This window comes from Sciurus carolinensis, chromosome 10 (genome assembly GCF_902686445.1).
Source record: "Sciurus carolinensis chromosome 10, mSciCar1.2, whole genome shotgun sequence".
Classification (NCBI taxonomy): domain Eukaryota; kingdom Metazoa; phylum Chordata; class Mammalia; order Rodentia; family Sciuridae; genus Sciurus; species Sciurus carolinensis.
In genome coordinates this window covers 51,552,936-51,625,024 of record NC_062222.1, presented here as the reverse complement: position 1 = coordinate 51,625,024, position 72,089 = coordinate 51,552,936, and the positions used below count along the sequence as shown (strand labels likewise).

At 35.7% G+C, this 72,089-nt stretch overlaps 1 long non-coding RNA gene across 1 annotated transcript; it reads left to right on the top strand.

Annotated features, from left to right (window-relative positions):
- Positions 1–32,515: 32,515 nt before the first annotated feature.
- On the top strand, positions 32,516–40,083 carry LOC124994005 (uncharacterized). The gene is made up of 3 exons (XR_007110422.1): positions 32,516–32,640; positions 35,255–35,386; positions 38,091–40,083. It is a non-coding gene; the product is annotated as an uncharacterized LOC124994005 (long non-coding RNA).
- Positions 40,084–72,089: the final 32,006 nt, after the last annotated feature.

Sequence of the window (72,089 nt, the reverse complement as noted above, 5' to 3'; positions counted from 1 at the left end):
TCAGTGACTTTAGGACCCTTCTCCAAAATAAAACATTTTTTAGGCCACAGAGTAACTCTTAGTGAATACAAAAAAACAAACACACAGACGAAATCTATTAGAAAAAACAAAAAACACACCTAAAATTTGATATCATTTCTCACATCTTATCAAATCATAATGGAAAGAAATTAGAAATCAAAACTAAAAAACCCTACAAAAATAATATAGATACATAGAGATTGAATAATATACTTTTTAATGATGCATGCATGGGTGGAATTTTTTAAATTCTTCAACTCAAATGAGAATAATGCTATAATATATCAAAACTTCTGGGACATCATGGAGACCAAGAGAAAAGTTTATAACTCTGAAGGCTTACATAAGAAAATGAGAAAAATACAAAATAGACAACTTAACTTATGTATCTCAAGTCCTTTAAAAAGAACAAACCATCTCCAAAACCAATAGAAGAAAGGAAATAATTAAGATCAGAATCCAAATCAATGAAATAGGGAATAAAAAAATAATACAAAGGATTGACAAAATAAGAGTTGGTTCTTTGAAAAGATAAACGAAATTGATAAGCCCTAAGCCAAACTAACAAAAACCAACCAAACAAACAAAAAACCTGAGAGGACTCAAATTAATAAAATTAGACAAAATGTAGAAATCACCACAGACATTATGGAAATCCAGAGGATCATTAAGAACTATTTTGAAAATGTATACTCCAATAAATTGGAAAACCTAGAAGAAATGAATAAATTTCTAGATACATATGATCTGCCAAAACTGAATCAAGAGGACACATAAAATCTAAGCTGATCATTAACTAGCAATGAGATAGAGGCTATAATAAAAAACCTTTCAACAAAGAAAAACCCAGAACCAGATGGGTTCTCAGGTGAATTCTACTAATCCTGTTTAATGGTCTTCAAATTGTTCCATGAAATAAAAAGGGATGGAACACTTTCAGATTTATTCTATTTAAGTCAGTATCATACTCATACCAAAGCCAGACTAGGACACATCAAGGAAAGAAAACTACAGAAAAATATATCTCGGATTAAACTTGGATGCAACAATCCTTAATAAAATTGGGATTGTATTGTATTAAATGACAAGAAGATTAAGAAGATTATACATAATTACCAAGTTGATTTTTTCCCAGAGATGCAAGAATGATTTAACATACACAAATCAATAAATGTAACTCATCACATAAATAGAATTATGGGCAAAAATCACTTAGTCATCTCAATAGATGCAGAGAACGCCTTCAACAAAATTCAGTACCCATTCATGATAAAAACACTGAAAAAACTAGGAATAGGAGGAATCTACCTCAACATAATAAACACTATGTACAAAAACCCAAAGCTGACCTCATAGTTCATGGGGGGAAACTGAAAGCATTTCATTTAAAATTTAGAACAAGACAAAGATATTCACTTGCACCACTCCTATTTAATATAATACTAGAAATTATAGTCAGGACAATTAGACAAGTGAAGGAAATAAACAGGATAAAAACAGGAAAGAGAGAAGTCAAATTACCACTGTTTGCAGATGATATAATTCTGTACTTAGAAGATCTAAAAGACTATTGGAGCTAGTAAAGAAATTCAGCAAGTAACAGAATACAAAATAAATATACAAAAATCAATAGTTTTCCTATGTATCAACAATAAATCTGCTGAAAATTAAATCAGTAAAACATTAGCATTTAAAACATCCATGATTATAGCAACTCAATTCACAATAACTAGACTGTGGCAGCCCTTCATCAGATGAATGAATAAAGAAACTGTGGTATATATACACAATGGAATATTATTCAACCATAAAGAAGAATAAAAGGAACTAGGGTTGTGGCTCAGTGGTACAGTGCTCACCTAGTATGTGTGAGGCCCTGGGTTCAATCCTCAGCACCACAGAAAAAGAAAATAAAGGTATTGTGTCCACCTACAACTAAAAACAAAATATTAAAAAATAAGAAGAATAAAATTATGGCATTTGCAGGTAAATAGATGGAATTGGAGAATATCATGCTAAGTGAAATAAGCCAAACCTAACAAACCAAAGGCCGAATGTTTTCCCTGATAAGTGGATGATGATACACAATGGGGGTGGGGGTAAGAGAAGAATGGAGGAACTTTAGATTACATAGAGGGAAATGAGAGGGTAGAGGGGTGGGGGTTTTAAAGATGGTGGAATGAGACAGACACCATTACCCTATGTACATGTATGATTACATGAATGGTGTAAATCTACATTGTGTACAACCATAGAAACAAAAAGTTGTACCCCATTTGTATACAATGAATCCAAATGTAGTCTGTAAAAATAAATAAAATAAAATAACTTCAAAAATGAAAAACAAGAAAATAAAGGAAATATCTAAGAATAAATTTAATGAAGGAGGTGAACAACCTCTACCATGAACACTGAGAACACAGGAGAGAGAAACTGAAAAAGACACAAGAAGATGGAAACACCTCCTATGTTCTTAGATAAGCAGAACCAATATTGTTAAAATGGCCATACTACCAAAAGCAATACACAGATTCAATGCAATTCTCATCAAAACACCAATGACATTCTTCACAAAACTAAACAAAAACAAAACAAAAAACTGTACTAAAATTGAATTGGAAGAATAAAACATCCAGAATAGTTAAAACAATTCTAATCCAGAAATCAAGTTGGAGGCATGACAATACCTGATTTTACATTATATAGAGTGATAGTAACAAAAGTTGCTTGGTACTGGTATAAAAATAAACACATACATCAATGGTAAAGAATAAAAGAAAAAAGAAAAATCCACAAAGACATAGTAATTTGATCCTTGACAAAAGTGCCAAATACATACATTGGAGAAATGACAGCCTTTTTAATAAATGGTAATGACAAAACTGATAATCCATACAAATGTACAAGAATGAGCCTAGATTCTCATCTCTCACCCTGCATGAAAATCAAATTAAAATGTATCAAAGACACAGGAATTACAGAAGAAACTTTGCAACTGCAGTGGAAAATTTAGGCTAAACACTAGGCACAGGCAATGACTCTTCCAATAGGATCTCTAAAGTCCAGGAAATAATCAAGAGTTAATAAAAGGTGTAACATCAAATAAAAATTTATGCACAACAAAGAAACCAACGAAGAATATGAAGAGAGAACCTATAGAATGGGAGAAAATCTTCGCTATCTAATTTTCTGACAGAGGAGCAATATCTAGAATATATAAAGAACTCAAAAAAGTTAACACCAAAAAAACCCAAATAAACCAATTTAACCAGTGGATAAAAGAACTAAAGAGACACTTCTCAAAAGAAGAAATGGCCAAGGAATGTACTAAAAAATGTTCAACATCATCAGTTAGAGGATTACAAGTCAAAACTACACTGAGGCTTCATCTTACACCAGTCAGAATGGCAGTCATCATGCAAACAATAATAAATGCTGAAGCGAATATGGAGAAAAAGAAATATTTTACACTGTTGGTGGAATGTAAATTGGTACAATTACTATGGAAACATGTATGGAGCTTCCTCAAAAGACAAGGAAGGGAACCCCCATATGACCCAGCAATGCCATTCATCAGTAGTTATTCTAAAGAATTAAAGTCATCATACTATAATGATATATGCATACTCATGTTTACAGTAGCACAATTCACAAAGCCAAACTATGGAACCATCCTAGGTGTTCACTGAAGGATGAATGGATAAAGAAAATGTGATATAAACCTCAATGGAGTTTTATTTAGCCATAACGAAAAATGAAATTATATCATTTGCAGGAAAAATGGAGGGCACTTGAGACCATTATGATAAGTGAAATAAGTCAAACACAGAAGGTCAAGGGTCATATGTTTTCTCTTACAGGTTGAAGCTAGAAAGGATAAAGGAAAAGAAAGGGAGTGTCATGAAAACTGAAGGGAGTTCAGTAGAATAGAGAAAGGGACAAGGGGGCGATAGAAGGGGATCTGTTGGACGGAAGAGGTGCAATCCTCCCAACCATTGGAAATCTGGAAAACTGCTTATGCATATGCCAATCTGGGAGGGGGCAAATGCTAGGGAGTGACATTGACTAAATCATATTGTTATGTTTTGTACATGATGAATACATAATGACAAATCCCATCATTGTGTAAAACTATAATACACCAATAAACAACGTGGGGGGAAAAACAATGATGAGCTTAAGGAAAACATTAAAAAATTGACACCAATTTTTTATACTCATAATGAATTTGCTGAGAAAGAAATCAAAGAACTTCATTCTTAATAGATACGACCAAGTCCTGGGTACAAATTTAACCAAGGTAGTAAATGACACCTATAACAAAAATCATAAAACCTGATGAATAAACCGAAGAATACATGTAAACATACAAATGAAATGGAAAAATATCCCATGTTCATAGTCTGGGACAATTAATACTGTTAAAATGTCCAAAAAACAATCCACAGTGCTCTATAGATGCATGCAATTCCTATCAAAATATCAATGACATTATTTACATAAATAGAAAAAAACACTCTAAAAATATATGGAACCACAGAATACCTCAATAGCCAAACCAATCCTGAGCAAAAATAAGAACCTATAGGTACTACAGTACCTATAGGTTCCAAACACTGCAAATCTATACTAAATAAAATGGCATGGTACTGGGATAAAAACAGATCCACAGACCAACAGAACAGAAAGATGAACTAAAATGTAAATCCATATACTTACAGCCAACTGATTTTTAATAAGGGCAGAAAGAATATACATCAGAGAAAGGAAAATCTCTTCAATGAAAGATATTGGGAAAACTGCTTATGCATATGCCAAATAATATATTTCATCATATACAAAAATCAACATAGAATGGATCAGAGACTTAAATGTAAGACCTGAAACTAAAAAACAAACAAACAAGCAAAAAACAGAAGAAAATGCAGGGAAAATGCTACAGGTTTTTAATCTGAGCAAAGATCTTTTTGGATATGACTCAAAATCACAGGAAATTGACAAGTATGATTATATCAAATTTGAAATCTCTGTACAGCAAAATAAACAAAGTGAAGTGACAATCTACAAAATTGGAGGAAATATTTGCAAAGTACTCATGCAATGAGAGATTAATTTCCAGAATGTATAAGGCACTCAAACAACTCAATAGGAAAAAAAAGGTCTGGTTTAAAAATTGGGTAAATGACCTGAGTTGACATTTCCCAGAAAGGATGTACAAATGACCAACAAACATAGGAGAAAAATGCTCACCATCACTAATTATTAGGGCAATGCAGATCAAAATTACTGTCAGATACCACCTCTCCCCAGTTAGAATGACTACTATCTAAGAGACAAAAACTAAGTGCTGACAAGGATGAAGAGAAAATGGAATTCTCATATACTGCTGTGGTAAGGTAAAGGAATACAGTCATCACGGAAAACAATATAATTGAATCTTTTCAAAATATTAGAAATCCATCTACCATATTATTCAGCAACTCCACTATAGGGTACAAATCCAATGGATATTAAATCAGTATTTAAAAGAAACATATATATTCTCATGTTAGTTGCACACTATTCAGAATAGGCAATATGTAGAATCAACCTAGTTGTCTATAGACAGAGAAATTTCTATAGACTGTGCAAATGCACAGTGAAATATTATTCAGCCTTAACAAACAAGATTTGTTATTTGTGGCAACATGGCTAGAAAGAGAAGACATTATGTTAAGTGAAATAAGACAAGCACAGAGAAACAATTACCACATGTTCTCACTTATATGTGGAAGCCAAAAAGTTAATCTCAAAGAAGTAGCAAATAAAAATGTGATTACCAGAGCCTGGGAAGGGTGTGGTGGAGGGAGGGATGGAGAAGTGATGATTAATTGGTACAGGGGTGCAGTTGGATGAGGAATAACTTCTAATGTTATTTCTCAGTAGAATAATTATAGTTGATAACAATTAATCAGATATTTTTAAATAGCTATTAGACAGAAGTTTGCATATTCCTAACAAAAATAAATTATATATAAATTAAGTGATAGATACACCCCTTACCCTTATCTGATCATTACATACTGTCTACATACACTGAAACGTCACACTATATCCTATGACAATTACTATGTGTCAGTTAAAAAACTAAAATTATATTTTTAAAATGGGATATTAGACATTTATTTTTAAAATGGGAAAACATACATATCTTTTGGTAATTATACTACATAAAATTATCAGATTTCTACACACTGATATTTGCTCTATGAACACAAATGTGCAATTCTCCTTTCTTTGTAAGTGACGTACCTGGCTTCTACATGAAATTTCATAAGTTTATGTTTAAGTTCTTTGTTATATTGACTGTGAATGTGGGTTCTATGTGGATCAATAATTGAACATCATGATATTGAGCTATTAACCAATTATTTATACCAGGAACATTTTCAAAATTATGAGAACAATTCATAAATCTATTTTCTCTATAATATCTCAAATACTTTGATTTGAAATTAGCTAATAATAATATTTTAATTTTCTAAATAGGCAAAATGTAATAGTCAGGTATTGTAAAATAATTAAGAATAGTTTGTGCAGTTATAGAGGCATTCCTGACCATTTTATATTATTTTACACCCCCCTTTGTCAAGCCCAAGACACCCACTGATTTAAAAAAAAATTATCTGTTCTAATTAGTTATACATGATAGTAGAATGTATTTTGACGTATTATACATATGGAATATAACTTCTCATTCTGGTTATACATGATGTAGAATTACATCAGTCATGTAATCATATATGTACATCAGATAGTAATGTTTGATTCATTCTACTATCTTTCCTATTCTCATTTCCCTCCATTCTCTTTATTCTTCTTGTCTAATCCAAAGTACTTCTATTCTTCCCTAACCTCCCACATTTTGTGAATTCATATTACAACATATCAGAGAAAACATTCAACCTCTAAGGTTTGGGGATTGGCTTATTTCACTTAGCATCCATTTTTTTTTTTTTTAACTTTCCAATCTATGAAATCAAGTCCCTGTCATATACTCCATACTTCACAGGCACTGATTAACATCAGCATTGCTTTTCTTGTTTTAGATTTCTGGGAATTTTCTTAGAACTCTATTAAGAATTAGCTAGATCTATATGTATACTACACTCATATAATTTCTTCTTTCACTATTTGTTCGTATAGTACATTAATCTCCTGCTTCAATATTTTTCTCCATCACATTTATAAATACAAAGAGAAAATAGTTGCACAAGGTTTATAGCAACAACAGATACAAAAAAATCAGGCTCCCAATTCTTTAATGTCAGCAACTCCTTTCAATTATCTTAGCTATTTTTTTCCATGTGTCTAAATGTATATTTGTAAGAATTTTTAATTTTGTTTTTGATATTATTCATTGACTTGTTATTTTGGAAGGTGAAATATATTACTCTTATATTGCACCCAACACTTCTCTTATGTGTGCACACATGCACATACATGCACACACACATACACACTTTCCCTCATCTTAACTTCTCAACAGTCATATCATAATTTTTGGTGGGACAATAATAAACTTTAACATTATTAAAGCTGTGTAAATATCATCACAGTTTAGTTGTATAACATTCTATGATCACATTAACTCTCTTGCTTTTGCTTTATTTTTGCTTTTATCTCATTTTTACTTTTCTATTTAACTGTTCTTGTTAAGCATTTCCTGTATCCCAGATCTGCTTCCTATCTGGTTTATAAGCTTCTTTTGGTAAACATAGATTCCTGTAATTTTCTAAGGAAAAGCAAATGATAGGCAAATTTTTAGAGATCTTGCATGCCTGGTATTATCTTGATTATACTTATATTTGATTAGACTACCTGGGTTATAAGAATTCTGTATACTCAGAATGATTTTCCTCAGAATTTTGAAGGCACTCCTGTTTTTCTCCTAGTTTTCAGGTTGAGTTTTTAGAAGTTGATTCTCTGTATTTTGGTTTTTCTCATAAAGCTTTAGAATCTTCTTTTTTGGCCAATGATAATTCCATTCAATTAGAAAATTATCTCTTTAAATTCTGAAAAAAAATTGTTTTCTAAATAATGTATTTGATCATCTTCTATTCTTCTCTGTTTTCTATTCTCCCAATTTTTAAAAAAAATGTTAATCTCCTATAGTGATCTCCTAATTTTGTTACTTTCTCCTATTTTCCATATTTTTTTTATTGTAAACAAATGGGATACATGTTGTTTCTCTATTTGTACATGGAGTCAAGGCATACCATTTGTGTAATCATAAATTTACATAGGGTAATGCTGTTTGATTAATTTTGTTATTTTTTCCCTTCCCCCCACTCCTCCCACCCCTCTTTTCCCTCTATACAGTCCTTCCTTCCTCCATTCTTGCCCGCCTCCCTAACCCTAACTCTAACCATAACACTAACCTCTCCCACCACCCGTTATGTGTCATCATCCACTTATTAACGATATCATTCCTCCTTTGTTTTTTTGAGATTGGCTTATCTCACTTAGCATGATATTCTCCAATTTCATCCATTTGCCTGCAAATGCCATAATTTTATCATTCTTTATGGCTGAGTAATATTCCATTGTATATATATACCACATTTTCTTTATCCATTCATCAATTAAAGGACATCTAGGTTGGTTCCACAATCTGGCTATTGTGAACTGAGCAACTATGAACATTGATGTGGCTGTATCTCTGTAATATGCTGATTTTAAGTCCCTTGGGTATAGGACAAGGAGTGGGATAGCTGGGTCAAATGGTGGTTCATTCCAAGTTTTCTAAGGAGTCTCCACACTGCTTTCCAGAGTGGCTGCACTAATTTGCAGCCCCACCAGCAATGTATGAGTGTACCTTTCTCCCCACATCCTCGCCAACACCTGTTGTTGCTTGCATTCTTGATAATTGCCATTCTAATTGGGGTGAGATGGAATCTTAGGGTGGTTTTGATTTGCATTTCTCTTATTACTAGAGATGTTGAACATTTTCCCATATGTTTGTTGATTGCTTGTATATCTTCTTCTGTGAAGTATCTATTCATTTCCTTAGCCCATTTGTCAATTGGATTATTTGCATTCTTGGTGTAGAGTTTTTGAGTTCTTTATAGATTCTGGAGATTAGTGCTCTATCTGAAGTATGATTGGCAAAGATTTTCTCCCACTCTGTAGGCTCTTTCTTTGCATTGTTGATAGTTTCCTTTGCTGAGAGAAAGCTTTTTAGTTTGAATCTATCCCAGTTATTGATTCTTGCTTTTATTTCTTGTGCTATGGGAGTCCTGTTGAGGAAGTCTGGACCTAAGCCGACATGTTGAAGCTCTGGACCTACTTTTTCTTCTATAAGATGCAAGGTCTCTGGTCTGATTCCGAGGTCCTTAATCCATTTTGAGTTTAGTTTTGTGCATGGTGAGAGATATGGGTTTAGTTTCATTCTGTTGCATATGGATTTCCAATTTTCCCAGCACCATTTGTTGACTAGGCTATCTTTTCTCCATTGCATATTTTTGGCCCCTTTGTCTAGTATGAGAAAATTGTATTTATTTGGGTTTGTGTCCGTGTCCTCTATTCTGTACCATTGATCCACCTTACTATTTTGGTACCAATACCATGCCGTTTTTGTTACTACTGCTTTGTAGTAGAGTTGAAGATCTGGTATTGCGATACCACCTGCTTCACACTTTCTACTGAGGATTGCTTTAGATATTCTGGGTTTTTTATTCTTCCAGATGAATTTCATAATTTCTTGCTCTATTTCTGTAAGGTTCATCATTGGGATTTTAATTGGAATTGCATTGAATCTGTATAGCACTTTTGGTAGTACGGCCATTTTGACAATATTAATTCTTCCTATCCAGGAACATGGGAGATCTTTCCATCTTCTGAAGTTTTCTTTAATTTCTTTCTTTAGTGTTCTGTAGTTCTCACTGTAGAGGTCTTTCACCTCTTTTGTGAGATTGATTCCCAAGTATTTTATTTTTTTCGATGCTATTGTGAATGGGGTAGTTTTCCTAATTTCTCTTTCTGAAGATTCATCACTTATGTATAAAAATGCCTTAGATTTATGTGCATTGATCTTATATCCCGCTACTTTACTGAATTCACTTATGAGATCTAAAAGTTCTCTGGTGGAATTTCCTGGTTCCTCTAAGTATATAATCATATCATCAGCAAACAGGGATAGTTTAAGTTCTTCTTTTCCTATTCGTATCCCTTTAATTTCTTTGGTCTGTCTAATTGCTCTGGCTAGAGTTTCAAGGACGATATTGAAAAGAAGTGGTGAAAGAGGGCATCCTTGCCTTGTTCCAGTTTTAAGGGGGAATGCTTTCAGTTTTTCACCATTTAGAATGATATTAGCCATGGGCTTAGCATAGATGGTCTTTACAATGTTAAGGAATGTTCCCACTATCCCTATTTTTTCTAGTGAAGGGGTGCTGTATTTTATCAAATGCTTTTTCTGCATCTATCGAAATAATCATGTGATTCTTGACTTTAAGTCTATTGATATGGTGAATTACATTTATTGATTTCCTGATGTTGAACCAACCTTGCATCCCTGGGATGAAATCCACTTGATCGTGGTGCACTATCTTTTTAATATGTTTTTGTATGCGATTTGCTAAAATTTTGTTGAGAATTTTTGCGTCGATGTTCATTAAGGATATCGGTCTGAAATTTTCTTTCCTCGATGTGTCTCTGTCTGGTTTAGGTATCAGGGTGATATTGGCTTCATAGAACGAGTTTGGGAGAGTTCCCTCCTCTTCTATTTTATGGAATATTTTGAGAAGTATTGGAATGAGCTCTTCTTTAAAGGTTTTGTAGAACTCGGCTGAAAACCCATCTGGTCCTGGACTTTTCCTTGTTGGTAGGCTTTTGATGACTTCATCTATTTCATTACTTGAAATTGGTCTATTTAAATTGTGTATATCCTCCTCCTTCAGTTTAGGCAATTCATATGTCTCTAGAAACCTGTTGATGTCTTCGAAATTTTCTATTTTGTTGGAGTATTGATTTTCAAAATAGCTTCTAATTATGTTTTGTATTTCAGTTGTGTCTGTTGTGATATTTCCTTGTTCATTCCAAATTTCAGTAATTTGGGTTTTCTCTCGTCTTCTCTTTGTTAGTGTGGTTAAAGGTTTATCAATTTGTTTATTTTTTCGAAGAAGCAACTATTTTTTTTGTCAATTTTTTGTATTGTTTGTTTTGTTTCAATTTTGTTGATTTCAGCTCTGAGTTTAACTATTTCCTATCTTCTCCTACTTTTGGTGTTGGTCTGTTCTTCTTTTTCTATGGCTTTGAGCGGTAGTGTTAGGTTGTTTATTTGTTGAGTTTTACTTCTTTTATTAAATGTGCTCCATGAAATAAATTTTCCTCTAAGTACTGCTTTCATAGTGTCCCAGAGATTTTGATATGATGTTTCTTTGTTCTCATTTATCTCTAAGAATTTTTTAATTTCCTTCCTAATATCTTCTGTTATCCATTCATCATATAATAGCATATAGTTTAATCTCCAGGTGTTGGAGTAATTTCTGTTTTTTACTCTTTCATTTATTTCTAACTTCAATCCATTATGATCTGATAGAATACAAAGTAGTGTCTCTTCTTGTATTTGCTGACATTAGCTTTGTGGCATAATATATGGTCTATTTTAGAGAAGGATCCATGTGCTGCTGAGAAGAAAGTGTATTCGCTCTTGGTTGGATGGTATATTCTATAAATGTCTGTTAAGTCTAAATTATTGATTATGTTATTGAGATCTATGGTTTCTTTGTTCAATTTTTGTTTGGAAGATCTGTCCAGTGGTGAGAGAGGCGTGTTAAAATCACCTAGTATTATTGTGTTATGGTCTATTTGGTTTCTAAAATTGAGAAGGATTTGTTTGACATACATGGATGAGCCACTATTTGGGGCATAGATGTTTATGATTGTTATATCTTGCTGATTTATGCTTCCCTTAAGCAGTATGAAATGTCCTTCTTTATTCCTTCTGACTAACATTGGCTTGAAGTCCACATTATCTGAAATGAGGATGGATACTCCAGCTTTTTTTTGAGTCCATGTGCATGGTATGTTTTTCCCCATCCTTTCACCTTTAGTCTATGGGTATCTCTTTCTATGAGGTGAGTCTCTTGCAGGCAACATATTGTTGGATCTTTCTTTTTAATCCAATCTGCCAGTCTATGTCTTTTGATTGATGAATTCAGGCCATTAACATTCAGGGTTATTATTGAGATATGATTTGTATTCCCGGTCATTTGGTTCATTTTTCAAATTTTATTTATTTATTTATTTTTTTGACACAACTTGGTTCCTCCTTTATTTGACAGTTCCTTTAGGATAATTCCTCCCTTTGCTGATTTGCTTCTTTGTGTTTTATCTCTTCCTCATGGAATATTTTGCTGAGAATGTTCTGTAATGCTGGCTTTCTTTTTGTAAATTCTTTTAGCTTTTGTTTATCATGGAATGATTTTATTTCATCATCAAATTTGAAGGTAAGTTTTGCTGGGTATAAGATTCTTGGTTGGCCTCCATTTTCTTTCAGAGCTTGAAAAATGTTGTTCCAGGTCCTTCTAGCTTTTAGGGTCTGGATTGAAAAATCTGCTGATATCTGTATTGGTTTCCCCCTGAATGTAATTTGGTTCTTTTCTCTCACAGCCTTTAAAATTCTGTCTTTATTTTGTATGTTCGGTATTTTCATTATAATGTGCCTTGGTGTTGGTCTGTTGTAATTTTGTGTATTTGGAGTCCTATAAGCCTCTTGAACTTGATTTTCCATTTCATTCTTCAGATTTGGGAAATTTTCTGATACTATTTCATTGAATAGATTGTTCATTCCTTTGGTTTGTTTCTCTAAGCCTTCCTCAATCCCAATAATTCTCAAATTTGGCCTTTTCATGATATCCCATAGTTCTTGGAGATTCTGTTCATGATTTCTTACCATCTTCTCTGTTTGTTCAACTTTGTTTTCAAGGTTAAATATTTTGTCTTCAATATCTGAGGTTCTGTCTTCCAGGTGTTCTATCCTATTGGTTATGCTTTCTATGGAGTTCTTAATTTGGTTTATTGTTTCCTTCATTTCAAGGATTTCTGTTTGGTTTTTTTTCAATATCTCTAACTCTTTTTTGAAATGATATTTTGCTTCCTGTATTTGCTCTTTTAACTGTCGATTGGTGCTATCATTCAATGCCTGCATTTGCTCTTTCATCTCATCGTTTGCTTCTCTGATCATTTTAATTATGTACATTCTGAACTCCCTTTCTGTCGTTTCTTCTGCCATGCTGTTGTTGGATTTTATTGATGTAACATCTAGATTTGTTTGGGGCATTTTCTTCTCTTGTTTTCTCATATTGTTCAGGAATCAGTGGGTCCTTAAGATATTGCAGATTTCCTCTATTGACTTATAATGTCCCTGCAGATTGCTAGTATATCCCCTCTTATCCTTCAGTAGCCTGCAGTCTTGGAGGAAGTTGATAATGTGGTGCTCCACAAGGAAGCTGCCTCTTTAGGGATGGTGACCCTCAGGTGGGGTATATTCCCTGATAGTGGGCAGAGGTGCCTCCACTTGTTGACCAATGGTCATCCAAAGGGGAACTAGGCTGCAGGCTGAAGCAAGGCCTGTTTGTGCCTGTGTCTCTGGTTTTACCATCCTTGTGGGAAAACCTCACCCGGCAGGGAAGACTCACCCAGTGTGGAGGTCTCGCTGGTCAGTTCCTGTCCTAGAGGTTCCCCTCAATCTACAACTACCGCCTGGGCTGGGCTGTCTTCCTCTGCAACGTTCCCAGGGGCCCGGACCTACCTCCTGGGCCTGGGAGCCTCACTCTTCGCAGACGAGTCTCCTTAGGCTGCCTCTCCTCAGAGAATCTGCCCACAGTCCTGGAAACTTCGCTCTGCCCCTATGCGTGTCTCTGTGCAGCTCTTCCAGCAAGAAGCCGGTCCTGAGACCCTGCTCTGCACCTAATCGCTTGGCTATGTGGCCCCTCCCCTGAGCCGCCACCTGGAGCCCCGTACAATAGCTCCGAGACCCAGAGACCCTTCACACACCTCCTCCTCCGGACAGCCGCCCGGTTTCCGACGCTGTCACTAGGAGTTCAAGCAACTCACTTCGCGTCTCCTCCTCCCGCCAACCGCCCGTAGCCCTGGGCAGTCACTCCGAGTCCAAGTGACCCACCCTGTTGTTCCTCCTCTTCCTCGGGATAGCCCCCTGGGTGTTCAGGAGTGGTCGCTTTGTGTCCAAACAACTCACCACTCGCCTCCTCCTCTGGCAACCACCTGTGGCTCTGACGCAGTCACTCCTAGACCAAGCGACCCGCCGTGCTCCTCCTCTTCCTCCGGGCAACCCCCCGGTGTTCGGAAGCGGTTGTTCTGAGTCCAAACAACTCGCCACGCAGCTCCTCCTCTGGTAACTGCCTGTAGCTCTGATGCAGTCACTCCTAGACCAAGCGACCCGCCGCGCTCCTCCTCTTCCACCAGGCAGCCCGCCCCCTGCGCGGTGTTCAGAAGCGGTCGTTCTGAGTCCAAACAGCTCGCCATGCTGCTCCTCCTCAGGCAGCCCCCCAGAGCCCCAGTGGTTGCTCCAAGTCCAAGTGCTGTGCTGAGCGGCCTCCTCTACAATGTTCCCAGTTGTCCGTGTTTACAGCTCCTGTGGGGGGAGGGGCATCTCCCTGAGCAACTCTACTTCACAAAGTTCCCTGCCTTCCGGGGCTACCGCCCCATCCGGGATCCTCCCCAACGGGAGAGACTCACCCGGCGGCTTTGAGTTGGTCCCAAGTCTCTCACTATCTCCTCCTTTGAATCCTGCATCCTGGAGCAACATGAAATGCAGCTGCCCTCTAGTCCGCTTTCTTGAAACCCCTTCCGTATGTTTTTAAATGTGGGGAAAATTTCCTCAACTTTATCATTCAATTTGTCCTACCATTATTTCCAAAAGAACTGTGTTCTTGTTTGCTATAGTCTCCTCTTATTTCAAGGTTGTAGCAACTTCACTATTTACCTGAAAACATTAATTATAAGAGCTTTTTAAAAAAGACTGTTCTTCTGAATTTCTAAAATGTTCTTTGAATTTCTAAAATGTTCCTTCAAAGTTCTTTTATCAAGTACTTGTGCTCAACCTTGCGTGTTCTGACTGTTCTCCTTCGTCTTTTAGGGTCATTGATTGTCCATTCATAATTAAGTTGGAGGGCTAGGGAGTTGCTTGGCTTCTGTGTATCCATGGGCTTGCTCACTGGTTCTTTGATGTATAACATCATCATGCTGTACCATTTTAGGAGGAGACTCAAAATGTTCAGGACCACTGGGAAATTGTCAACCGAAAGAAGTGCTCTACTTTCTTCCCTGGGGGATATAAACCTGTATGCCACTATTCTTAGATTTAAGTGGAAAGGGCCAGGAATCTCACTGTCCGGGGTGTAGGTTCTCACTTATTCCCATGTATCTAGCCCAGCACTTTGCACCTTTAGCTCTGTGCTCCTTCAGTAGACTTGGTTTTCATCCAGTCAAGGGGATTTCATGTGGCCTGGTTTCTAGGGATGGGAATGCAAAAGGTATTATAACCCTTGTGCTAGAAACACTTCATTCACATAAGAGCAAGGTATTTCTAAGAAGAATTACAATTGACTTAATCTACCAACTGTGGAGATAATGTTCTCGAACAGTTCAGCATTGCCCAATTGCAATTCTTAAAGCACAACATGCCAGAAAGTTGCTAAATTAACATAAAATGATATCAGCAAATTCTAGAATTACACAGTGGGACTATAGAGGAAGTTGAGTCACAGAAATGCAAGATGCTTTAAAAATCATCCTCAATCTCTCATAATCTCTCTTAATTCTGAATCCGCGATCTCCGAGGATCTGCCTCTTCTATGAATTTAGTCCCTATAACTTTGCTGATTTTAAAACTTCACACATGACTCCTTCCTGCTACGTCCCTAAATATTCCTTCTGAATATTGCTTTTTCTAATAGCTCAGGCAACACCATCTCTCCTTCTCTCATTACTTCCATTTTAATGGAGAAATATTCTTTGTTCTTTCTTAGTGTTATACATACTAATATGCTTAAAGAGGAAAAACCTGCTGGAACTCCTAGAAATAAAGGACAAAAATCCTTCTTGGGGCTTCAGGACAGGGAAAGACAGCCCAGATGTTTTGCAGCACCTTTCCTAATGAGGTAAGTTATGTCTTATAATCTCCTAAATTTGCCATTCCTTGGAAGGTCTTTAAGGAGAGAGGTGGGACAAACCACTGCCCATCTCTCTTCCTGAAGCCTTTCCCCTAGGGCTGGGTTCCCAGTCTAGTTAAATGTGAAGCAGAGCACTGCCAGCACTTACTATGTTCTCTCCACCTAAGTAGTCTCCACACACACACACACACACACACACACACACACACACCCCTACCTATGACAGTGAAAAATCATGACTGAGCTTCTTACAACTTTCAGTTGCTATGAAGGTATAAAAGAAAACAGCGGATCTCTAAGGTAACAAGGATCCAAGTCAAATAGAGTCATACAGATTGAAGTCAACACTTTGAAATTAAAATGAAATGATACATAGGGATGGCTCTTAAGTATAGGTGTGCCATAATATCTATGACCAATAACCTTAACCAAACACCCTGTACTTAGAGCATCATAGTTCAAAACTCCCAGTCAAAAACACTCACTTGGTTCTGCCTGCTAAACCTTTTGCCTGAAATTGCACGAGGGAATGTTTAAAACATAAGGGAAATCCAGACAGAAAAAACCAGGGGTTCTTGAGAAAGGGACTTGTGTTTGTACCTGAGCTGGTAGGGGAGGGCTAAGAGTCATGCGTTTTCCTGATGTGTATTTAAACAGAACTGAGACTCTGATGCCAGACAATTGATAGATGTGAGGGTCTGCAGTCTTCCTTAGCAGCATGCCCCTTGCTAGGCAGGATACAAATCTAAATAATTTATGATTCTGCACATTTATTTTTTTCTCTCTTTGTCACTTACCTCCTCATTCATTCTATCTTTTTAATCTACCCCATGCCCAATGTCCCATCTCCACCATCAAAGCACAAAGTGAGAAAAGCATATGATTTAAAATCAAAAGACATAGGAGTTTGCAGCTCTATCACCTAATAGGAAAATCAGGAAAATCATTTAACCTTTGTGAGCCTAATTCCTACTCTGTAAAATGGGGGAAATCACCATACTATTCTAAAGGGCTGGGCTGAGAATCAAATGTAATCATATTCACTAACACATTTTCTACTAAAAAAAGTTAGTTATTAGTATTCTTTAGAGTTTGAAGGAAAAGAGGAATCATAGGCATGTGAATTGCAAAGGTGCCAACCTGACCTCATTAAGGGACATACATATCTATGTTTAAGTTTGTTTTTGTTTTTTTTTTAATACATTTTAAGGCAGTTTTCTTATTCTAAGTTTCATAAAATCTGGAAGATATCTGATCTATTAACATTAAATACTACCCAATTTTGTTGGTGATGGTAACCACAAATAACACAAATTTAAATTTTAGCTACTAATTCATTCCTTTAATCCATCAAAAATATTAATTATAATAGCTAACATTTCTGAAGTGCTTAATATGTTCCAAGCTGGGTTAGAAGTGATTTATACATATTATCTCATTAAATGCAATTGCCTGATGAAGTATTGTTTCCACTTTGCCTATGAAGAAACTGAAGAAAAACAAGAGCCAGGGTTAGAACATAAACATCAGAATGCAGAGTCCGGATTCTTAATAATAGGAAAAAGCCAAAAAATAAAACAAAAAAATAAGTATGAGAACTCTCTATTTGATGGAACCAATTGTTAATCAGAGAAAGCTGAAATGAAAGGCCCCTAAAAGATGAGCTCAGTCAACTTCTCATATGGATAAATTAAGGTCCTCTGCAACATCCCTGGATTCTCACTCAGCCTTTGCTGAGCTGACATGTTTGAATTTCAGCTGTTATTCTCCTTGGTCAGCCTGAGCCAGCTCTCCGTGGTATCAAAACAAGGTGTAAGAGGTTTCCTGGCAACTGGAACAGTAACCTTGGCCTAACAACCCCAAGTCCTCATTTTTTCTTTCCGCAATTCCCTCATACCAGTCTGTCCTTCTCTTTTTAAATATCTTCCTCTTTCTTTCTACAAGATAAAAGGAAAAAAAAAAAAAAAAAAAAAAAAGTAAAGCTTGTTTCCCAAGGCCAGATAATATAAGTTACCTTTAGAATTTGATATCCCATTATTGTTTTCTTAAATTTCCACCCTTCCATTTCTTAAACAGATGAAGGTTGCATGCTTTCAGAAAGTAAATTAAAATCATGTTCCTTTCTGTTTGCTTATCATCCTGGAAAACGTGAGCATTCCTTTGAGAAAAACTGTTTTTGTGAAACCAGGGTCAAGAGTCTCTATTCTAAGTCCCACTCTCAGCTGGAGAACCACGGCCCCACTTCACTAGGCTGCCCCACAGCAGCAGCAGGTGAGTGTCAATGAAGTCAAGCATCAAGGACAAGGAGCTACCTTATTTCTGATGCTGTTTTTCCTCGCAGGTAGAATGAAAAATCAAATCTCTCCTCTCTCTACAGCACTGTCCTCTCGGAACAGGACATTAACTTCCACAAACCGGCCTGGTGGTAAAGGGGGTGATTAGGTAGATAGGCCTTAACAGCTGGGCTCCAGGAGAGGAAGCTAGGTGGAGGAGGGGCACTATCAGGCACTGGGTCTTGCAGTTTCAGCAGCAGCAGTAGCAGAAGCAGAAGTAGCAGCAGCAGCAGCAGCAGCAGCAGCAACAGCAGCAGATGAAAAGCTTCCAGAGGTGGGGGCAGGGGAAAGCCCAGATTGTAAACATCTCTTGCCTGTTGCCTAGAAGCAGTGGCAGCAAACAATCCAAAGACTGCTCCTAGATTTTCAAAATTTCCTTTATACCCAAGGCTCTGTGTCTTTTTAAAATATGCGGCCATTTTATAAGGTCATCAGCACAAATGCGACGTGTGCATATATCATAATAATTTCCTAGCCACCATGTGTAATTGCTTACATAAAGTGGTCAATTATTGTTTAACAAAACCTTGTTAATGTTACCACATTAATCCTGAGGCTTTTATAAACCCTTTAATGACTACTCTATACCAGGCACTCATATTTGAAAGAATCAACAGAAATAAAAAGCTGATGCTTTGTTTATGGGGGGAATTTGATAATTCCTGAATGATGGGTTTTTGAAATACTCTGTAACAGAGGACAAGAATTTTGTATTATAAATTGGTCAAAATGTGGTAACAGCAATGTTATAGGCTGTCCTGGGAGAAATGAACTATGAAATATCACACACACGCACACAGAGCAAGAAAAGGGCAGTGTGGTAATAGTGGAAGATTTTAATTACCTCAGTACAGGACAGGATTACATCGAGTGGAGGAAGTAAGGCTGGATCTGGTGCAAAGCGGATTTCTAATTTAATGTGTACATCACCCGAAAAGGAAGGAAAGAATGCCAGGTTTAAGATTAAATAATATTTGGGACTCAAAGGAGAGAGAGGATATAGGAAGAGGTGATTAAATCTCATTAAGCATATGATTTGATCTCAAATAGAAGCTAGAAGTGTTTAGAGACAACGCAGAAATTTAGAAAGAAAACAAAATACAGCATATAATTATTAATTCAGAAAAAGACAAACCAGTGCATTAAGGTGAGGGTAAATAGCAGGAGGGTATTTTTTACAACACAGCATCACCCAGAATGCCAGTCTCTAATAAGTGGTAAATTTGCTTAGCATTTTACAAGATCAAAGTGGAAAAGTAACGCTTTTAGAATGACGCAGCAAAGAAAAAGGTTTCCCTCCCTTTTCAGAATCCAAAAATTTTTAAGAAATTGAAAATCAAATCCTCTGTACTTGGAAGGGGACTCCAAAAGGACCTGGAGGAGAAAAGGAGTCAAAGAAATAACCAGATCGGAGGACAGACTTATTTCATGACATTAAAAGCATACAGCCCAGTGAGGAATCCATGGGGCCATTAAGGGGATGAGTGGGAAGTCAGTGACAGATGAAGCTGCGTGGCCCAGCGCCTGAATGAATTCTCTGCCTGTGTATTTACGAAAGCAGCTGAAGGTCATGTCCCGGAAACGGGGATACGTTTTCTTGAGGGGAGAAGTGAAATGTTAAAAGGATTTTATGGTCACGCGAGAGCAGATAGTTGGGCAATTAGAACTATTAGAAGTTGACAGGGCACAAGACCCAGATTAAATATGTCACAGAAATCTGAAGGAAGTGCACAGGAAGCAGAGAAACGCCTTCAGCAGCGCCTCTTGATAGCTTGCTTAGGATACTGCAGAATCAGGGCTGGTTGCTCTTCTAGCACTAGGTATTTAAAAGAAATTCTTGGGATCCTGAGATACCTGGTTACCAATAATGCCGGCCCTCATTTTGCAATTTACAGACTTGCATAATTGGTGAAGACTTAACATTCATTTAATGATTAAAAAATAATTGACATTTTTCACCGAACGAGAGCAGTTTCTTTTGACCTATTATACATAGGTGAAAGTGGAAGTCACTCACTGTTTCCAAATTCCTTAGTTATTTATCATAGAAAATTCCTCTATAATTGTCTGCATTAAATGAGGTAGTATAAGAATAAACCAGAATAAATTCAAACTACCTCTAAATTCAAAGGAATGGTGTATGTGAAAGGGAGATGAAAGATTTCAGAAATCACTATTCCGATTATCACTATCATCACTACCATCATCATAAAGCTGCAATTATTAAGCACATGCTGTGTACCATAGTTATAGCAAAGGAAAAGGTCAGTGGAGGAGTTGCTCTTTCCTGTCCCAAGGTCTGGATTTCACACTGATTCATCTCATGCCTTTTTTTTCATTTCCTTAACAATTATTGTGTTAAAAAAATTATTTTTTAAAATAAAAATGCTCCACTTTTGGAGGATGTACTTAGGATGAGCAATTGCCCCATCTGCCAGGCTCCAGCTATATTTCTCTAAACCAATACAAATAATGTAGTCACAAAACTGAGAAGTTAAAATGTAAAGGACAAATGGCATTATTTGATGTTTGTTACTCACATAAAAACAGCATTTTTCTTTTGTTTTTCCTCTTTCTCACTTTCTTGGAATTCTTTTCTTCTACGTATTGAATTTCCTAGACCAGACCATATGATTTGATGGTAAAAACATGCAAATATACGTTTACTGCTCTCAAGTGATCTCCAATCTAGTTGTATATCAACAGTGTGAGAGGCTAAAATGGTGGGAAAACTGGGTTTCCAGAACCACCTAAGAAAGTACCTAACACAACCAAGGGGAAGATGAGGTATAGAAGAAAGGAGTGAAGATAAAATAAAGAAGGATAGTTTAAATATAAAGAGTCTACTTAGAAAAGCTTAAAGATGAGACAACACAGTGAACTGCAAAGTGACATGACCAGATTATGTCCCTCATTTTGTATTTTTGTATTTTCTACCAAACCCCATACACTAACTGCATGTATTGTTGGATCTAATTTCTTAGACTTTATTGAAATGAAAAAAAAAAAAGAAAGCAAAGATGAACCTGGAAGAAAGTTAGTAGAGAATTGAGTATGTAGAGAAAGGATATAATAACAGTGTTCATAAATTTAAGAACATATATTCACGTTTGTGTAAACTTTTAATATGTTACCTGTAGGCATATAATTCAAAAGTGAAATTTTGGTTGCTTGTAAAATATGAATTAAAAAATGAAACAAATGACGATGGTGAAGGAAGGTGGCAACAGTGACATGATTTAGTACCTTAGACTCTATGGACCTAGAATGAACTCATGTAGTTCTTGCAAGAAAGTGGAAAATCATATAGTGAGGGCTAGCTATAATTATATGGGATAAAAGAGAGAACAATGGAAAATATAGACCAGAATGCTATCATGGAGGTCATCATATGAAGATTACTATGAAAATAATTTTTTACAATCAAGTCATCTAATTAGAAATCAGTGGAATCATTCTTGCAGACATCCTGCAAGAATTTCAACTCAAATTCCAAAGTCACATTGAGATTCAGTGAGCCTAAATATGCATCCATTGTTAGTTTGAATACAGATCCAATGTGTATGGAAACCACATCCATATAGCTTGAATATACACCTGCTGTTCCCCTTTCCTGTGTCTACTGCAGAGCCCTAGCCAAGAATCTGACTTTGCTCTGATAAGCTTTAGCTCTTTTCTTTACTGACTATCTCCTGCATCCACACTAGAGTCACTGAATGATCTCACATTCCTTACATCACCAAGCAGGACTGTCAGAAAAGGGGAAGCTATCCCCAAGTATCTTTAATTCTGTTCTTTTTTTCTCTTCTCCATGTTTTTGTTTAATACTTTTCTGCTTTCACCCAGTGTTTGATACTTTATAAAGTATAGAGTATCAAACACTGCTTTTCTTAAATATACCTCTAATAATTACTTATCCATTGCATATGGATTACCAATTTTACCTGGTTATTTCATACTGTGTCATCACTAATGATAGAAGAAAAGTTTTTATTCCTAAAAGAAAGGGAATTTATAAACACACTGAGCTGATGAGGGAGATTTGCCTGAAAGGAGGTAGAGACAGGGAAGGATATGCTATGGGATCTATCAGGTGCTCTATAAGTACATTAGAACTATTGAACATCTGGTACTTTATTGGCCATAGTATTAGAGCAAGACCCAGGGCACATCAGCCAATGTTTACACTTTAGTTGCTGGAGATCATAATATGTAAAAATGACTTATTCCATCTACCTGACTCTGAAAGCAGTCTCTGTACTGCTTTTTTTTTCTTGCATGCTATGTTATTTTTCTACTTACTTGTGTTATTTTAAAGCCAGAGTGGGTTATTTTAAAAATACTAAATTGTATAAAATATATTGATTACTAATTAATTGTTGCAAATAAAATAGGATCTATGTGTCACTTTAATTTTCAAAGAGGTAAGGGAGGCATATATATCTAATAATACATAGTGATTTTATATATATATATATATATATATATATATATATATATATATATATGAATGATTGGGAACACCAAGTTGATTTCAACAAATTGGAGCTCTGAGCCAAGAACAATCTTTAAATTATTTTCTGACCTTTGGAAAAATCAATTAAAATTCACCTCTACTCACTTGTCACATCTCTAGAAGCAGAAACAGGATGAACCATTCTTCCCAAAACAACTGCTACAATGTAAGATGAACTTCAAAATAGCTTCAAGATAAATACCATATGAATAGTATTAAAGTGGTGATGGGTAGCAGAGCCCCATGAATAAATGAAAAAAGATGAAAATTTATGGGAAAAAAATATTGGAATAAGTTGGAAAAGAGTCATGGAAAGACTAGAAGCTTAAAGTGAAACTACTAGAATGAAAATATTTGACACATACTTTGACATGGTTTTCGGAAAAAAAAAAAAGATTCCATCATGGCAATAAAGTTTTCATCACTTGTTATCATCCCTCTTATACCTTGTGTGCCACTCTGACTATGACTGCTGCTGATAAGGCAAAATCCAGAATAATACCTTACTGTTTGTATGCTGGCTTTTTCAAAATATGGTTTTCCATCAGACAATATAAATATGGTCATTCCAATACCTCTTCCCAATTTAATGTGTGCTCTCTTTCCATGATACTGGATATATATTACTTTGATTTTATCAAACAGTAATAATTTATTTTCTGATATTAAGTGATATTTTTACATTACAAAAGTTTGTGATTTGAGAGACTAAAAAATTAAAGATACTTTATAAAATATTTCAATTTTCTGTTTTGAAAACAATATTTCAAAAATAATAATACAGTAAAAGAAAGTGAGAGACAGAGGAGAAAAGTGTCCCTCTCCAAACTACAGTTTCAAATGTCAAGTATGCTTTTGGAAACTGCTATGAGTTTTACAGATATTTTCCCAAATTCATAGAATAATATTAGAAAAATAATCAAAACCATATTCAAAAAAATAGTAATAGTCCAGGAAAGATGAAAAACAAAGGTTCAAAGATGAAATTCAGTCCATTAAGGTGGACAGAAGTTGATTTTAAAGACCATTTTCATACACACACACACATACACACACATACACACGTATACCCAAAGATAATTTGGGTGTATGCTACACTATTTTAAATCTGATTTTAATTTGTATGTGGTATTGTTGTAGTAATAGCTTTAAAGTTAACCCAAACATATGCTATTAATGTAGTGTAGTTCAATATGTATAGAACATGTGTTTAGTCAACTGTGCTTACATATAACACCAAAAGAGTACTTTGCAAGACTCCATAAGACTCAATTTGTTCAGCCCAAACCTAAAAAGTTACATCAAATTTTTCAAATTATGTAATGTTTTTATATTCTTAGATAATAGCAAATGTCCTTAAAATATACCTTTCCATCAAAAGTTAAATTTTCAGTACATTCACAAGAATGAGGTCCTAATTAGAATAAGATGCAATCTATGCATGTATAATTTTATCAAAACGGATTTTATTGCCATGTGTAACCTAAAGAATCAATCAAAAAAAGGAAAAAAAAAATAAGTTAAATGTTCACATTTGTCCAGACTTAGGAAGACCCCAGTGTAAGGAACTTCAAGAAAGAGCCTAGGACAATGTCTTAGTCCCTCTGGCTGCTATAGTAAAATACCATAAATGGAGTAGCCTATAAACAACTGTGGTTTGATTCTCATAATTCTGGAAAGTAGAAAGGCTAAAATCAAGGCTTTGTGAGGTGTTGCTTCCTGGATCAAAAACTGAAACTTCCTGCTTTATGAACAGCCATCTTTTATCCGTTACTAATATAGGAAGACATTTACTATATATTGTTTAAGAAGAGAAAAACTATAAAATAGTGGGCACAGCAATTCATCAATTTTATGAGTATGGAATAAGAAAATGTTTAAGTAGATTAAAGCACGAATTATAAATAATTATCTCTAAGTGATGGGGTTGGGAATTTTTTGGGGGGAATTTATCTGTAATTTCTAATATTATTACAGTGAACAAGTATTCTTGCATAAAACATGTTAGTATTTTTAAGTATAAAGATAAGCTATTTTGTGTTTCTTTTGAGAAATTCTTTTAACATGCACATTTGATATTTAAACACAATTTTTCTTCATGTTATATCCACATTTTCATTTATAGATGACATAAATAAATGTATCTAGTTCAATCTGTAATGACAGATTGAAGATTATATAAAATTAACCTGACCTTTTAAACATAACTATACAATGGTAACAAATTTGGTTGAGATTCTTTTTATCACATGTTAACAATAGGAATATATTTTGACTTATAAAACTAATAGGGTAAAATATAACTAATAGTTTGTTTCTCCAATTATATGCAGAGATTTTTAGACTCATAAAACTATTTAGGGCTGAAAGAGATTAGGCAGCTCAACCCATTAATTTTACAGATAAGGATACTGAGGTTCAAAGAAACTAAACATTACCCAAGGTCACTCGTTTAAACCATGGCATTCAGTATAATGACCAATTCTTCTGATGTTGAGGTCATTTAAGGTCATAGTATGCACAAAAGAGTCAGATAAAATTACCTCTTGTATGAAATTTTTTTACCTCATGCTATTTTAAATTCTCAAGTTGTCTTTTTTACATTTTAAATTACTATACTTAGTTTATGTCTTTATAACTTTTAATCTTAACAAACATGATTTACTTTAAAGAAATTTAAGGTACTCATGGTTGTAAAAATAATTATTAAATATAAAACTATGGTTACAAGAAAGCTTTGATCTTGTGTCCCGATTCCATTTTGGTGATTTGTTGCATTTTCATGGGCAATTTAAATATTTCACGCCTTTAGTCAGGCAATGTGTAAATTCACGAGTCTGACCTGCATACATATGAACAGCCAAAAATATCCAAGTGTTACACATAGACACACACACACACACACACACACACACACACACACACAATTACAGCCATATATTCAGCTCATTTTGGTAATTAATGATATTGATTGATTAATCAATTCATTTTATTTTAAAATGAATAGGAGCAATAATTTAATATGTTTATCACATTCAGGTAGAAGTGTGGCATAGAGGAAAAAGAGATTTGGAGTCTTTTAAATACGTGGAAATTCTATCCATCTGCCAACATATGGATGGAGAGACGATGGACCTTTTTTAGCTCAGTTTTCTTATCTGAAAGTAGTATTTAAACCTACCTAGAAGTATTTTTTGAATGATAAAAAATTTTAGCTAAAGCATCCATATTATTTAAAGACATACAGAAAACACTCAATACACTGTAGCTTTTTTCTTTGTTTTTTTTGCTATATTAACCTTCTTTTTTCTTCTTTTAATATATTTTTTTCTACTAAGTTTTACATGAAAATAGAATGCATTTTGACTCATCATACATCAATGGAGTACAACTTCTCACTCTTCTAGGTGTACATGATGTAGAATCACACAGGTTGTGTAATCATATATGCCCATAGGGTAATAATGTCCAATTCATTCTACTATCCTTCCTACCCCCATATCCACTTCCCTCCCTTCTCTCCCCTCTGTCTATCCCAAAGTACCTCTATTCTTCCCTAGTCCCCACCATCTTATTGTGAATTAGCATTTGCATATCAGAGAAAACATTTGGTCTTTGTTTTTTGGGGACTGGTTTATTTACTTGGTATGATATTCTCCTGCTCCATCCATTTACCTGCAAATGCCATAATTTTATTCTTCTTCAAGGTTGAGTAATATTCCATTGTACATATATATCACATTTTCTTTATCCATTCATCTGTTGAAGGGCATCTAGGTTGGTTTCATAGTTTGGTTACTGTGAACTGAGCTGTGTAGCTTGTTTTTAAATATTAAAAGATGTATTTGAAAAATAAAAGTTGAATATATTCAAGGTATACAATATGATGATTCGATTATATGTACATTGCATGATTATCACAGTCAGATTAACTGTTACCTCCATCACCAACCATAGTTATTATATTCTGTGAGAAGGGGACTCTTAAAATCTCTTCTAGAAATTTCAAATAAATAATGAAGTATTTTTAACTTATATTCTTGTTTAGTATTATCTAGTCACCACATTGTACGTTACATCTATAGAACTCACCTTATAGATGAAAGCTTGTACCATTTGACCAACATCTTCTCATTTTCCCCATTCCCTAGCCTCCAGCAACCACTATTCTAGTCTTTTAAGTATCAAGTAAAATAGCAAAGGTGCACATTTATAATTGTTTATTCCAGTGATGAATTGAACTCTCTCTTTTTTTTTTTTTTAGCAGTGCTAGGGATTGAACCCAGGGCCTTGTGCTTGCAAGGCAAGCACTTTACCAACTGAGCTATCTCCCCAGCCCTGAATTGATCTCTTGATCAAGTATAATGACCTTCTTTGTTTCTTGTGACAGATTTTGACTAAAAGTCTATTTTGTCCCATAGATGTATCTTGTTTCTTTTTACTACCATTTTAATGGAATATATGTTTTCACAACTTCACTTTCTGCCTGTATGTCCTACAGTAAAGGAATCTTTTCTAGGTATCCTAGTATTGGGTCTTTTAAAAATTCATTGATAGTCTATGTAAAATTTGATTGAAAATTTTGATCCATTTACTTTTAGAGCAATTATTGTTAGGTAAGAACTTACTATTGACATTTTGTTTCTGATTGCTTTATAGTTATTTTGTTCCTTTCTTCCTTTCATACTGTCTTCCTTTGTCATTTGTTGATTTTTTTGTGTGTGTGGTGATATGGTTTGATAACTTCTTCTTTATCCTTTTTTGCATTTACTGAAGTTTTTTTTTTTTCTTTGTGGTTACCCTGGGCCTTACATAACATCTCATAGTTGGAAAATACTATTTTAATGTAATAAGCACTTAACTTTAACTCTACATAAACTCTGTACTTTTACTTATTCCTATCTCCACCAATTTGTGCTTTTGATATAATGTTTTATATCTTTTTATATTATATATCTGTTAATATTATAGCTATAGTTTTTTAATTTTTTTGTCTTTTCAAGTTTATATTAGAGTTAAAAATGCAGCACCATTGCAGTATTATAGGTGTCCAGTGAAATGGTGGTTGAGTACATGTAGGATGGGCTCATTTATGGATCTGGATTCAGGGCTATGGCCAGCAAGTCTGCCACCTGGGAGTGTGCTTGTCATCTCTAAATGGCCATTGTAGTTCTTGGGCACCATGAGGGTTTTTGTAATTTTTTACATAAATCTCAAAGTTCCTACAAAGTTACATTTGGTACTTTTAGTACCAAAATTGTTGGTACTAAAGGATTGAAGTGAGGGACCTCCTAGTCTGCCATCACACTCTGAAATAATCCATTGTAGCTTATTTTTAAATTAGATTTACACAGAAAATGTATAAGCAATGTCATTTTTGAAGTTCAGAGAATTGCAATTAACCTATACAGTTTTTCCATTCATATGCATTAAATTGCTCACTGTTAGGATTGTGAGTTACAGTTTTATGTTATTCCATAGTTCCATATGCTATGAAAAAGTAAATTTCAGTGATGTTCAGCTCTTTGAGAAACAGTATATTGTATGTATTAGTCTGTGTTGTGCTGCTATAACAAAATACTGCAGACTAGGTAAGTTATAAAAAGAAAAAAATCATTTCTCACATTTCTAGAAGTTAGAAAGTCCACCATCAAGTTTCTGGCATATTTGGTGTCTGGTAAGGGCCTGGTCTCTACTTCTAATATGGCACCTTGAAAGATACTTCTTCTAGACAGGAATAACACAAATCTTTACATGACAGAAGAGTAGAAGAGAGTGGACCCCACTCCTCAAAGCCCTATTTTATCTTGGTATTAATTCATCCATGAATGTAGAGCCCTCATGACTTAACATCTCCAAATAAGCTCCACTTTTCAACCTTGTCACGTAGGGGATCAAGTTCTAACATGAGTCGTGGAGAGATAAAACATTCAAACCATAGCAGACTATATATTGTATATTTAAGAAGTTCTCCTTCTTTCATGTTCAGGGAAAACCAGAATTCAAATTCTTCTGAAAACCTCACATTTATAAGTTTTCTTAAAATCACATTATTAAGTTATTCAGACTTTCATGTAAATGCAAATAATGCATGTTGCTGAGGATGCAGGTGTTAACTGCTCCTGTCTCCTGAAAAGAGTTACCAGCAGAGTAAGGAAGACACCACAGTGATCTCCAACATCTGAATGACTGTGCAGCTCTATCAGGCAGGGTTGTCAGTTGTAAGCACCAGAAATGGACTTTTAATAACTTAAACAGAAAAGCAAACTATTGAAAATGTATCACCTAGCTCACAGAATCACTGGTAAGTCTACAGAACCCAGGCTTGGAAAGGATCCCAACCCAAATCATCTCATCTCATTAAAAAACCAACCAATCAACATAAACAGTCCAATGAGCACATCTTGCTACTACGCCACTGAGTTTTTGACCTCTTAGTTTGCGCCACCCTCATCCTTGCACTAAACTCTGGATACCATTGCTTCTCTACCATTCTACACGAATGTCCCTAGAACCACAGCCCTGCAACCCCTCTCGCTACTGCTTGCTGCTACAGTATAGTCTGTGGTCTATCTTTTCTTGGGTCACCAGCACCAGAAGTAAAGTTCAGGGCTCCTGTGTGAGATTTGTTGAGTTAAGAGAGACTGGGAATAAACATTTCTGTTTGTGCCTTTCTCTCCACCCGCTATACAAGACTCACAAATCAGTAAACTTTCTAAACCCAGAAACGGTTCAAATGTTGGGCAGCCAAGGAACTATACAATATATCTACTACATAAGTAGAAGAGAGAACAGAGTTTTTCTGAGTTGCTACAACAGAAAGCAGGATGCTAGTAAATTGAATTCAAAGGGACTCAAGATCTGAACATAACAAGAAACTCTTCTCAAAATATAATTATTAAAGAATAAAATAATTGCTTAAAAAATTGGGAACTCTCCTGCTCTTAGTGAAACATTAAGTGAATGTTGTATGGTCATAAAAATGACTGCTAAAGTAATAATTCACCATTTAACTCAAAATTTTTATAATTTTATCTTTTTGTTGAGATTAGGACTCTGCCTCAGATTGTGTTTTTTATATGGTTTCACCATATTCTAAATTATGGTCATGTTGCAAATATCTCCAAGGGCCTGAGGCAGCCAGAGCTCCTACCTTGATGCATCCTCAGTGAGCTTAGTAAAACTCCCAGCTGGCTCTCATGAGCTGAACAAATAGCATTTTTTATGTCTGCTGTGATATGGAAATGATTGGACAGCTGATTCTAAGTACATAAGGTCATTTTTTTACTAAATATAATTTTTGTACTATATATATGTATATGAAATATACATAACATGTGATGTGAAGAATATACATATTATATATAAATATATCACTTAAAAGTAAAACACTAGAGAGGTATATCTGCAAGAGGATAGTATAGTTTACAAATAATGTTAATAATAAAGATAGCATGTCAATTACTGACATTGATATAAAAAATTCCTGATTTTTAGATGTAACTGGTATTTATTAGCATTACAATTATTTATGTATTTGAATTTTATTATTATTAATAATGATACTTTAATATTAATAATAGTTACAGTGCTATTATTTGGTACTACAGTAAGTGTTTAAGTATATTATCTAATTTGATCATCATAGAAACAACAATGTTAGTTATCCTCACACTGCTATGTATGCATGTCCTCTAAGTTTGCAGAACTGGTTGGTGCTAGAATCAGGAATGGAACAAAGGCCTATCTTATTCTAGAATCTCTGCTCGTAATGACTGCCTCTCTGCTAATTGATACTTTTGCATCTTCTCTGAAACCTTTGTCTTAGCTTCTGTTCTATTGATTCTCAGCTACCGATAGCCACTCTATTTCTTGATATATAATTTCAGTGTGTTTTCAAGGCATTTGTTTTGTTCACTTTATTGTATTCAGATAGTAAATATTCAGTTTTACAGTCATCATTTACTTTCTGCATAAATCTCTCCCAATGCAAAAGAGCAAAGCAAGCCTCCCTTTAAAATCAAGGGAGCAGTCAAGCTCCAGATCCTCATCACTGGATATCCCTTATATTCAGTATTGTCCACAGACAATGCAGATGTACCATCTCAAGAGGCTACTGGGGTGTGAAAGTTGAACCTCAGGAATCCATCTGGGGAGAGTTCACGAGGTTCTGGAATGTTTAGCACCAGTATACAGAACTTTCAACAGTAGCATATGATTTTGCAAAGATTAGCTGCACTTGTGTTAGTCTTAAAATGAATCCTGTCAAATACCATGGACCCCTCTAGTAAAGCAAACACTACTCATAGGGCATCATCTCCTTCCACCCAGTATAAAAATCTCTGTAATAGCCATGATGATTCTTTGCTATGTTTGAATACTTGCAGGAATAGAGAACTCAGTTCTATCTCATATTGAATGAATAGCTTCCTATTGCTACTGACACTAAATTTTTCAGGTCTAGAAATCTGAATTTATTCACTCACCAGGGAGTTTCAGAAAATGGAACCACATGACTGTTATTCTGGGCACTGTCTTGTCTTTATCAAGGTATCTGGAAACTAAACGAGTAATCGGAAGGAAGCTTTCTAAACTTGGAATAATCGAAAATATAATTACATATTATTATGAAATTTTCCCTTCAAGTCATGGAAAAAGCTTTATAAATTATCCCTATCCGATTACAAAAGTGCATTTCTAATAACTGGAATGTACAGTCTTCCCCTCTCTGTAAAAATGCAGGGTGAATTCAATCCAGTCTCTCAAACAACGTGTTTAATGTCACTCAAATCATACCAGACAAAATTTTCCAAAGTGATGAAGAATATACAGCTGAGGAGGGGCATCAGCACATTGGAAACCTGGCAGTGGCTGTCTTGTGCAGGCTGGGAGATGCTGTTATAAAATTTAATTTGTTGGTAGCAATGGATATCATCGGCCCTGGAATATTGGAGATTAGGTGGTGGCACTTAACTTCAGACACAAAGTGGGTGGAATTACCTCACATGGCAACAAGGTCAAAAGGGAAGAACTGGGAATGGGAGTCAGGGTGGCAGGGCTGACTCTTAGGAATCTTCTGAGGTGACTATGGAACATGTTTCTAGAGGCCAAAAACAGCACCAAGGAGAGTACTGCTCAGTATATAATCAAAAGAGATGGAGAATGAATGAGCAAAACCTGATATCAGCTGTCCCAAAAGAAGTCACAATCCCTGCCCCACTGAGTGTCCAAACTTACATGTGTTCTAAGACACAGAACATACCAGGAAATGCAAAACGTCCCTTAAGAAGGACCCTGAAATACTACATCAAATATTTAGTAATGTTTTCTCCTTTCTTTCTTTCCTTTTCTTTTTATCTTTCTCTTTTTGTACTGGGGATTGAACCTGGGAGTACTTTACCACTAAACTCCATCCCTAATCCTTTTTGTTTTTTATTTTGAAACAGTCATGATAAGTTGCTGAAGCTGGCCTCAAACTTGCAATCCTGTTGTCTCAGCCTCCCAATTTTCTGTGATGATGGGCATGGCTACTAGGCCTAGCCTCCTTCTTTCTTAAAGAGACCAATGATCATTTACTCAATTAACCACACATGAGGTAAGAACCTGAATTTAGTTTTTGAATGGGCTACTTTGTACGTACAAGCAGAATATGGATTGCTACGGCACTTTTGCTGCTAATCAAGAATAACCTAGAAAGATGACGATAAGAAAATAGCCTCCCAAAGGACAGCTTTTGGGGCTACATATTTACATTGACTGTTCATGTACTTTGAACAGGAAGAAAAATTACCGGAGTTTACAATGTTCTGGGCAGTCATGAGTACTAAGCTTGCTGGTCAGGAAGTGCACAAAGATCTAAGATCAGGGAATAGTAGTTCAAGGAAAGAAGCAAGTGACTGGACAGGGTGAAAAGCACAAAGTGTTAGGATCTCTATTCTGTGTCACACATTAATGTTCCTAAGAGTTATCCACTGAAAAAGTGTCATGGAAGAACAGAGTCACAGGATTAGCTAACAGATATCAACTAGCTTCTCTCATTAGACATCCCAGTAAAGAACAAAAACATGGTAGAAGAGAAGGATGTATATGGGCCCAAGAACACAGGCTTTTTCTTAAAAAGGCTGAGCTAACTACTGCCACTCATAAATGTCCAGCCTTTTAGTAACAAAATGCAAAACTGAATTACCCAATGGCACTATTCCTTGAAGAGACTAATCATAAGTCTTTCAAGTTGATCATCATTAGACCCTTTGTATCCCAGAAAGGACAATAGTCATGACCTCAAGTGACTTGTATTTGGGTATAAGTTTGACATACCTTCATAGAATAGCATACCAGCCCCTATCAAGGACTCACAGACTGAGCAATTGACATAGGATCCTATACATGTGCATCTTACAATATTGTGTTGAAACAAAGAAAATGTAATATGGCAAATAGACACATCACCATGAGATCAGTGGGTCCTATCATATCACCTCATCTAAAAGTTCTTACCCTTATACTGTTGGAATGGTCTTCTGAAGACTTAGCTGAGGCACAACTTGGAGGTGATATCCTAAAAGAATGAGGACATACTCTTTAACATGTGGTATATATCTTAAACTAACAGTAATTACATGGAGTCATGTATTTGATAAATGGAATATATGGGTCCAGGAAATAAGTTGAAACAGAAGTCCTGTTTATTTTCCATTCCACTTACCCACTTAGGAAATTTATGCTTCCTGCCTCTGCATATGTACGCTCTGTGTTTCTGATTCTAAGAAGGGCGATGCTTCTACCAAAGGACTCTTACTGATCTCCACTAAACTTTATGTTGTAGTTGCCATCTTAACATTTTGGGATTCTCATGGCAGTTAAACAAGAAAAAAGAAAAAGAATATTACTTCTATCAGACATTATTGATCTTAATCAACATAAGGAAGAAGGACTAATGGATTTTACTGTCATATATAACTAAAAAGAACCAGTAAAAAAGGACTGATGTTACATAATAGGAACAAGAAAGAATATATTTGACACTTCAGATGCTCATTGTAGCAGATGTTGATATGCTCATGCCCAGTTATGATCTAAGAAAATAACCTGAACGCACATGCCTCAGGGATGAGGGCTTGGTTAACCAGCATGAGTTCTAAATCAATAGGACAAAGATGATGAGTATCAGTCCTGGACACAAGATAAACTTTGCAGTAGGAACTATAATTTTTATTCTAACTCTTACAAGTTTTTCCACAAATTGTGACTAACCAGAAAAACTGAATTATGACTAAATTTAATAGTTTTAGTTAAGAAGCAAGGGATCTTAGTGTTTCAAGGAATAGACTATGGTGAATACTGTTGGTAACTTAGTCTACTGTTGGTAACTTAGTCTTTACTAACCACTGCCCTCATCCCACAGTTGCTCAGAGTGTTGGAAAATAACAACACATAACTGTCCCTTTACTTAGAATATAATATTTGGTCAAACAGAATCTTCCACAACCTGAATAGACTCTATGTGGGGGAGATCTGACCTTGGCACATGAATGACTGACATTTCTGATTTACTGAATTAGCTTTGACAATTTATACAAGTCAGGCTGAGGTTTTATATGAAACTTCACTGGCTAAGACTATTGTCCCAAATACCTGCATGAAACTCAGTTTGCTGATATTACTTTAGTATCATCTTCATCAATTTAATCCTACATGCTATGCCAGCACTATCTCCATTTTTTTTAATGTCATTCTTACTTTTAGGAAACTATATACTTATTTTTATAGATTAAATTGTGTGTCCCCTTCCAAATTCATATGTTGAAATCCTAACCCTCAATAGCTCATAATGTGATTGAATTTGGAAACAGGGCCTTAAAAGAGGTAATTAAAGCTAGGTACAGTAGAACACGCCTGTATCCCAATGGCTCAGGAGACTGAAGCAGGAAGATTGCAAGTTCAAAGCCAGCCTCACCAACTTAGTAAGGCCCTAAGCAACTTAACAAGACCCTTTCTCAAATTAAAATAAAAAAATTAAAAGAACTGGGGAACTGGCTTGTGGTAAGTGCCACTGGGATCAATCCCTGGTACCAAAATAATAATAATAATAATAATAATAATAATAATAATAATAATAATAGTAATGTAATTAAGGTTAAATGAGGTCATAAGGGAGGGCCCTAAATAAATATATCTGATGTTCTTTTAAGAATGTTTATTTTCCACAGGTTTGTTTAAAAATATTAATTGAGTATAGTCACTGTATCAAAGGCTGAAGATACAAAGATGAATAAGAAATGATACTTAACTGCAAATTCTCACAATCTGTGAAGGGAACAAATGGACTTTCTCTCTATAAGGTAAAAACATGCTTTGATAATATTTGTATCCCCTGGCTCATAAAACACAATTATGACTAAGAAGATTGGGAACGGCCTCAAAACAAAGATGGGAAAGGGGTGCACAGAAATTCCCTGAATGGAGCAATTTCCCTTATTTCTTTGTACAGCCACACTAATATCCTGGTGGCAATCATTTGTAAGGTGTGACATGAGTAACTTATGTCAAGGTTTGGGAATGATTTACTCATTGAAATAAAGAAGATTCAAAGGACTCTCTCTCTCTCTCTCTCTCTCTCTCAAATAAGGTCAGTGCCTTACTGAGTTCTCATATCTTTTGTGTAGTAAAGCCTTTTTTCACCTTGTCTAAACAGAAGTCTTGCCTTTGCCTCTGTCTCTTGGAAGGTAACCTCAAAACCCTTAGAATTTCCTTAGTGATTGATAGGAGTACATTTATTATTCATGACAGGCTTCTTTGACCACACCCAATAATTTATATTAATAAGATGACTCACAATGGGCCCCTGAGACCACACCTGATGAATTATGCTAATGAGATAAGTCGTGGTAGATCTCTCAGATTACATGGTAGCCCAACCTCATGGGAAGGAGCAGGAGTTCAATCATGTGGCAACTGATCAATCAATCACATGTATGTCATGAAACCCCCATAATAATTCTGGATATGGAAGCTCAGGCAATACTCCCTGGATATTATAACAGATTGAGGTGGAGAGGATAACACATCCTGAGGACAAGAGACAATTTGAATTTTAAATCTTTCTGAACTCTGCCCCGGGCATCTCTTTCTTTGGCTGGTTCTATTTTGTGTCCTACCCTTGGAACAGACCATAACTGAATGTAATAGGTTTCAGGGAGTTCTATGGGTCTTAGAAAGAAATTTTTATATATGAGGGTAATTAGAAAAACTAATAAACTTGTAGTTGGTATCATAGTGAGGATAGTCTTGTATGGAATCTTCTCTCTAACTTTGTCATTAGATTCTAACTCCTTGCACTTAATATAAGAAGTTAGAGTAGATGTGACAGACTGGAGGACTATCCAAACTTCCAGGGTGGATAACTATTGGTACTTTCTTGTTGGAAATAGAAAATGATAAATTTGGCATGTGTCAACTGATAATTATGCATAACCCTGGATCCTTCATGAGTATGTCCTTATTCTGTGTGACCTGCTAAAGAAGGAAGTATGTGGGCAGATATGGTAAAAAACAGGTTCCCAAAATAGGTATTTTCCAAATTAGTAATTCTTATTTTATATAAGGTGTTTAAAGTAGACATCCACATACTCCATTAAAAATTTGTAACTAGACAAATTCTGACAAGTTTACTTCAAATAAGATGGTATCTAATGAGACCTAAGTTGTTCCTACCTATGTGGGTTTGAGCTTCTGATCTTTGTCTTGACTTTCACATTTTTATAAATGGAATACAGATAAAATAAGTCCTAATTAAGAGAACTTAAAAATTCAAATGGAAAATGCATAGCATATGAAAATGCTTTGTAAACCTTAAAGTGCTAATGATGTTAGTAAATAAAAGTTTTGTCCCTTTTCTTCCATCAGACCCGTCAAACAGTTACGTATCCTTCAAGGTTCTCTATAGAAATAGAAACAACAGGGCATGTATGTAAATACAGAAAGATAAATAGAAATTTATTATGAGGGATTAACTCACACTATTGTGGAGGCTGAGAGTCCCATGATCTGCCATTTGAAAGCTGGTAATTTAGGAAAACTAGTATTGTAATGACAGGTTCAAGCCTAAAGACAACAGTACAAGTATCAGAGTCTGAAAGCCCCCAAACCAAAAGTATCCTTTGGAGACTGGGAAAGATGTGTGTCCCTTTTCAAGCAAAGAGTAAATTCACCCTTTCTTGTCCATTTTGTATTACCAGATCCTCAGTGGGTCAAATACTGTCATCTGCCCTTACCAATTCAAATTCAAATATCAATCACTTCTGGAGGTACCCTCATAAACATACCCAGAAATCATGTTTTAGCAGGTATCGGGGCATCTTTTAGACCAGTCAAGTTGGTACAATTAATTATTATAAGTAATCTGACTCAAAAATTATCTTCATATTTAATTTCCTTGTCTGAAAAATTATGAGATAACATCCTCTTCTGAGTTCATCTTAAGGAAGATATTTTCATTATAATTTTTCTTTTAGGTATCAAAATTTTGTCAGTGTGTTTAACTTCCTTCAAAACCCAATGTTTCCAATAGGAGCAATCATAATGAAAGATTGATCATTAGATTTATGGTTCTCCATTTGCCAAGACAGGCATCATGATATTTCGGCCCAAAACATGCTCAATAGTGAGAAATATGTGTTCCCTAAAGTAGTGAAAAAAAAGTAAAAATTTGCCAAGCAAGAACTTTCCAATTAACTTTCAGTGAAAATATTAATTAACAAATTATATTCATATAATAATTATATAATTTCACACATCATTGGTTGTGTTTTAAACAAATGTAAGTAATGAAATTGATACAACTTCAGTTTCTTGTTTGCTTAATTTCTTCATGGGAGCCAAATGGTTGCATTCTCAGAGAAATACAGGTTGTGGAGGAAAGAGTCTGCAAGTGATTGTTGATTCTGAGAATGAGATAAATTCATTCTTCCACTTAGCAATATTTATTATAGCTGGATAGTCTTTTGAGATAATTTCCCCCTTATTTTTATCTTTTCTTTCTACCAGTTCAGATATGTGAGACATTCTTGGCTTATTGCTCTGGAGAACATACACAGCAGAGAAGAAAGCAGCAAAACCAGCTTCCTGCAAAATGTTTCTTAGCCTTTATTCCCCAAATCTAAGGTACAAGAGGGAAAAAGAGGATCATGGATAGAGGCCAATGTGTTTAAGAAACTTTAAAAAGAAAGAATTCTTTCAACTAAAAAGTAATTTCCCATGATAGAAGAAGCGGGGGACAAGAGAGGTATTGTTCAGGAATGGCCAGAACCTGGGGGATGCTTCCTAGCTGCACCCTATTAGGCAGCAAGACCCAGAGGGGAATACCTGCATGTGACCAGGAGTCTTTTCTCCTCTCTACCAAAATTCCCCTTCCCCCATCATGACACAGAAATAGCAGAAGTTGGAGCTGAATGGATCATGTCAGCAGAGAAAATGGATGTCTGCATGATAAAATGTAAAAACATACCCAGATGAAAGACTGTTCCTCCACATCCTGTTGCATCAATGCCTATATATGTTTCTGGAAAATTTATAACCATATTGAAGCCCCAAACTCACTGCTACTTGGAATTAAGTATCCCACCAAACCAGCAGGATTTGAGATACCTAAAAAATCTGGAAATGCAATTTTTCTAGGGTATCTGGGTCTATGATCAGTATAAAAAAACAAAAATGTCCAGTGTAAAGAGTACCAAAAGTAAAAAGCACTTGAATATCACTTAAATTATAGCTATTATCAAAGGTATTATGACGCTATGAACATCATTATTAATCAATACATTAAAATCCTCAAGTATTTGTCTATTCTTGAAAAGTCACTAATTTCAACCTTTTATTAAAGTAATACTACTATAGCAATAAATTCATACCAAGTTTATAGCAGCAAAATTCATAATACTCAAACTATGAAACTAACCTAGATGTACATCAATGGGTGAATGGATAAAGAAAATGTGGTGTATATACACAACGGAGTTATATTTGGTCATAAAGAATAAAATCAACTCATTTGCAGGAAAATGGATGGAACTTAATAACATTATGTTAAGCAAAATTAGTCAAACTCAGAAAATCAAGGGCTGCATGCTTTCTCATGGGGTAGCTCTAGAGAACAAAGGGAAAAGGTTATGGGGGAATCTCATGGAAACAAAAGGGTAGAGTAGGGGAAGGAGATCAAAGGGAGAAATAAAAGGATGGAAGAAGAGGTACTGGAGAATGAAATTTTGATCCAATTATACTGTGTACATGCATGAACATGTAACAATGAACCACACTAATATGTATAATACACCAATAAATATTTTAAAATGTTTCTTTCACTGACAAAAATTCAAACTTTCCTATTTATTTCCTAGCATTACTTATCTTCTGATACATAAAGAATAATGAAATTATCAAAATGTGGGGTAGTAGAAGTTGAGAAAATCAAAGACCTAGAGAATGAATACTCTCAATGATACCTAAATAAATAAAAATTAATTGTAGTTTAAATGGTTTAAATGTCAAAGTAAGGAGGAAATTTTTTGTTTTAATTTTTCATATGCTAATACACATATGCAGACATATTTCTTCATTTGCTCAATTGAAAAATCATCTTCCCATGCTTTTTCTTCAATGTTTTTACAGACATGGGCTGTTATGGTTTGAATATGAGGTGCCCTCTGAAAGTTTATGTGAGACAATGCAGGAATGTTCAGAGGTACAATGATTATATTATTAGAGCTGTAACCTAATAGGTAGATTCAACCATTGGATGGAATAATATTTTGAAAGGATTAGTGAATTGAATGGTAACTGTAGGCAGCTGGGGTGTGACTGAATAGAGTATATCACTGGGGACATTACTTTGGGGTTTCATACTTAGTCCCTGGTTTTTTAATCTCTCTCTTTCTCTCTTTCTCTCTCTCTGTGTTTCTGTCTCTGTCTCGTCTCTCTCTTCTTCCGAACTGATATGAACTGAGCTGATTTCCTCTGCCACATCCTTCCACCATGCTACTTGCCTCACTTCAGTCCCAGAGCAATGGACTTGGCTCACCATGGACTGAACCCCTGAAATGGTGAACCAAAATGAACTTTTCCTCATGTAAGTTTTTCTGGTCAGGTATTTCGGTCACAGCGATGAAAAGCTGACTAATGCACATGCCTATCAATTATTTTCCAAAAAACATCAAGGCAGTCACAGTCAGCCTGCCAATCCTATGACCTAGAAAGATTTGCTTTTTTAGCTAGAAGTTTCAAGAAAGAGAGATTAAAATAGAAAGTGAATTTCTAAACTGGTATGAATACTAATCTGAGATGACCTATCTCTTTTTTTTTTTCATCTCCAGACTATAATGACTCATTGAAAACAAATATTCTTTAAGCCCTTTTTTATTTATTGAACTCTTACTAACTTCCAGACATCATACTAAGCTCTGGGAATTCAAAATTTGAAAAAATAGAATGCCCGCCTGCACAGAATTGAAGTCTAGGGTGTAGGAAAAAAGTGTGTAAACAACTAATTGTACAGGCTTAAAACAATCTGGTAAGTAATATGATACGAATATGTTCCAACTACTCAGGGACTCCAGAGAATACTGTGTTTGATTCTACCCAGAAGAATGGGTGGCAAAGAGGCATCAGAAAGATAGTTAACTGTGTTGGTCCTTGAAGAATACATTTTGCATATTCAGTTGTGCTTGGAAGGAGAAAATATTCCAGGTATAAGAATTTGCATAAACAAAAAGACAAATACATGGACATAAAGTGTACATGTTTGGAAATAGTGAAGAAACAGGACATTTATGTGAGACAGAGAAAGCAGGTGGGACATGGCAGATGGAATGAGGCAAGACAAGCTTGGAAAGACAGAAGACTGGGTCCAAAATTAAACTTTTTAATTTTTACTGTGTTTAATTTTCACTGTATGTATGTCTCCACATTTTAAATAATTGATAAATTTTAGGTAAATAACAAGGCCAACTTTAAAATTATCTAAACCAATCAATACCCGAACAGTTGACTTTTTAAAGTTCAGCAAAGTAGATACAAAATTTTCCTCAGATCTTTAATACTGATGTGGAAAAACATCGTGTACTTGAAGTTTCATCACTGTTAGAAACAACTAAGTAATTTATAAAATCTTAACAACTTTTATTTTGCTATGTCTTCTCCATTTTTAATGTTCCCTAATGTACACAGTCCCATCTCCATAATCCAAAACATCCTTACTTCAAATACTGCTGATGAAACAGCTTTGCAAAGAATTTTCTAACATATGAATCTCTTCCCTTTCATTCTATGATACTGTAACTGTTAGAAAAAAAATTCTTATCTATGTCATGTGTCAGGAACTTGCTTACACACACACACACAATACACACAGGTGCATACACAACCAATACCACATCAAATTTTCTTGTAGTTTTCATTTCATTGCACATGTATTCCTTCTGTCTTCATTACTGAGTGGTAAATGCTCTGAACATAAGGGTCTTATACTTGAGTCTCCTCCAGTCCTCTGGACCACTACTACTGAACAGACTTAAAACATTAATACTGTGTTTGTTGACTGATTATTGGATCCTTACCCATTCTTATTTTTCTTTATAAATTATTTTAATGGATAAATAGTCAAAGAGAAATACAGCCAAGAGAAGTATATTTAATATATAAAGTTTATTAAGGAATCTTTACATATTACTTTTTTGTTATTTTACCCGTGAGTAAGTACTTAAAAATGAGGTGCAGAGAGATATGTAGGTAAAATACAAAGAAGATATGTAAGCAAAATTATAAATTTCTATTCCTCTGTCTGGAAAAAGTTAAATAGCATTACTTTACTTATTTATGCACATAGTAACTTAAAGTTCACATAAAGGAAAAAAGTATCAGTCTTTTCACAGTCTCTTTGGGACTCAAAAACTTAGAAATTCCCCACAACATGCAGCAAATTTTCTGTGCCTGGCCTGGTTTAGAACGTTATTAAGTGCTTTACCCTTTCCAAGTGCTTTGTAATAATTTATAAATCACTTTTCACAAAATCCTGAGGGGCAGGGAAGAAGTACTATGGCTATTTTTTTTTTAAATAGCAAAATATAGAGAAAGAGGTAGCATAGGAAGAAAGAAAGATACTTACATTTTGGGTGTTCAATACCTTCTCTCACTTTCTCTTCTGTGGTTTTGCATCCCCCACTTCATGAATTTTCAAAATATCAGGGCATATTGATATGTGAACTGTAAAGAGAAGGAAAACTCACCAAAGTGTCTCTCATCACTTACAATAGCACAGGTCTTACAGCAGCCCACTTGTTTCTAGGCTTCTGTGTACTGTCTGTTTTTCCTAAACTACAGGCTCTCAAAGACTGGATTCTTGGGCTTTGGAGTCTACTAATCCAGCCTCTTTCTATTTTCCAAATCAATGTGGGCATCTTCCTTTTATACTTTGGAAAAATGGTGGTGCCCTAGTCCATTTGTGCTACCATAACATAATGTCTGAGATCAGGTGTGTTAATTAGTTTTTTGTTTCTAGACCTGACAAAACCTGACAAAAACAATTTAGAAAAGGAAACATTTTATTTTGAGCTCACAGCTTCAGTCCATGTATCCATGTTTGTCTGACTGAGTTACTCTGAGCCTGAGGTAAGTCTCATGGAAGAATGAAGTGGTAGAGGCAAGCTGCTTACATCATGACAGCCAGAAAGCAAAGAGAGAGATGGGGCAGGGAAAAATATAATACCCAAGGGCAGACCCCCAATGACCTACTTTCTCTAGTTACACGCTACCTGCTTATAGTTGTCACCCAGTGATCCATTCAAATTATTAACCCCCTGATGAGGTTATAGTCCTCATGATGTGATCATTTCTCTTCTGAACATTTCTGCATTGCATAACATGAACTTTTGGGGGGACACCTCATATCCAAACCAAAACACCAGGAAATTTATAAAGAACAGAAATGTGTTTCTCACAGGTCTAGAGGATGGGCAGTAAAAATCAAGACACTAACATTCAGTGCCTGATGAGAACCCTTCTGCTAAACCCACATGGAGAAAAAGTAGAAGAGAGGAAACCCACCCCCTCAGCTTTTTATAAGGGCCTTTAATCCCATCCTGAGGGCAGACTTAGTCACCTTCAAAAGGTCTCGCTTGTTAGTTCTATCTGTTGGTGACTAAGTTTCAACATAAGAGTTTTGGGGACACAATTCAGCAGTGCTGTTTCCTAGGTGGACCTCCTTAGGCTTATGGTTGAAGCTGCTCGTGTTATCACCGGCCTCCTGCACTAACTCAGCAGACTGCTAGGATTATTTTTGAAGCTTTGTGTTTCTCTCTAGCATGTAATTCTGTTTTAGATCCAGATTCTCCCAGTAGCTGTTTTCCCAACCTGCTTCCTCCTGATTGACTCTTTCTGCATCCACAAATCTCTTTGCTCCTCCATTCTCTTTCTCTTGGAACTCTGACTTTCTAATAAGCTCACATAAGATTTCACTCCAGCCCACACACATCCATAACACTTTCTTCTTGGGACGTTCTCATGTTATTTCTATAAACACGTAAAATATTGAAAGCTTCCATGACCATTTTGCATGATTTAACATGCACTTCTTTGTTTGAGGTTCTTCCTTCACCTCAACTCAGTTTACTTGCTGTTATAATTTGGATGTGAGGTGTCCCCCAAAATCTCACAAGTGAGACAATGCAGGAAGGTTCAGAGGAGAAATGATTGGGTTGTAGGAGTCTTAACCCAATCAGTGAATTAGTCTCTGATGGGATTAATTGAAGTTGTAGGGTGTGACTGGAGGAGGTGGGAATTGGGGTGTGGCTATGGGTATATGTTTTGTATATGGAGAGTGGAGTCTCCCTCTGCTTCCTGATGATAGGAGCTGCTTCCCTCTGCCACACTCTTCCACCATGATGTCCTGCCTCACCTCGAGCCCTAAGAAATAGAGCTGGCTTTCTATGGACTAAGACCTCTGAAACTGTGAGCTCTCAAATAAACTCTTACTTCTCTACAGTTGTTAGTCAGATCATTTAGTCACAGTAGAAAAAAAGTTGACTTAAATACTTGCTAACCTGATATCTTCGTTCCATTTTTGAATAAAAGGAATTATGAGTTTAAGATATATATCAGTCTTTGCTTTAGCAAACAGAAAATTCATATCTTGCTAACTAATCCCAGTGAAATTTTGAGGAAGGAGTGAGGGAAGAAGTTCTCAGGGAGCTAATGAAAATAGAAAGGAGTCACTTCTGCCCCCATTGTCATGGATTAATGCAGGTAACAGAAATTACCTCTTCTTTCCTCTTCTCTCTTACAGATAATTGCTGTCAGGATGTGAGAAAGGCTAGTTTTATGCCTGAGCTTAGGTCTGGATTAAGAAATGATTCACAACAGACACGGCAGTTGTCTAACACTTCTTGCTGCCACTGGGCATGGCTGGGTCATGCCACTTGGCTTCTATTTTATTAATCAATGAACAGACTCAGACATTAGCACAACTTGCAGCTCAGATTAGTACTTTGTTCTGATCTTTTCCCACTTATTAATCAATATCCCCATTGAGTCAACTATAATTTTGAATTATTCACACATATGCATTCATTCTACAAGATTCAACAAGTATCAGAGTGAATTTGTAATGTTAATTCTTCATTCTCTATAGTATGTTTATACATCCTTATTCTCTCCAGTGATTTATCCTGAGAAGAGTATACTTTCATATCCCTTGTCTTTGTATTTGGCTGTGTGTCTTGGTTTGAACAATGGGATATAGCACATGACCTAAATAGGAGCTTGAATTGTGTTTGTTCTTTTATCATTGCCATGATATACATAGCCCCTTTCCCACCATTCAATGGTTCTCAGCATATGGTACATGGTATAGAAATGCCCCAGCCAACTCACAGACCTGCAAACTAAAGCAGGGTCCTCCAGATAAACCACACATGTATAAATGGAAAATACTTGTTGGTATAACCACTGAGTTTGGGGGTTGGTTTATGATACAGAGGAGCATTATTATCACAATAACTAAGTAATTGAGACACAAGACCAAATAGAGTTTTAATTTCTCCAGGTTCACAACATTAACATTGACATTTTAAAATTATTAAATGTTATTAAAATATATATAAATAAATAAATTATAGTAAAATAAATTTTGCAAAGAGAAAAGTAACAGAGTTGAGAACACCTCATCTGTCTTGAGATCAAGAAACAAGTTTGGACCACTAGGATACAGGGAGGATGAATGATGGTAAGAACATTCTGGGCAGGAGGATACGGGCTGGAAAGGGCACAGTTAAGTTAGGTGTATGGAGATAATAAAGAATCAAAGGTCCTTGTCACAACTAGAGTAATGGGCATTCTTGAGTACAAATCTTCAAAGGATTCTGAAACAGGGCATGTGTTCATTAGAAATAGAGGACCAGTTAGCAAAAGGGAACTAGTCCTTGTATATCTGGCAAAATATAAACTGATCTGAATGCAGCCAATGTAGACAGGGACATTAAGTGGAAGAAAAAAGTTCCTTGAACATTGATCTTTTTACCCTCAGGCGTACTAAGTACATGTTGAACAACTGTTAAGATTATCAGTTTAAGGAACTGCCAAATCATTTGACAACAGAGGACTCCAAGTCTTGGTCTGGTCATAGTCTGTGTTGGGACTAATGACACGTTAACTAACTCAGGCTGACTCCTTACTCCCTGGCGAGTGAGCAGGATCAAGGCTCAAAGGCGGTTTCAAAGGTTCATGACGAAACCGGACCACCGTCAGGGATTGGTTAACAACAGTTCCGCAAACGTGATCAGCTCATGCTTGCCATATAGTCCAACGGGACTCTCACCTGTGTGAAACCCCCTGCCTTGCTGACCTTTAAGCTGATTGGTTCCCGCCTAGCCCCCACCCTACATAAAAGCTGTGGGATTTCCTCAATAAACGAGTTCCTGCTGTGACGGGTCTCCCTGATGCGTCTGATTGTCCTCCACCGGGAGGGCTAGGGAACGGGCGGTCAGTCGGCCTTACCTATCCTGATCTGACCTTGTTGGGGAGTGTCCCCTTCCCTTGCTGCTGGTCGAGAAGGGCAAGGGGGCTTAAGACCCTGACAATAGTCGTTGGAGATTATCTATCAGACATACTCATCTTACAGAGGGGAAACTAAGACTCAGAATTCCAAATGTTAGTCAAAATAAAAAACATGAAGCTGGAACTTAGGTCTTACCTATGGCCCCCTGAATTTTTTTCACCAATACTGTATTTATCACCAAACACAGACACAGGATGGGAGTTCTGCATAGGTAATAGAGTCAGAGTTGGGGTTTAGGAATATACATCACCATAGAAATATAGACTCAAGACAACAAAAAGTTATGAATGCATAGCAGTATTCATATCGTCATGTCAACGTTCACAGGGATGTTGGACAATTAAAGGTTTACAGAATCACACTGCTTAAGGCAAGCCTTGGTCTGGGGAAAGATTCTTATGTTAGGAAGATAGAGAGAGACACTGGAGATTGATAGGAGCTGCTCTTGAAGAAGAAGCCAGGAAGCCAGGAAGAAGCCACAGGTGGCCTAATGTCTCCCTAATTCCAACAGAACATTAGAATCAGATGCTCTCTAGTCACACACACACCAACAAGGAAACTGGACAAAATAAACTGACACAACTTAGCAATATTTTTTCCTGGGAGAATCCAGAAAATTTAAATGCACTCTGCTTTCCTTTTCTCCTCTTAAGGACATGTAAAATCTTTTGTAAGTTTAGATATTTAGGGAAGGAAGCAGAAAACCCTTCTGTAACTTGGTACAATTACATCAGTTCTTACAGATGTTTTTTGATGCCTTCAAAGTTCTCTTGGGAGGAGAGAACAGGTTTTCCCTGGGCCATAACATTCCCAGCAGTGTATATTATAGTGAGACACACCCAATGAGCAACTAATTAGCATTAGCTGAGTCAGGGACCCCCAAGATGGAGCATATGCCTTTCTGTTACTGTGGCCATATCACTCCACACGGTCTTGAGGTGGGTCCCGCCTGTCCCACCTCTGTACAGTGGAGCTGGTGCAGGCTGAGTCCTAATCTCTAAATGAAAGATGAGTAGGAATGGCTTAAAGAAAGAAACAACAACAACAACAAAAATCAGAACTGGTTCAAGTTAAAGACCATGACCTCAGCTTTGAGTGAATTATAAAATTATAAAATTATGAAGACATAGTATCTAGAATAGTGACATAAAATGGCATCTTGGACTATAAAGATTGACTGAAAACATATGTGAAAAAAGAGTGAAACAAGCAGGAACATTTCAATAATAGCATTAAGCCAGGGCACTGTCCGTACATCAAGCAATGTCTTTAAGACTAAATATCTGCCTGGGTTCCTTAGAAGCATAGTGAAGCCCAATAGACAAACTGGATATTTTAAACCTACCTGTCTCTGAAGCAACCATGAAAAGATGCATTCCCATTCTTCCTTTTCTCTTTAAACTCAGACCACAGAGTTCCCCCCTAATTAGTTTCACTGCCTTATCCCCATTTCCCAGTGTCGTTGTCTAACCCTTCTATTAACAAGACTCATGTCTACCTCATTGGTACAATTTCTGTGCTGCTCTGTAATACTCCATGATCATTCCACTGTCAAGCCAAATTGGCTTATCCTACAAATACCAAAATGGCAAACTCCCTGACCCCCTAACAACACCTTGCATGATTTCCTTAGGAAAAAACAGTGTCCTTCCATCATGTACACGAAATAGCTCTTCTGGTTCTCCTTCAACTTCTCTATTTCTTTTTTATCTCTTTGACATAAGTTTACACTCTCAAGATTATTAGTCTCCTTCTTTGTCCTTAAATTTATTTTTCTTCTTCCTTTTGCTCTTTCTTCCTTAGCATTCTGTAAGTCTAATTGCTTTAATTCTGTGTAGATGATACTTAGTTTGATGTCTTTAAATTTAAATTTGACCTCTCTCCTAAGTTTTACCCTATATTTCCAATTGCCTACTAAGTATTACTGCATAGATGTTCTACCTACATCTGAAACTCAGTTAGCCAAAATAGAACCTACTGTTTTTTACAAAGATTTCTGTTAATGGTGTGACCATTTCCATGGATGAGAAACTTCCATATGCCCAATGACTGACTTATTTCCCTTGTTCCAGGCACCCCACATTCCAAGCTATCCACTTTCTTAGTACTTTTGAGTCATCGGTATTTCCTTCATTCACCTCTTCTCTCCTATCCCATGGCCTACATGCCAGTTCAACTCCTTACTACTTGATTTATTATGAGAACAATGTAACGGAAGCCTTCATTTGACCAACTCACTTTAAAATATGTTCAAAATATTTTTAAACAATGTACTTCTCTGATTTTTTCTTTCCTTCCTCTTCCTTCAAGTCTCTCAAAAAGGTTCCTTTATATTCCTCAGTCTGACATTTAAAGCCTTCAAAGCTCCCATGACCTTATACTCAAGCTTACTTCACATTAACACTCTTTAAAATAACCAAAAATTAAACTAAACATAACTTCTGGATTATTATTCATCAGGATATAAAGTGGGAAGTTAGATCATTTTATGATGTTGATCCTTCTGCTAAAAATGCTCTTCTCCATCATCCTTCTGCATCTAAATAGTAGTAATTTGGCAAGGCCCAGCTCATTTCCTTCTTTCCTTATTAATGCCTCCACAAGTGGAAATAACTCCCATCCCAAAATTCAATAGTGTTTTTATGTGCCTCTGTGTATTGCATATTTTGATTAATTAAGTGTATCTCTCCTCTTAGGTCATAAGCTCCATGGGTAGACCTATGTCTAATTAACATTGCATTTCTCAGAGAAAATACTCTAATGTCACTAACATAGCAGGAATTCAATAAATGTTTGTTTAATGTACAAATAAGTAATCCTAGCTAACTCTTTTGGTGGAGTAGGCCCTCGCTGTTGCATGGAAATAAATGCTGTTTTGTTCTTGAATTTCTTTAAATAAAAAGAAAACACATTAAAGTTCAAAGTAGTTAAGCAACTTATCTAAGGTCACACAGTAAATGTCATGATTAGACTCTTTCAGTGAAAGGCACTTAAATGAAAAATCAAAATTGCTTTTTGACTTCTCAACTTTTCAACTGAACTGTAAGTTCTTTGAAGACATAAGCTATATTCATCAGTTTTCAGCAGGACTTATCAGAATCTTGACATATACTGAGTATTTAAGAGGATAAAAGAAATAAGGAAGGTTAGCAATGGCAGAGCTGAGAGACAGAGAGGGAGAGAGAAAGAAAAGGAGAAAGGGAGGAGAGAACTTTTTCATTTTATTTTTATTCTCAGAAGAGAATGTTGAAAAAGTACAACAGTCACTATAACATCATAAAAATCATTTTCCATCAAAATCTACATTTTGTTTGAAATCACATGTCAGTATGTTCTCTTCCTCTCTTCAGAGTAACAGGCTATTTAAAAACACCAACTCATCATAAAACCTATTTGAGGCAAAAATAGAATAAATGGAGTAAGGTGGATTTATGAAATTTCTCCTGGTTCTTTTTGTTCTTGTTGTTCATTTTAGAAAATTGCTCTGGGTCATTAAAAAAGCCTCTAGTAAGAGACAAATCTAGAGCATTTATCTCGTCTGCTTGTGAAAATTAAGGACAAGAAAGTTTAATTCATTTTAAATATTGGCTTTTGCTTCATATTTCTGGATTGGAATTAGAGATGAAAAGTTTAAATCTAAAAAGTAATAATGAAAAAAGAGAGCAAGATAATTTAAAAAGGAGACAATGCAAAGGAAAGAAGAAACAGAAGAAGTCTTAGAATGATATTTGTTCAAGCTCTTCATCTATTTTAATCCTTAATTTTAAATGATCCCCTCTCAGCATGAGCAAAGGAAAGGCCCACCTAATTCTAAAGTATTCTCTATATTGAGGAGTAGGAATGGAGGGGCATTCCTGTGGAATTTTTTGAAATTAAGTTATGGTTACCAAACCAGCAATTCACCATATTTATCTAAATTAATAATAGATCAGACATTATCCAAAAACATAAAGTAAAAGACCTCTTTGTTCTTAATTTGAAAAGTCTTAGATAAGGTTTTTCAGAGATTATATCTGTCTATATCTACATCTGCTCTTCCTTCAAAACTTTGGAGTTCAAAGAAGGAGTAGCAAAAACAACTGTAAAATAAAGAAGAACTAGAACTAAACTCAAGAATTTTAATTGTCCACATGGATCATACCACCAGACTTGTCAGATGGAACTATCCAGAACACTGACCACAAAATATAAAGGAAACTACCATTGCTGTATGTTAAGGTCCATATATTTCCACAATGTAGATGGTCTCCATTCTCCTCACACACTTCTCTGAAATATGCCCAAGAAAGAAAAGTTCCTCAATAAATGATAGGGAATGAATAAACACAAGATTGAATAAGTAATGTGCTTAATCATTAGGGACAGGGCTCTTGCTGAGTCCTCAATTCATACCCCAAATTGATTCCCCTGCAACGAGTGAAATTTAATGAAGACAGCCTCACAGAGAAGGAGAGACAGTTCCTGTCTGGTACCTGACTGCTAAGCCACTTGTCCAAACCAATTCTGTGGCAACAAGTGCCAAGTGGCTGGGGAAGATGTACAGATGGCTGCCTGGATGCATCACAGGATTGGGCTGCCACCACGGCTCATTGTTATATTTATTGCTGACAATGTAATTAACTGGCTGACTCCTTGTTTTTAAATTGGTCACCCTCGGTGGACAGCTGCACTGGGGGTTTGCACTAATCATGCCTCTGACAGGAGCGAGCTCCACAGGCCCAGCACAGCAGCGGGAGCCTTTGTGAGGTCATCCCTTTGCTGCTTCACAGAAATCCACGCTTCGCTCTCTCTCCCCAGGGTCTTTTAACAGGCCTCCTCACTCCCAGGAAATACACAGCATTTTTTTTTTTTTTCTGAGTGCTTCTTTTTCTGAAGTATAATGCAATGGGAAAAAAAATTATTTTTAGTTCCCTTTTCCAGAGAGACTTTCTTAAATACAGACTAAAATATCGCCTTTAATGATCATTATGGAAAAAGACTGCAATAACCCAAGTAGATACCACCCAATTTATCAAATTAAAAGGAACATCAAAAGTTGTTTTAACTCATCTAGCATCAAGGGTATATTTTTTATTTCTATACTATGGAGAATGATCTTTACTTTTTTTTTTTTTTCCGCATTGTGATGTGGATTAATTAACTAATGCTTGCAGTATATTGAGCACCAAAGACTGCTAAAGATATTTTTACAGTTAGAATGCACAATATATCAAGCCTATGCTCAAGAGGTAGTAACACAAGACTGGATTCATAGGCAAAAAACTTCCTTTTGGTCTTATGACCCTGTTTCTTTACCTGTAAAATAGGTGTCACTGTATCTTCCAGCTCATACTTGAACCTGACTTGAGTAACTTCAAGTCATGCAACAACTCTCTTCCTTAGGGTTTAGTCTAAAGAAATCAGGAAAATAGATGGAGTGAATCTCTAAAATTCTATGAATGCTTCAATAATGAGGCAAGTAGAACTACTGAAATTAATAAAATATGTAAATATTAAATATAAGGGACATTCACTAAAACTGCAAGTAAAGCTTGATTTATTTATATCACAAATATCAGTGTCTATGATGTGACACTTTACTTATGAAAAAGTCCCTTACATTTTCCTTTATCTGGTTTGTTAATTTTCCATTCTGTATTCCTAGGCAGACCAACAGATTGCAATGAAATCAGGTTAAATATTGATCTTCCACCCTGACATCGCATTAACTTTTGTAATAAACATCTTCACTGTGTCAATCGGCACCATGTTTACATATTAAGCCCAGCAACCAATTGTCTTGCTCCTTTTACATGCTTTTGAATTCCAGAAGGATTCTTATCTGGAAGACTAGAATCATGCATCTGCCAAGCCTTTCAATTTTGTATTTCAGATTAACTGCTCCTTTTTCTTCACATTCTTAAGGTCTTCTGAGAAATTTCCTTTCCAATTCACTTGGTAAGTGCCTGCTCTGGCTGTTATTCTATAATGAATTCATGTCTTTTCTCCTATTTTTCCTGTGCCGCCCTTGTAATCTGAAGTCAGGATTCTGAGCTCTGACCTCCCTCCTTGTCTTGCTGCTTGAGGAGGATCCAAGGCAGACCCTTAGACCTCAAATATTCAGGTTTTGAAGACCAAGATTTGGTTGAAATGAGGCCAGCACTGGGGTGGAAATACGCACTGCAATTTTTTACTTAACAGTCTTCTGAAAATTAAATATTTCTGTTCAAGTTCAGAGATTCACTAAAAGTAAGAACCAATAGGTGTAGCTGCAGACTCCAGATCAAATATTCTATTTCTGAATGCTATAAAGAATACATGTTAAGCAATATTAACCATGAGAAAAGTTAAGACAAATTAAAGTTATATATTATTGATGAATGTCTTTAAAAACTTCTTGAATTTCTCTGGCAGTATTTCATTTCTAATAAGATAGTAAAAAATATTGAATCATTGATTGTAAGCATACTGAGCAAGTAGTATTTCTATTGTGTAAGCTCTTTCATGCTTTGTTATCAGGTAAATTATAAATGGATGTTCTCTAAATGGGAAATCGTCTGCGTTAGTAGAAGCAACATTATGTATGTTACCAAAGAGTAGTGGTTTTAATTAGAATTTTGTTACAAGTGAACAAGAAGGAAGTGGATATTCTTTTTGTTCTTAGACACAACCCAGTGTAATAAGTATGACAGTTTTGATGATAAGTACACACGTCTTCTCAGCATTGATTTTTTCACTTGGTATAAGTAGGAAAATCCAGAGAGAACTTAAAGATGGAATCAGGAGATCAGAAGTCAATATGGTGAAAGGCAAGAACTTGATTCGATGACACTGATCATTCAACATTTTTTGTTACTAGATTATTTTAGTAGAAACATAATGCTATTGGTTGGAGTCAATACAGCATACTAATAAAGAGTATGGGTTTGAATCCATCACATTTATTGATTCTTGATTTTACTTCTTGTGCTTTAGGAATCTTGTTAAGGAAGTCAGTTCCTAAGTTGACCAACATGGTAAAGACTTAGGCCTACTTTTTCTTCTATTAGGCACAGGGTCTGTGTTCTGTTGCCTGAGTCTTTGATTCACTTTGAGTTGGGTGTTGTGCAAGGTGAGAGATAGGGGTTTAATTTTATTTTGCTACATATGGATTTCCAGTTTTCCGAGCACCATTTGTTGAAGAGGCTATCTTTTCTCCAAGGAATGTTTTAAGCACGTTTTTCTAGTATGAGATAACACATTTATGTGGGTTTGTCTCTGTGTCCTCTATTCTGTACCATTGGTCTACATGTCTATTTTGGCACCAGCATCATACCATTGTGACTCTGTAGTATGGTTCAAGGTCTGGTATTGTGATACCTCCTGCTTCACTTTTCTTGCTAAGGATTGCATTGGCTCTTCTGGATTTCTTATTTTTCCAAATGAATTTCATGATTGCTTTTTCTATTTCTATGAAGAATGTCATTGGTATTTTAATAGGAATTGCATTAAATCTGTATTACACCTATGGTAGTATGGCCATTTTGACAATATTAATTCTGCCTATCCAAGAGCATGGGAGATCTTTCCATCTTCTAAGGTTTTCTTCAATTTCTTTCTCTAGTGTTCTGTAGTTTTCATTGTAGAGGTCTTTCACTTCTTTTGTTAGGTTGATTCCCATGTATTTTACATTTTTTGAGGCTATTGTGAATGGGCTAGTTTTCCTAATTTCTATTCCAGTGGATTAATCACTGATGTATAGAAACATGTTTGATTTATGGGTATTGATTTTATATCCTGCTACTTTACTGAATTCATTTATTACTTCCTGCAGTTTTCTGATTCTATATATAGAATCATGTCAGCAGCAAATACTGATAGTTTGAGTTCTTCTTTTCCTATTCTTTTTTTTTATTGTAAACAAATGGGATACATGTTGTTTCTCTATTTGTACGTGGAGTCAAGGCATACCATTTGTGTAATCATAAATTTATATAGGGCAATGTTGTTTGATTCATTCTGTTATTTTTTTCCCTTCCCCCCCACCCCTCCCACCCCTCTTTTCCCTCTATACAGTCCTTCCTCCCTCCATTCTTACCACCCTCCTTATCCCTAACCCTAAACCTAACCCTAACCCTAACGCTAACCCCTTCCCATTATATGTCCTCATCCACTTATCAGCGAGATCATTTGTCCTTTGGTTTTTTGAGATTGGCTTATCTCACTTAGCATGATATTCTCCAATTTCATCCATTTGCCTGCAAATGCCATAATTTTATCATTCTTCGTGGTGGAGTAATATTCCATTGTATATATATGCCACAGTTTCTTTATCCATTCATCAACTGAAGGGCATCTAGGTTGGTTCCACAATCTGGCTATGGTGAATTGAGCAGCAATGAACATTGATGTGGCTGTATCTCTGTAGTATGCTGATTTTAAGTCCTTTGGGTATAGGCCAAGGAGTGGGATAGCTGGGTCAAATGGTGGTTCCATTCCAAGCTTTCTGAGGAATCTCCATACTGCTTTCCAGAGTGGCTGCACTAATTTGCAACCCCACCAGCAATGTATGAGTGTACCTTTTTCCCCACATCCTCGCCAACACCTATTGTTGCTTGTGTTCTTGATAATCACCATTCTAATTGGGGTGAGATGAAATCTTAGGGTAGTTTTGATTTGCATTTCTCTTATTACTAGAGATGTTGAACATTTTTTCATATATCTGTTGATTGCTTGTATATCTTCTTCTGTGAAGTGTCTGTTCATTTCCTTAGCCCATTTGTTGATTGGATTATTTGTGTTCTTTATAGATTCAAGGACCTTGGAATCAGACCACAGACCCTGCATTTTATAGAAGAAAAAAGTAGGTCCAAACCTTCAATTTATTGGCTTAGGATCAGACTTCCTTAACAGGACTCCCATAGCACAAGAAATAAAAGCAAGAATCAACAACTGCCATAGATTCAAACTAAAAAGCTTTCTCTCAGCAAAGGAAACAATCAGTAATGTGAAGAGAGAGCCTACAGAGTGGGAGAATATCTTTGCCACTCATACTTCAGATAGAGCGCTGATTTCCAGAATCTATAAAGAACTCAAAAAACTTCTTTTCCTATTCTTATCCCTTTAATTTCTTCATCTCCTTAATTGCTCTGACTAGAGTTTCCAGAACTATGTTGAATAGAAGTGGTGATAGAGGGCGTCCTTGTCTTGTCCCAGTTTTTAGAGGGAATGTTTGCTTTGGATTCAAACTAAAAAGATTTTTCTCAGCAAAGGAAATAATCAATAACATGAAGAGAGAGCCTACAGAATGGGAGAAAATATTCACCACCTGCACCTTAGATAGAGCATTAATCTCTAGGATATATAAAAACCTCAAAAAACTCAACACCAAAAACAAATAACCCAATCAATATATGGGCTAAGGAATAGAAGAGACACTTCACAGAAGAAATATAATCAATCAACAAATATATGAAAAAATGTTCAACATCTCTAGCAATTAAAGAAATGTAAATAAAAACTAAGATTTCATCTCACTCTAGTCAGAATGGCAATTATCAAGAATACAAGCAAAAATAAAATGTTGGCAACAACATGGGGGAAAAGGTATACTCATGCATTGCTGGTGGGGCTGCAAATTGGTGCTACCATTATGGAAAGCAGTGTGGAGATTCCTCAGAAAACTTGGAATGGAACCACCATTTGATCCAGTTATCCCACTCCTCAGTTTATACCTAAAGGACTTAAAATCAGTATACTACAGTGACTCAGCCACATTAATGTTTATAGCAGCTCAATTCACAATAGTAAGTTATGGAACCAACCTAGATGCCCTTCAACAGATGAATGGATAAAGAAAATGTGGTATATATACCCAATACTTATGATTAATAAAGAATGAAATTATGGCATTTGCTGGTAATTGGATGGAGCTAGAGAATATCATGCTAAGTGAAATAAGCCAGTCCCAAAAAAACAAAGGTCAAATATTTTCTCTGATACACAGATGCTAATTCCCAGTAAGTGGGGTGGTGCTAGGGAAAAATAGAGATACTTGGGATTAGGCAGAGGGGAGTAAAGGGAGTAAAGGGATAGTAAGTAGAATGAATCAGACATTATTACACTATGTACATATATGACTGGTATGATTCCATATCATGTAGTACCAGAAGAATGAGACGTTATACTCCATTTATGTATGATGTGTCAAAATGCATTCTAATGTCATGTATAACTAATAGGAACAACAAAAACAAAAAGCCCATTTCACTTGGGAGCTAAAAGTATTAGATCTGAAGTAAGACTAACAAAACACTTGATAACTCTCATTGCCTCTCTAAATATCTGTAGTATGGGGATAATTATAGTGCTAACCTCATATTGAACAGAAATATAAGTTATGTGAGAAAGAAATTGCCAATATATTTGTTATTTTAAAATATGAATTATAGAAACATGTGATTCTGAGAAATATTTAGACTAAAATAATCTTGATAATACCTGGAGGGAGTAAAACCTTTCCTATAAAATGAGAACTATAGCAAAAATCCTTTCAGAAACCCTACAAGCAAGAAGATAGTGTAATGAAATACTTGAAGTATTAAAAGAAAGAGAACTCCCCAACCTAGAATTCTATATTCAGTAAAATCATCCTCTAAAACAAAGAAAAAATAACATTTTTATCACACAAACAAAAACTGAAGAAATTTGCCTCCAACAGACATCCACTGTGAAATAGTTTAAATGGTGTTCTTCAAGAAAAGGAAAATTATATCAGAAAAAAAAATCTCAAAACTACCAAAAAAAAAAAATAAAAACCAAAGCATGAAATTGATATTGTTAAAATAAATATTTTTTTTTATTTTCTTTCTTCTTAATTGATCTAAAACACTTTTTAAAAAAGGAATAATAGCACCAAAGCATTAGGTGATTGTAGTATCTGAGAAGGTGAAGTAACAATGGTGTTACAAGAAACAATTTGTCTAAACAGTCATAAAATGCATGAAAGAATTTAGAATGATATATTGTACTAACACTAATTTAAAAATCTTTGAATATTTGTATTAATTCATACAAAAATAGATCTCAGAACAATGAAAATTATCAGAGATAAAGAAAAGTACTACATAACTATGAAAGACTAAATTTTTCAGGAAGACATAGTAATCTTTAACAAGTATGTACCTAACAACAGAGCACCAAAATATGTGAGGGAAAAGCTATTAGAACTGAACAGAGACATAGACACATTCACTATAATATTTGGAGACTTCAACAATCCTCTTTTGGTAATTGATAGACACTGCAGGCAGAAAATCAATAAATATATAGTTTTGCCAAATAGAATTATTGGTCAACTTTATCTAATTGATTTTACTTCCTCCAATAAGAGCAGAGTACACATTCTTCTCAAACTCATATGAAACATTCACTACAATAGACTACATTCTTGGCAATGAAGTATTCTTAACAAATATAGTAACATGCAAATAATAGAAATTATGTTCTCAGATTATAGTGGAATTAAATTATACAATAATAACAAAAAAATCTCAAATATCTAGAGATTAAACAAAAACGTTTCTAAATAGCACATGGATCAAAGCAGGAGTCTGGAAAGAAATAAAAAGTATCTTGAATTAAATGAAAATTAAAATACAATCTAGTATAATCTGTTAGATATAGTAAGAATTTTATACAACAACTAAGAATTACATACAACCATTAATTGGGTTTATTCAGGATGTGCAAGGCTAGTTGAACACCCAAAGACCAATCTAAAATCTACCACATCAATGGGTTTTAAAAGAAACATTACATTATATCAATTTTGTGTAAAAAATTTGATGAAAACTGATACCCAATCACAATAACACCATCTAAAACCTGGAAAAACTTTCCTTAACTTGAAAAAGAGTAGCTATAGGATAATTAGCATCATACTTAATGGTTAGAAAATACATGTCTTCCCCCAGAGATCAGGAACAACAAGGATGTCCTTTCTCATCATTCCTCTTCATCATCATATCAGAAGTCTGAGCTAGTGCTATATGACAAGAAAATGAAATAGAGACATACAAAGCAGGAACAAAGAAAGAAAACTCTATTTATATAAGACATGACCATCTATGGAGAAAATATCAAATAAACAACCAAAATTTGTGAAATTAATGGGTAGAGATAGTTCGCAAGATACACAGTCAATATGCAAAAGTCAACTGCTTTCTCATACACCAAAGATTAATGTTTGAAATTATATATATAGTATGATATTATAATCTGTATAAATATATCTTTATATACACACATATACATACATAAAAGTGGCTCAACAAGGCTACTTATTTGAATTTTTAAATGATTAGTGCTTAGATTTTTAAAATTCACTGTTTCATATCTACAGTATTATGTGTGCATTCCTAAGTTAAAAGCTGCATATGCTCTTTTTGACTCATTACCAATAAAAAAGAGAATTGATAGCAATTATACAACCTATCTGATGAACTAAATTCCATTTTAAGCAGGAAGTGGCACTATTTAATGCTTACTTTTGGAATTTGCCTGGTAACCACAATTCTTACCAGCTGAGATATCCTAGGAAGCTGGCTCAGGAACATTTTTACTGCACTTTAGGAGACACATCAAGTAACTGTTGGTCCCAGTCTTCCAAAATGATATTATATGCAACTTTTAATTCTGCACTTCAGAAAAAAAAATTATCTGGTTGGGAAGGAAAGTAAAGGAACATGCTTTGGGGGCAACATATTTCTGACATTATCTTGTTCTGTGACTGTGTTTAACGTGTTTTCATCAAGAATAAAATAGCAATTACATACTGTGAAATCTTGTATGGTTTTAGGTACAAAACCATAGACTACAGCCAATTTTAGTGTATACATTTCAGGATTATATAAAACCCATCCCCCAAATTGTAATTGTTATTTTATACCATTCATCTAGAATAATTCTTGTCTATTTTTCAAACCCAATATAAATAACAAATAATTTGAATAATTATCTTGATACATACCTACTTTTTAGACCCTTTCCTTTAGGAATTTATTTTTTAAAACCTTAAAAGATTAAATGAGAATGAATATTTCTACAATATGAAATAAGAGCTATTTGTTAGGAGCAATAGTAACTTTGGCTAGATTTTCAAAACAACAAATAACAGTTTGAATGATTCCGGTATTAACTTCTAGGCCACCACCTTCAGAATTTATATTTCAAAGCTGGTGCTGTCTGAATGTTTACACTTTTGAGTCAATGCATGTATGTCAAGGCTATAGGTATTGAATGATGCCTAATCCTGGTCTGTCTACCAGAAAGAAAGTCCGATAATATTTCTATGGTGTATAGTTTTATGCAGGAGTCCATATAATGGTGAAATAGAAGGTAGACTTTCTTTTCAATATACTTTGCAAAATGTGAATCGTGGCTGCTTATTTCCTAGGAATGACCTCCGTTGTGCATTCTCTGACCTTTCCTATGGCATTGTGTATGTGTCCACATAAGCACCTCAACTTTGGGCAGAGAGGAGGTACTAGATTGGCAAAATAGCACCTGAAAATAGCTCAAAGACTCTCAAAGATAACCATTTCAATAATTTCACTACCATCTCTTCTCACTCCAAACCCCACTGTGTAATAGTTCAAGATTTGGATGTTTAAACTTTTGTGCCTGCTATAAACAGAATTCACTACACACACATGAACTGTATAATTGAAGATAAAGCAGCTAAATGCTATATTTCACAAGAAAATTTTAAAGTCAATAATTTATAAAATGCAAAGTGGTTAAAGCTAGAAGAAACAAAGTAGAAAAGTTGTGAATCTGGAGGATGATATATAATGGGGGTGGGGTGGGGAATGAGAGAATAAAGGGGGAATTTTAGAATATGTAGAAGAAAATGAGAGGGCGGGGGGTACGAAAAACGGTGGAATGAGACAGACAGCATTACCCTATGTACATTATGATTACACGAATGGTATGAATCTACATTGTGTACAACCACAGAAAAGAAATTATGTACCCCATTTGTGTACAATGAATCAAAATGTAGTCTGTAAAAAATTAAAAGCTAAATAAAAATTAAAAAATGCCATTTTCTATAGTCTCACTGAAACAATTTTAAGAAAGATGAACATGCATGAAACATGCATTAAGAACTTTGACTTTTTATTAGCAAAATCTTTGACTCATATTCTCCTTGTCTTTGCTTCATTTGGACTGTCAAACTCTCCTTTCTATCTGATCACATACCTATTAATGTTATAGAGAGACACTAGAATTTTTATGAGTTTGTTGACAAAGAAAGAAAAGTATTTACTTTGTTTTAATGAAACGAAAGGAAATGAAGCCTTTAAATAGTTCAAACTTCAGCCTAGTTAAAAATAATAATTTGCATTACTTTATCACCCTCATCATTAGACACAATTGTATCTCTATGTAGCCCTTTATTATTCACTTTTACCTTCTTGGTTCTGTCTTTACTCATTTAATTCGGGCTTTTAAGAATTACTTTATTTCTATGTGCTTAAAAGACTTCTAAGGACTTTTGACAATTGTATAATGTCAAAACCAATTGTCTCCAGTTAGAAAATTTAAAATACATACATTGATAGGTATTAACTATATAACCAAATCATCTTAACATTAATCACTTAAGATTAAAGTCTTCTGAAAAAAATGCAAATGTACTAATAATTACTTGTATGTTCTCTGTTTTTTTATGATTCTGTTTTGGGGGAAGATACATATTTCATACTGCTTAAATCTCTTATGCATGGACATAAACCAGAATAAAATGAGAGAGTGGCTGCTCCTTTAGCTCAGGGTAAAAGACTGCTCCTGTGTCTCCTCAGGCAGGCAGCAATAGCTATTCCATGAAATTTCATCCACAGCCATCCTCCCATTCTGAACATCAAATAATAAGGCGGGTTCAGGGAATGATCAGGACATGTCTATATTTTGCTTTCAAGTCACAAACTTTGCCATTTTATAGCTTCAGAGGCAATCAGTACAACTGTGCTGAACTTCTGGAAGGTTCACATAAAGCCTTTTAAAAATCACCTTCTAGTCCATGTTAAATTCTATGAGAATACTGAGGAAGAAACAGGAAGTGTCTTAACTTTCCCTCCTTTCTTAACAATTGGTTCATAAGAAAAGGTAAAATGTAAAACTTTGGGTGTTTTAAAGGTCTTCAGTCTCTGGCCAAACAATAAACTCTATTCTTGGTAATATAATTTTTATTTCAGTGCTTCTTTAATTCTTAAGAGCTTCTTATTAAGAGCACATTTTAATCATTTTTTTATCTTAATTTTCAATGTCTAGTTTTCTTCTTTATTCCAATTCCAAGTTTATAGAAATAGCAAAAATCTTTGGGAGAACACATGAAACCAAGTTCTCTCCACTCTGGGGGCCAACTCGACCAATTCTGGAATTGCAGATTGCCAGATCAGCTTCTCTTCCCAATCACTTCCTGCACATAGGCACTGTACAGTCCAGTTTGCTTGCCCAAGCTCTCTCAACAGCCATGGTAACAGCCCCTGCTTGGGCCAAGGGGGCATGTGGTGCATGCTGGACCAGTTCTTGCAAAAAGAGATTCTGTAGAACTTGGAAGCAGGCTTGGACAATTTCAACTTGGTATTCTAGCACCCTGAGTGTTGTGGAACATGGTACAAAAGCAATGGGTAGGTTTGGTTAAGTGCATCCTCTTGATCTCACAGACTCCTGATTGCACAGAAGAGGTGACATCAGTGGAGAGTCAGGGAAGAGCCCTCTAGTGCGGGTTCAGAGGTGAGTCCTAGTCTTCCATGACAAAAAGGTATCACCCTGGAGAAGCCTGGTGAGTAAATGTGACAGAATAATATATATTATGGAAAGGATTATTCCCAGTTTTGAAGGGCAACACCAAGCAGCTTATACATAATTAGAAATGTTGAGTTGAAAAGTAAACGTGTTCCATAGCAATCTCAAGCTGAAGAAAACAAAACTTAATATGTGAGTCAAAGAAGGAAGTTGTTCTGTTATGTCAGTGAAAATGACATAAAAAAGTCATAATGGATTGTGAGGAATCTAGGCTAGTATTTACTCATTCTATGAATATTTTAGAGAGATCTGTTATGTCTCAAAGGCTACACCAGGTGCAAGAAAAATATCAGTGAAAGAAAACGACGATGTCTCTGTCCTCAGGCAGTTTCTGTTCTAGTGGGAGAGGGAAACATTAAAAGACGATTTAAGGAGTAATCATGTATATAAGTAAAGTGATTAGAAATATTGAGAAGATGGATGAATAAAATAAATAGCAGGAGATGACAATTCAGGCAGTTTTGAGTACCCGTAAAAGTTCTGTGGTGGTAAATGACTTTTCATGGACCAGTAAGAGATGGGGTTAGGGGAAGGACTATCTGGCACCTTGTAGACTGTGGCAAGGCTCTACATTTTTATCCCAGGAAAAATAAGAAGTAACTAAAGAGTTTTGAGCAGAAAAGTTTCAAGATGTGGTTCACTGTCTTGAAAAATTATTGCATTAGTCAGCTTGAGCTACCACAACAAAAATATTATACACTGAATGGCCCAACCATCAGAAATCTATTTTCTCACAGTTCTGGGGGCTGGAAGTCTGAGACTGAGGTGTCAGCATGGTTGGGTTTTGGTGAGGGCTCTCTTCTGGATGGACCACAGCCACCTTCACACCGTCTGGTTGCAGTTTCTCACTCAACTATGTCCTCACATAGCACAGATGGGAAAGAGACAGGAGAGAAAGACTGCCAGCACTTCTAGCGTCTCTTTGTGGAACAGCAGTACTCTCACAAGGGCCCCAACCTCATGACCTATCTAACCCTAACTACCTCCTAAAGACCATCTCTCCAAATACATTGCAAGTTAGGGCTTTAACATATGAAGGGAATGGGGACGCACGCATTCAGTTCATGACAACCACTTTGGTTGTTACATGGAGAGAGGCAAGATTGGCAGCAGGGAGAGGAGAGGAGGCTATCGTGTAACCTGAGAAGATGGACAGAGGGCAACCACATATTCAAAAACCTGACTAACAGTGTAGAATGTTTGTGATGTGCCCATTTGACTTCCATTTTAAAAACCACCTTGAATGTTTTGGAATTATGTTCACGTATTGTTTGTGCAAGTCAACAGTGAAAGTGGGAGGAAAAGGCCACAAATGGCCTTCCTTCTTAGTTTCTGCCAGTCAGCTGTATGAATGACCTAGGAAATGGATAGAGTAAGTGAGCTGAGGGCTTAAACCAAACCTCCAAGAAAGTGTTTGTAGGATCCCACCCTCAATCCATCCACAATGTTTGATTTGATACACAGATTTCACCCAGATAAACTAATCAGAACAGGATGGGAAGGACAGGAAACAAGGTCAAATGTGCACGATGTTTCAGGTCTGGCTGATCCTAAAGTCCCTTCCTCTCGTTTTGGCTGCCTCACCTGTCATTTGCTCTCTATCTATGTGTCGCCCTCTTCCTGCCCAGCTCTTTGTGAAGCCCTATTAACTTTCCAAGAAATCCACATCTGGGGCTTCTCTTTTACCTTTTTTTTTCCCTTTCCTTGAATGCAGACACTTGTTAAATTCAGTGTCAATTCAATTGGAGTAATGAGAAGAGGGGAAAAGCCACAAGCTTTTCCATTTCTACAAAGTCTCCCAATAGCTTTCTCAACTCCAAAAACGTCAGCTGCAACCAAGTGTGCCACTGCATGTACAAAAGTGTAATGCTACAGCAGCTGAGAATGTGACAGTGAAAAAATATACCATATTAGTCAGTAGAAAATAATTATTTATGCGTACACACCATGGCTACTGCTGACGGAGTTATGTGCTATGGGAAATGCGACAGGAAATGATCTGGTGCCTGCTATCACCCCCGTGTTTCCTGACAGCAAGGCCTCATTAATTCCAGAAGGTCCTATTAAAAGGGCAGCAAGTCTTCTGCATCCTTGTTTTCTCACCCATTAACCACAGTGCCCTGACAACAAGATGGCCTTTTTTGCATAGTCTTACATGATGCCATTCTGACTTTCCACACATAGCTCACATAATGTAACAAAAAAACCTCTGGCTTTGGCCAAACAAGCATCAGCTGCCTGCAGCTCAAGTGACTCTCCCTTCTGTCACTAAGGAGCTTTGATATAGCTGAAATAGAAAACCCGTAAAATAATCACCAAAAAAAAAAAAAAAAAAAAATTCAGTCCACATTAAAGTACTTTCTTTGTCCTTTGAATTAGACTATGAGAAGGATGTCCCAAGTGAACTCTCTTAGATAAGGAATACTGTATTACTCAGGGTTCAGTATTTCAAAGATTGATCCATTCTTTAGATCAAGTCCCCCCTTTTTTTCCTTGAGGAATGTCTATGAAGATGCTGCTGGAAAAGCCTTCAGGACAGTTGGTGAACCTGAATTTCGTTACTCATTGAGTTGCTCTTCCAAGTCAATCGTAACTCACTACAGATGAGAAGACATGGAGGACATGGAGGCAGTTGGCTCGGAGAGTAAAGCTTCGAAATTAGATATGATGTTGACAACAAATCTACTTCCTCAACTTAACTCCTGTATAAACCCCTTCAAAAGACAGATAAAATACAGAGATATAAATAAGGGAATAAATATGGATGTATAGTTATGCATTAGATAACTACCACATGCAGAACTCTGAAACTCTATTAGTGAATAAAAGACGTATAGATCCTGCCCATTTGAATGACAGAAAATAGTCATTAAATAAACATATAATTAATTATATAATTACTATTATGAGCTATTCTTTTTTTTTTTTTTTGGTACTGAGTATTGAACTCAGGGGCACTCGACCACTGAGTCATGTCCCCAGCCCTATTTTGTATTTCTGAACTATTCTGATAAAAGATTTGAAGAAGAAATCCAGATGTTTTGAAAAGTTATAATGAGATTTTGACGTAGGCCTCATACCTGAACTAGCTGTTAGAATTTAGCATTGAAACTTATCAGTTAGCTTCTCATCAATTACTTGGAAGGTTTTTGGCCTCCAGAGTAGATAATGGCTCATCTAGACTCTAAGTGGTCTCAGCAGAGCTCTACCAGTTTTTTGGGGGGTTTTCCACACTTCACTTTCTCTAAAACTACTGGACAGTACCAAGAGGAAATTTAGCAGAATCAAAGTCTGATTGCAATTAGCTTACCTGACTCAGCAGAACTAGCCTGCACTCTCAAGTGGTTTATCATGATGAGGGACTTGTTCTTCCATAGTTCTGTACATGCCCTTTAGTCCGATCCTTAAGTAAATGCCTTATGTCTTCCTCTCCTCCACACGACCCTAAATCTTTACATACAACTTCTGGAGCTCCTGGTCTGTTAATAGCTAACCCCTCTATTGCTAGCCTCTTCTCTGAACTTTCTTATTTACCCTTGTGTTCTCACAGAAACAAGCCTCTTCAAGATCACAGCTGCTCCTGAAGCCTTCACAAGTGGTGGGTCTTTTTGTCTTCCTCATTCCATGACTTGCAGGGTCTAGCTCTTCAGTTTATTCTGATATGCTACTTTGTAAGTACACACACACACACACACACACTGAAAATCCCATCTATCAGATATTACCACAAGCTAATAGCAACTAAATTACTCAATGATCACTTGGTATCAGACCCTGACCTGATTTGCTCCTCATGACAGCTTATGAGCTACATATATTCCTATCCCTATATTGCTGATGCACTTCAGGTACTGGGATCTTAATCATCCACAGTCAGATAGCTAACTGTTAGAGCCTAGATTTGATCACTGGTAATATGGTTCTTGAGTCCCTTCTCTTAATGACTGTGTCATGTTATCTCCCACCACTTACTGCCTCTTATTCAATGATGATTTCGCATCTTATATCACTGTCTTTCCTCCATTACTAATCATGTCATCAATATTGGTGATTTCCTCTGTCTGAACATGGTGCAGAGTCACACCTATAGTGAATCACACATGTATATAGGGTAATAATGTCCATCTCATTCCACCATCCTTCCTATCCTCACACCCCCTCCCCTCCCCTCACTCTTCTCTGCACAATTCAAAGTTCTTTCTTTCTTTCCCCCATACCCTCCCATTATGGATTAACATCCACTTATCAGAGAAAACATCTGCCTTTTGGTTTTTGGGGATTGGCATATTTCACTTAGCATGATATTCTCTAGTTCATCCATTTGCCTACAAATGCCATAATTTCATTCTTCTTTAAGGATGAGTAATATTCCATTGTATATATGCACCACAGTTTCTTTATCTATTCATCTGTTGAAGGGCATCTAGGTTGGTTTCATAGTTTGGCTATTGTGAATTGAGTTGCTATAAACATTGATATGGCTGTGTCTCTGTAGTAAGCTCATTTTAAGTCCTTTGGGTATAAACCGAGGAGTGGGATAGTTGTCAAATGGTGGTTCCATTCCACATTTTCTGAGGAATCTCCATACTGCTTTCCGTAATGGTAGTACCAATTTGCAGTCCCACCAGCCATGTATGTACCTTTTCCCCCACATCCTCACCAACGCTTATTGTTGCTTATATTCTTGATAATTGTCTTTCAAAATGCATTCTACTGTCATGTATAACTAATTAGAACAAATTTTAAAAAAGAAAAATATACTGGTGACTTTGATGGATGTGAAGAAGATTCTTCGACACCAAGTTCTCTCTCAGTTACATGATACCACTCATTCTCTTCAGTAAGCTCCAATAGAGGGACTGGGGTTGTGACTCAGTGGTAGAGTGCTTGCCTAGCATGTGTGAGACACTGGGTCTGATTCTCAGCACCACATATAAATAAATGAATAAATTAAGGATCCAACAACTAAAAATATATATAAAAATAATTTTATATAGATCTTACCATCACCAATAACTACTTCCTTTTCAAAATATCACTTTCAAATACCCCACAAAATGATCACAACTTCTTAAAGTTAGAAGAACTTTCCTCTTCTATAATTGTTCCACCACTCTGTGTCTTTACTCCCTTCTAACTATCTTGCATTCCATTTGGTATTATGATCATTCCCCTGTGTACACACTCCATTTTCCTTGCTCTTTTCTTCTTCATTATTTTTCATTTGACACAATTCTAATCCCAGTAGAATTTAGCTTTTTACCTATTTTCACAACCCTATGGAGATGATCCTGAAGAAAAAAAATGCAGTCATGCTCACTTTCAATTTTTGAAAGCAAATCTATGCACCACCTATGAATTCTATATTTTAGTGATCAGTTCCCTCTCTTTGTCCCCAAGAAACGTATTTTGCTGACCCTTCTCACAAATCTGAAGCATCACTTACATAATTCTGCATAGGTGATAACTTTGCCTCTTATTTACTGAGTCAATAGAATCAATATGAAGACACTATCCCCATCCTCACACCTTTAAGCCTCCAACCTACCTGCACCCAAGCACATATGTTCTGTTTCTCCTCCTCTGAATGAGGTGGCAATCTAAACTCATTGCCAACAACATTTCCCCCATTTCCACAATATAGTAAACTCTTTGTGCCATTTAGAATCAAAATTCATATGAAAATTTAACAAAATTAAGCCAAGTTAACTTATATCTAATATTTCTATTTTTGCTTTTGTTTTTTTCCAGTTTCAATACTGTTTTCCTCTTAGGATTTTACCCAGTTGTTTTTATGTTTCTTTTTTCTAAAGTAATTGTGCTTTATCAACACAATTGATTGAGGAAATAAGTAATAGATATAGCAGCTACACTTTCTTATTGGATTCCCAAAATGAACTGAGCATTTCTCCACATGTTGAGCTTTTAAATTATCCATCATGTATAGTCCCAAAACACATCTATAACATAGATCAAATAAAATAAAGAGAGCAAACTCTACCCTGGTGTCCAGTGTTTCTAATGACAATGAAAAACAGAAGAGGAAAGCTTGTACTGTTTGCACAAGATTAAAAAAAAATAAAAGCAACATTTAAAAATGCAAATAAAAAGGGACCTTAAGCAAATTTTTATTCACTTTTCTGTATAGTTTGCATGATCAATAACCAATAATTTTAAGATTTTTCATCCATTCTTAAGAAGGAAAGCATTAGTTGAATTCTTTTAGAATGCTATTTCATTGTTGAAATTAATATTATCTGGTTTTATAGTTTACTATTCAAATATAATACTTGAAAAAAATCAATCATCTTTTTCTTGTGAAAGCATCAGAGTGAAAAAGGAGGATCTTTGGTCACTCAGTTTGGAAAACTAGATATCAATGTTCATTCCCTCCCCTTTCCACATCTCATTCCCTCAGCAGAACTGGAACTAAAGATACAGGGCGTGTTGTCCTTAGGAAGTTTACCTGAAACTTATAGTCTACTTGGGGAGGCAGAACAGTGACATAAAATTTCAAATGATGGTTTGATATACTTTATAGTATGTGAGAAATGAGTGTGTTCCAAATTGAGATATCCATCATGATTTGCCAATGTCCAGGTAACAAACTCTTATTCTTTTACTTTTCAAAATGTCGTCCATGCAATGTTGAATCTTGTTTTTAATCTTATACCTACCCATGTCTTGAATCATCACTTACACAGGGATTACTATGATGCCTTCCTAGCAAGCCTCTTCATCCTTCATTTCATGTGTGGTCTTTTTTCAATACACACTCCCGTTGGCACTACTTCTGTTCAAAACGGTCTTGGTCTCCCTGTTTCAAACCTTGTGCAATATAAATTACTTTGCCTGCCTTTAAGAGACATCAGGGTCTGTCACATCCTTAACGCCCATCCTATGTCCCAGAAAGCCCTAACTCCTTTACCTAATGAGGTCACTGACCTCATAGTCATATGAAAATTGATTGCTTCTGAGTCTTCACAACTCTTTTCTTTGCCTTTTCTGCCTTTTAAATTTCACTATCTCCTTCAAGGCTAACACCTACTCTCTCCACATTAGCTTCCCAGTCTGTATTCCTGTTTTCTCTCATCTATACTTCCATAGCATCCAAGATGAGTACCATATAGATCAGCACGTGTTCAGAAAACTGTACAAAATCTTGTCCATTCAATTGGTTGCTGCTAGTCATTAACTCCTAGGAAGCAAAAACTGCATTTCATATTTCAGAGTACCTGCAGAGTAGGGAATATAAATGTATTAGATAGATTCCTAGGTGTCTATGAATGCTATTTTCCTGATTTGTCATTTCTGAAAAATAAGTATTTAAATAAGTTCATATGAAAATATTTACCCAGTTCAAAATATAATATCTGTGTAATATTACATGTATGTAATGTAAAGTAGATTTATAGCCTTATTTAAATGAAATTCTTAAAAGAATCTAATAAACACTTAAAGTGATAGGTTTATTCTCCTCTTTTTTTCCTATATTGAGAATTTTAGCAATATCCTAGATTCAGTGCTAACAGCAAAAGCTCAGAAAGGTGTTGTGTGATCTCTGGAAAATAGAGAATGTACCACACTGAAAACTTATGATTTGTGTTGTATCTTAGACAAAGTCAGACAGGTAAGGTTTTCCCTTTCACAGTACATAGCACATGCCTGGGAATGTGAGTGCTCAATAAATTCTTGTTAAGTGATTGAGTTTTCAATAATTCAGTCAATAGAAGTTTCCATTCTGAAATGTGCACACAGCGTCTTAGAGTTCAGTGATATTTCTCAAAGCAATCCCTCATTCTAACTTTGGTAAGTGACATGATTAACAGGAAATTGATATTCTAGTTTCCCATTTTTAGGTTTTACTATTGGCTTAAGAAGTAATCGGTAAAAAGTCATGTTGCTGCACTTCTAGTAATTTCCTTTGGGTGGCAAAAAGTTTTACAGCTAGAAGCAGCTTCAGCATTCATTCATTCCAAACCCATTCACTCTTCAGATGGAAATACTCACAGAAAACATCAATGAGATCATTCAGGAAAACCAAGGCAGGAATTGGGCCCTCTGAATACAGTAACTAACTTTTTGACATTTAAATAATAAAGGACGGCAAAATACCCTCAAATCCTGAGACTGAACAAAACTTACAAATGTGGTTCATTATTCTTTGCTTCAGCATTTCCAGTAATTAGCAAACAGCTCTTACTACAGTAGAATGCCTATAAAAATTAAAAGTATTCTTGAATGAGTATTTCTCAGCATTTGCCATTGAATCACAAATTGCCCTCCCACAACTCTGCAGCAACAATCCTGACCTTGAATTATCAAAAAGTAACAATCATCCACTCTTGCTTCCCATATGCTCATTTCTAAACAACTCATATGGCCCTTAAGTTTTTCTCTCCCTGAGTTTCTCCAAACTTCCTTTTGTGGCACAGCTTCCCTCTATTTTGACAACATTCTTATTAGAATTTTGCCCTTGCATCTGTTAAAAATGCTTTCAGTCAAAGGTGACAGAAATCAACCTCAAAGTGGCTTAAAATTGGACTAAAAACTCCGGCTTCAGAGCAATTTAGGCGTCGTTCAATCTGGGCTGTGGGTCCATTTCCTGTGGTTTGCTCTTCTCTGGCTTTATCTCTGTGTTAACTTTCTCCTCTGACTGACTTCCCTCATAGTTGTTGGATGCCTGCCAGCAGCAATTAGTGCTGCATGATGCCTCATTCAGCAGGAGAGGCAGGTTGCTTCCCATTAACTGCTGGGAAAAAGAAAACACTGAGATTTACATCAATTGGCCACCCCTGAACCAATCCCTATGACCAGGGGAATGCCACGCACTGATAAGCTTAGGCCTGGATTAATTAAACCAATTAGAGTGCAAAGGAAGATGGAATTTTGCTGATTGGCCTTAGCTGAGCATAGATTACTCTAGACGATGGGGTGAAGTCAAGTCCACTCAAGTCTCACTGCTGGTATTGACAGGGGAGCACAATGGATGTTCAAGAAATAACCGTGCTTTCTGTCCCTCCCCCATTTATAACTCTATGTAATACTGTTCAGGATGGGTCCTACTGTTGTTAAGTTCAGACTAATATTAGGAATAACTCTTATTGCTGTTTCTCTCATTTTGGAAATATTCCTCTATTAATGCAATCTTCCCTTAAATTCATTTTTTTTTTTTTTTTTTAGCAGATATTATAACGTTTAGAGTTTGTGGTTAGCAAAAGTACCTAAAGTGGTTTTGGATTTTGCTTTGTATTGATTTGAGATGGAACTTTAAAAAATGCCAATATGTTCTTATGTAACTGATTATAAAAGTTAAAAGCATACATTCATATTTGCTGCTAATCTTAATGTCCTGGTTTTTACACATTGTTCTATCTACTGAAAACATTTTTGAATTGTTTCTACCAGTTAGTGTATTTGCTTACTCTTCCCAGACTGATGTCTCTTCACCCAGATTGGATTTTAAGATGTGATCAAGACCCGGCCAAGGACAAAGCCCATGAGACAGACTATGACAAACATCCCTCAAGCTAACATCAAATTAATAATTGCATGCAATTGTTCAACCAGCAGCACATCTGCCTACCTCTACTATTATCCAATCATACTTCTACCCTTGTCCACAAGGACAGTGAGTGATTTCATCAAAATTCTTACATAGACACAAATATTGCCTCTCAATCCCCTGAAATCTCCCAGGCTACTCAACCTACAGAAAATTAAATAAGGCTAATTTGGTAGGAATGCTTTTAGTGCACTCAGACTGGATCCTGGAGGTAGTCTCATTATTTTCTAAGTACTCTCAATTCCTTGTTAGAGTAATCCATCCTAAAATGCTATTAAAGATCAACATTGCTGATCTAATAGTTTCCAGAATCTACTGTTTTACTCTGAGAGAACTGGGGTGATATTTGCTTAGATCACATCTCCTGGCAGCACTTTCCTCTATGATTTCTGTAGATTACTGCCAATCATTCTGTGATTACATCTGTAAATTCTTTCCACACCTTGGAATGCAATTTGTCTATGACTGCAAACATGAATGCATTTCAAATGTCTGGGTGGCTTCTTATAATCTCTTTATTTTTTCTGGGACTTCAATTCACTCTTAA